Here is a 60,948-nt window from a genome sequence, read left to right on the forward strand (position 1 = left end):
TGAGGTTGTTGTTTGTTTGTAGTTTGGTGGGTTTCCTTCTGTTTCACTGCTGTTTAACGCTGATATAACGCCAATTAATCGATTTAAAAAGAAGTTGACACTTTTAAAATAGGACACTTCTAAAGATAGGGCACCCAGCCAAGGCTAGTCCAGCGTATGGCCCTATGGCACAAGTTCTAGGAGGGAAGTGTAATGATCAACCAGTAGGTACACACTTTAGGAACTTCAGGCACAACTTGGCCATAATATGTTATAAAATGATAGCTCATATAAGATCAGAAAAGGTGACAGGGCCAGGGCTTTGTTAAAGGCGGAAGCACGCTGGATAAATAGGGGGAGATTTATCAAAGCTTGTAGAGAGAGAAAGCAGAGAAAGATAAAGTACCAACCAATCAGCTTCTAACTGTCATTTTTCTAGCTTAGCCTGTAAAGTGACAGTTAGGAGCTGATAGGTTGGTATCTTTCTCCACTTTATCTCTCTACAAGATTTGATAGATTTCCCTGATAATCTTAATACTGTTCAGCCCTTTGGATTGAATGAGAATCTTTCTTTGACCTGCTTTTTATTAAAAAACAAAAGTGTATTTGAGCATTTTTTGGTGCTTGTCACTGTATATTTATTCAGGCCATCAATATTATTGTGATATGCATACTTATCATCCTAAAGTATCTCATTTTCTTAGCAATAAGAAAAAATGTTGCCACAGATATTTAGGTTGTGTTACTTGATGCTATATGCTTACAGGCAATTATAGCAAACACCCATATTCTGAGTATAAACGTGACATTACACTTAAATGAACTTGTACAAGCACATTTATTATATAGATAAGTGGTTCCCAAACTTTTTCAAATCAAGGCGCCCTAGAGTATCAGCATTTTTTTCATGGCACCCCTGGGCCAAAAGTTTCTCATTGAGAAATTTAGCAAAAATGAAATGGAGTAAATTGTGCTTCTATGTCACCCTTAGGGTCAGTTATGTGCTGGGTGACAGGGCTGTGCTTCTTTTTGTCCACATATTATTTGATTTGCAGCCATTAGCACTGGTTTTGCCTATCACACTGACTAAAAATCATTTTATTTGGTACTGGACCACCAGCCTGAGGCACCCCTGCAAGTGCCCTGAGGCGCCCCAAGGTGCCACGGCACACAGTTTGGGAACCACTGATACAGGGAATTCAATTCAATGCAAATTGAATAGCGCTGGGAGGGAGCTCCATGAGCTATTCAATTCAGTGTGCTGTTATGTCGGAGAATGCCGGTTCTCGCGACTTAACAAGGGTGTTAAGGCACGAGAACCGGCATTCTCTGACTAAAGCTCCGGGCATGAGGCATTTAGCGCCACGCTAAGCAGTAAAACAGCTGCGCGCTCGGCACTTTTGTCGGATTTCTCCTCGGATCCCCAGGGGTGTGCGAGAAGGAATCCTTTGCCCGCCCAAACAGCGCAGTGTATTGAATAGCTTCGGGAGCTCCCTCCCACAGCAATTCAACATCGCATTGAACTGAATTCCCCCCACTGTGTCCCTGTGGAATGGTTAATTTTAATAAAACCAAACAGCAGTTTAAGGAGAGGATGGCAATGAACCAGCACTCTCCAGTCATTGTTTGAAACAATTTACCCCTTTTTAATCCAATGTTGCAATCTTTAGAGATCTCTATCTCTCTCTCAATATATAAAAAATAAATGTATGTTTGTTGCTCAATCACGCCCAAACTTTTGAATTGATTGACTTGATAATTTGCATAAGAATAGTTTACAGGCCAGGTTAGAACATAGGCTGTGTGTTATCCCATACCCCCCACTCATTTTGAAATAATTTTTAGGTACTGGTGCAAAGAACCCACCATGCAGAGCAGATAATAAGAGGATCTGTAGTGCTGCGAGTCACGCAGATGTTACATTCCAATGACTAATGCCATCCAGAAAAAAACATTTAGCATAATCAGGGCTGTTTTCTTGGAAAAAAATAGGTTCAGGAACTGTGGGTGCAGCTAATGGGGCTGGAGCTATAGAAAAACTATATATATATATATATATATATATATATATATATATATACACACACATATACATACATATATACTTATATATACATATATACTTATATATACACATATATATAGTATTAAAAAATGAAGGCACTCAAAGGGGACTTTAACCACTTAACTGACAAATTTGTTTTCCAAAAACTCCTACGAAATTGTCATTTATTTTTATGATTGAATTAGGTCAAGAACATCTTTTTAAACTTATCCATCACTATTTTATTTGAAAAAAATATTTTTTTTTTTAAACACAGTATACCATAAAAATAGCAATTTTTATGTTATACTGTAGTGATAGCCATTGACAGCTGTACCATCGATGGTTCAACCATCGTTAGAAACCATCAATTATTCATCGATTGGTCAAGTTCTGTGTAGAGTAGACCACAACTGCCGATGTTTCATAAACATCGAGTGTGGGTTGCCATCGATGGTGCAACATTGATGGCCACCAGCAATGGCAAACCACTTGTTTTCAGTCAGACAATTGATGGTTTGCAATGCTTGGAGTTTGTCATAATTTGTGGATTTTTGTTTGTCCACCCGTCTCTTGAGGATTGACCACAAGTTCTCAATGGGATTATGGTCTGGGGAGTTCCCTGCCCAAGGACCCAAAATTTTGATGTTTTGTTCCCTGACCCACTTAGTTATCACTTTTGCCTTATGGCAAGTTGCTCCATCATGCAGGAAAAGGCAATGTTCGTCACAAAACTGTTCTTGGATGGTTGGGATAAGTTGCTCTTGGAGGATGTTTTGGTACCATTCTTTATTCATGGCTGTGTTCTTAGGCAAAATTGTGAGTGAGCCCACTCCCTTGGCTGAGAAGCAACTCCACACATGAATGGTCTCAGGATGCTTTACTGTTGGCATGACACAGGACTAATGGTAGCACTACCTTTCCTTCTCCAGACAAGTGTTTTTCCATATTCCCCAAACAATCTGAAAGTGGATTCATCAGAGAAAATAACTTAACCCCAGTCCCCAGCAGTCTGTCCCTGATGTTTTTCCTGGAGAGAAGTGGCTTCTTTGCTTCCCTTCTTGACACTAGGCCATCCTCCAAAAGTCTTCATCCTGTATCATGCCAACAGTAAAGCATCCTGAGACCATTCATGTGTGGGGCTGTTTCTCAGAAAAAGGGAGTGGGCTCATTTTGCCTAAAAACACAGCCATGAATAAAGAATGGTACCAAAACATCCTACCAAGAGCAACTTCTCCAAACCATCCAAGAATAGTTTGGTGACGAACAATGCCTTTTCCTGCATGATGGAGAACCTAGCTATAAGGAAAAAGTGATAACTAAGTGGCTCGGGGAACAAAATAAAAATAAAAATTTTGGGTCCATGGCCACGAAACTCTAAATCCCATTGAGAACTTGTGGTCAATCGTCAAGAGGCGGGTGGACAAACAAAAACACACAAATTCTGACAAACTACAAGCATTGATTAGGCAAGAATGGGCAGCCATCAGTCAGCATGTGGCCCAGAAGTTAATTGACAGCATGCCAGGGTGAATTGCAGAGGTCTTGAAAAAGAAGGGTCAACCCTGCAAATATTGACTCTTTGCATAAACTTAATGTAATTGCCAATAAAGTATTTGACACTTATGAAATGCTTGTAATATTACTTCAGTATACCATAGTAAGGTTTGACAAAAAGATCTAAAAACACTGAAGCTGCAAACTTTGTGAAAACCAATACTTGTGTCATTCTCAAAACTTTTGGCCACGGCTGTACATACATATATATATATATATATATATATATATATATATATACACACACACATATATATCTATAGATATAAATCTCTGTAGATATATATATCTATAGTATGAATACCTATTAATCTGTATTCCTAAATGTCGCTATTTAGCGTTGTAAGTCGCCCAATAAATAATTGCTTTCCAGACTTTGAGTGTGGTTCCAAAGCACAAACACTTATTATTCATATAAAAAGCATTTAGTTACACGCTGTGATCTAAATACAATTAGCGCAAAAGATTATACATAAACAAGGTATAGTCGATACATACGCAGGCGCTCTGGATCCAGATTTCCAGCATCAAAGGTGAAGTCTCCGTCAAAAGAAAGAATATGATGACTAACTACTGGAAATAGAGCACCTGAATATATACCCTTACATAGAGTAGGCAATACAATAGAAACGAGTTGGCATAATCCCATTGGTTCTTCTTCTTGGTTCTTCTGTCATAGGTCAGTTTGTACAATGGCAGTTCAGCCCTCCAATGGCTCTTTGTGTGTGTTTTAACTAATCAATAGACACTACATACAGAGTACATTCTAACACCTAATTCTCTATAATCCATAACTTGCAGACACATGTTGTGATCTCCTTACCGATGGAACCAGAGATCTGCAAATAGACAGTGGTTTAGAATGGCACCAAACATGGTCTGCTTATCACGTACTAAACCTTAGGTTTCAAATACATACATTTTACATCATAATTTATAACTTTAATATAAACCATAGTGTGCAGGAACCTTTTATGAGTGTGTGTATATTTATGATTATATGAAAGTATGCGTTGTTTGTCTTCATGCAGCGTAAAAAGGTGCACTGTGTGTGTTTCTATTTATAATTGCAACTGTATATATATGTGTGCACGCATTGTGGATACCCATGTGATCATTTAAGTGTATATATACATTAAAAAAATTTGAGACTTTGGCGCCCTCTAGTGTATGGAATCCAATAAAACACTGTATTGTGGTTGATGGTTGTTGTTGACAATGATGACAAGTCAATTTCCAATTTCTCTAAAATCTCCAAGATCTGGATATAAGCTTCAAACCAACCCAGAAACTATAGCAAAAGAAATGTCATGGAGTCTGACTGACTATATTTTGAACAAAAACAGAAGCCAACACCTTGGCCGAAGCAGAACTTTTAGGGGTTTGAAATTTTACTGAACCTGCCAACAATGAAAGTGGTAACTCCGCTATGAATTCCAGGGCCTGTTCAGCTCTGGCAATTGCATTAACTGACCTGTGGGTTGACAAATTTCAACACTCGACATAATGTATAGTACATTTTTTACATAAAACCACCACACTTACCAGGACAGTACATCAATGATTTTACTAATACCAGGACGCCTACACAGCCATGCACTTGTATAAGCACATCCTAAAGGTTGGTACACACCAGAAAGTTAGATCTGCAGAAGATGGTTGCTCGTACACACTGAACAACCATCACTGCGTTCCAGCAGGCCGGGGGTCGCACTGCGACCCCCTCCCTTGTGGCTTCTTCAGCAAGTGTACGGGCGGTTGGCTGCCCGTCCGTACACACAGCACGATGAGCAGATATATCTGCCATCAACTGTGCTGCACAGCCAACGCGATATGTCTGAACAACGTTGTTCACAAACATATTGTCTGTACACATTGGCTGACGTGCACACAATATATTGGCCGATCAATTGAGTGTGTACCCAGCTTAAACCATAGGGTGAAATTATGTAACCTAAAGTGCCACTTTGTTAACCTCAAATTCACATCATATAATAATTCTCAATTTTTCCAACACCAAACTCACCTAGATAAAACGCTTATTTACCCAAGATAGAATATATGAAAATGTCATTCAAATAGACAACCACAAATTTACTCCAACATTCTCTACAAATCTTGAAACATTTAGCATAACCCAAACATTATGACTTGACATTTATTGTGTCCATAAGTATTAAATGCATTTTTTTCAATAGTCCCCCTTCCTAAATTCTGATTAAATTATACACCCTTCTGAGGTCAACCTTGGAAAATATTATCCCCCCCATCATTAATCTTTTCAATGAAAGTAAAGAGTGAGTTAATATTTATTACTTACTGTAATCTTGTTCTCTTCGCCGAGTGCCCCTTCCTGGCGGATCCACGGGTAGGTGGATCACGGGACACCATGGAGCGGAGAATGGCACGTTGAGGGCCCGGGCCTGGCCCGACCATTTTCCCATTTCCCTTAGACTCGGGAACTGCAATCCCAGGAAGACCCGATGTAGTTGGAAAGGCATGACTTATCGACAGTTAGAATGTTGACAATGTCTCCGTGAATCCGGCACTCCAGCATGGTGCTAATGCGATTTAAAGCATTGTAACTGAGTCAGCCTTAATTTTTTAAACATGAAGCTTTACCATCATGTTTGAAGTTCTAAAGCCGACATGGTTACTATGTTTTAAATCGCACTAGTAGCATGTTGGCCGGATTTGACATGGCACTGCCCCCTTTTCATTGTTGACCTTCTCATTGTCAACAACTTAACTACATCCCCCTGTAGTCTATGCATGGCTGTAATTCTCAGTAATTGTTTGCCACTATAGCAGGGTGAGAGATGGCCACATATGAAGGTGTAAATCTCTTGGGATTCAGCAGATAGTTTCACCTCTTACTCATATGGGCCTATTTAAGGCCTAAAGCTCAGACCCTTGTTTGATAATGTTTGAGAAGGTTGTTATGACCCATAACTCTTCATCGAAGAGCCTATGGGGCTGAATCTGATTAAGGTGCAAAGTGGCTGTACTTGCTGGTAGCCGCGGCAGCCAGATATACTACCTTATGCTAATTGCTAATGCAGATTCCGTTCAGCTAGTGCAAGGATCCATGCATCCGTAATGCCCATTTATTTTATGCCAACTGCTGCTACCATCATCATTAGTATTGGCACTTGCACCCATATCATGATAGGTGCAAGAGATCCTATAGAACCAGGCCTACCTTCCCTGAACACACCACTCAGAATCATACTAAGCTTTAGATACAAACCTATGATACTCGTCCCATGACACTCCCACAAATACATGCGCTCACATTGTCGCCATCCAGTTCCCACCCTGAAGCACATAATTTCACAGAAAGACAAGTCTGACCAAGTTCTGTCCAACTCAGAATAGGACGAGATAGTCAAAAATGCATAAATTCGCATCTGCGAATGCACTGTATGAAAAACCTCACCAATTGCATCCATGCACAGAAATCTCAGAATCAGCCCCTGTATCTTCTATACTTTTGTATATACTCTGGCACCCCTGTTACGGGTGCCACCTATTAATTTTCAGATTCCCGGACAGGGAGTGTGACAAGGGGTAGTAGCCAATACTGCAGTAGGGTTATAACCAATTTGTTTCTCAGATTTCAAGCCCCTACAAATGCCCCTTTATATGCCACCTGTTCCACATGCACCATATATGCCATCAGAGCCCCCAAATGCCTCTTTATTTCCCCACATGCCCCTTTATATGCCATCAGAGTTCTCACATGCCTCTTTAGATGTCATCAGAGCCCATACATGTCTCTTTATTTGCCATCAGCAGGGGCGATTGGGAGAGACAGAAGGGTGCTGGAGTTTGAGAAACACTGGGGGATGGAGAGACACAAGGAGGCTGAAAAGGGAGAGACACTGTGGGGCAGGAGAGACACTGGGGAGCCAAAAGGTGGCTGGAGCTGGAGAGCCACTGGGGTGCTGGAAAGACAGAAAGCAGTTGGAGCTGTAGAGATACTGGGGGACTGGAAACACAGATGGGGACCGGAGATAGAGACACTGGGGGTCTGGAGCCGTAGAGAGACTGGGGGGCTGGAGAGGCACAAGGAGGCTGGAACTGAAGAGACAAGGAGGCTGGCGCTGGAGCGACACTGGGGAGCAAGAAGGGGGCTGTAGCTGTAGAGACTCTGGGGAGCTGTAGACACACTGGGGGGCTGTAGAGGCAGAGAGAGGGGCTGAAGGGGGCTGAAGCTGGAGAGACACTAGGTGGGTTTGAGCTTTAGACACCCTGGGAGTAAGTGTGAGGATAAAGAAGCACAGGGGATAACCTGGAGGGACACAAGGGGGCTACAGCTGCTGAATGAGGCTGGAGAAACACAGGGCATAAGGCTGATGAGAACTGAAGGAAAAGTGGCTGAAGATTATTCACGATTGTCAGGATTAGATGGAAAAGGCTCAGTGACAGTAATCTTCATTAAGGCACCAATAAAAAATAAACCATATTACTGATATAATTGGTATACCAAATTAGCAAATTCAGTTTAATAACATAAAACTGTTTGAACAGGGAAGTTCATGGACACGGACGCAAAATGGCTGTATTTGCGGTAGCCGCGGAAGTCAGGGAAGTTCACATTTTGCCCTACAAACTTCTGTTACAATGTATCAGGTGTTTGAACCTCTGTTATATGATGATGGCATTGGTTATATCCATATGTAAACAAGCATTTTCCGGACCATGTGATCTCCTACGCAAATAGCAACTGAAGTCACCATCTGCCCAGGGAGGATCTACTTTTTCAGAGGTTCCCCAAACTACCATATAGGCAAGGAACTCTCAAGCCAACTGGGATGTACAGGCCGGTGTTTCGGGGACGAGGGGGATAGAAACATGGGTGTACCTGGCTCCATGCTTTCTGTTGCCAGTAGTTTACTGATCACCAGCATCCCTCTTCTACCACACACCAGTAACCCTCTGATCATCACCATCTCTTCCCATTGACATACCAGTAACCCTTTCATCACCAGCATCTCTGCTTATCCACACCGATAATTTACTGATCACAAGCACCCTCTTTTACCACACACCATTAACCCGGTGATCACCAGCATCCCCCCCTCTCCGGCATCCCTCTTCTCCCACACACCAGCACCACTGTGTGCACACCAGCATCGCACCTCTACTACACACCAGCATCCCTTCTCATCCACACACCAGTAACCCTTTTATGACAGCATCCCTGCTCACATACACACCAGTAATTCTTTGATCACAGCATCCCTCTTCTTCCAGAAACCAGTATCATTGTGTTCACCAGCAACACCCCTCTACTACACCCCAGTAAGCCTTCGATCACAAGCATTTCTCGTAATTCACACACCAGTAACCCTCTGATCACCAGCATCCCTTCTCATCTACAAACCATTAATCCTCTTGTGGTGCTCTGAAAGTTTGTACAGAGCTGCACCACTAGCACCAGGTTCAGGTGTGTTCAGAATGCTTCGGTGGCCGATTTCCCTGTGCTAAGACAGGACACACCGTGACAGAGAGACAAGCCTGTATTCCCCTTTTTGCAGACACAGTGACCAGTCAGAAAGGAAGGTACAACGCAATTTTATTATTGCAAATAAATGAATTACAATTAATATAAAATGTATACAATAGACAGAATGGAATCTTGCAGAATTCAATACCAAGCTGATTACTCAACACCTCCCTGTCCTCTAACGGTGACATCAGTTGGCAAAGCAATAGCTATAACCACAAACAAGAGAGAAGGATTTACCTAAGGCTATTTTGGAACAGCTATATTCATCACTAATGCACATGCAGGTTAGGTTGGTACTTATAGTTCTCCAGCTGTACGGCTAACAGTCTATGCAGAGTAAATGACCCAAACACAATACTGCATGCAGGTTAGGATTGTGCTTGTAGTTCTCCAGCTGTAACGGCTAATAGTTCATGCAGAGTAAATGGGCCCAAGCACAATATTGCACATGCAGTTTAGGCTGGTACTTGTAGTTCTCCAGCTGTAACGGCTAACAGTCTATACAGAGTAAGTGGCCCAAGCACAATATTGCACATGCAGGTTAAGCTGGTACTTGTAGTTCTCCAGGTGTAATGCCTAACAGTCTATGCAGAGTAAGTGGCCCAAGTACAATATTGCACATGCAGGTTAGGCTGGTACTTGTAGTTCTCCAGCTGTAATGGCTAACAGTCTATGTAGAGTAAATGGCTCAAGCACAATATTGCACATGCAGGTTAGGCTGGTACTTGTAGTTCTCCAGCTGTAATGCCTAACAGTCTATGCAGAGTAAGTGGCCCAAGTACAATATTGCACATGCAGGTTAAGCTGGTACTTGTAGTTCCCCTGCTGTAATGGCTAACAGTTTATGCAGACACAATTCACTGAACAAGAGAGTGTTGCCAACTGAGGTTACACAGGGTTAAGAGTTTACCAGCTACCAGAAAGCAATACTAGAAAGGTAATGCAGTAGTTAAGCAGGTATAGATTTAGCATTAAATAAGCAAATGCATTTGAATAATACAGTGAGCAATAAACATCATTACAGAAAGATATAATAGACAAAGGGCCACTATCAACCAATTAATTAACACCAGTGGCTAACAGTAAACAGAAAAATACATATCAATGGCATTACATTTAGTTTAAAGATAACATAGGACTTATTGTACATCACCCAGAACTGCATCAGACATGAGCGGACGCAGTAAAACAAGTCAGGTCCCCTCTCAGTATGAACTGGAGGTTCACAGGAAGAATAACGGCACACCATATCAGCCACAGATTTGTACAGAGAGAGAGGGGGCGACCTATCTCTTACTTCCCCCCTATGTTCACAAATAAGCTACTGAGTTAGAACTCTCTACAAATAAAGTGACAGAACCCCTAACTAACTGGGAGCCCCTACCTACAGCTATTTGGAGACAGCTCACAACTACAAAGGGGAAAACCCTATTAGATAACCTGTGCTCAGGGAAAGATTAAGGGAACCACTAGATGACACTAAGGGAAGAGGGTGAGGGGGTGTCCCGGCTGGGTGATACTATCTAAAGGCAAGAGCTGCACTCAGGGGAAAAAAGGAGGCAAGAGCTTAGCAGAGGGAGGTCTGGGAACCCTGGCTGTGGCTGTTCAGCCCCCCATGATGTCCAGGGAACCTCCGGGATGCTAGGCACCGCACTGGAGCTCCCAGCTGCAGACCTCCGGCAGGTATTTTACAAGGGGCAACAGGTACAAAATCTCTTTTCACAGGGGCTCTGTCTGGCAGACAAACAAACAGCAGCAGGAGGGGTCCTGAAGCACTCTTCCTCCGGGGCTGTCTTTTCTTCTGCCTGTGTGGGTGCCAGCAGGGTTTTTGTCACTGGAGGGACCTTTTCCTCAGCTGGGGCTTCATCCGTGACGATGGAGCGATGAGACCTCCTTCCAGGCAGCTCCTCTTCTCTACCAGCATGCGCAGACTTCCACATGCGGTGCCTCCGGTAACAGGCACTTAGGAAGGCAATCCTGTACTCAAGGGGCTTCTTCCAAAGCAGGGTCCTCTATGCAAGTCCCAAGGCAAGCTTCCTCCAGGGACTCACATCCAGCATCAGAGCACCTCTCCAGGCAGATTGGATAGGTAGCCTTCCGGTTTAATGTGAAGTCTGGTAATTGTAATCCAGGGCAAACATAAGGGATACTGCACCCCTATTTTTACAGATCCAAGGGCACTCCACAGCAACTCCTTACAGACAGCACACCAGGTGCAATATTTGTAATCCAGGGTAGCATAGGGGATTACTCTCCCCTATTGTATGGCCAGACTCTGGGTACTCCACAGACAAATCTTCCCTGACCCAGAACTGACAGCCCTGGGGAGGGTATTTTATAAGCTCTTACAAACTCCCCTCCCTGTCGGTCCGGCATCTATGAATGGACAGGGGGCCCTCAGCAACAGGCCGCCTACAAGAATCTCTGCCTGGACACCCAGGACACCAATGAGTGGGGCAAGATTTTCCCGCAAAAATGGGTTGCTGACCAAGGGGCATTCTCTACCCCCCTGTTCGCACATGCTCAGTATGGTCCAGGGGGAGCAGGGTCAGCCACAGTTCACTATATCTTTCTATGAGATCCATAGTGCTGTATTAATAAAAAAAAAAAAACTGACAGGGGTCTGCACGGTATTTAAGTCCCCTAACTGGCTAAAGGGGTAACCCCATAACTATGGGGGTACCACACTCTGATCACCAGCACACTCCCTCCCACACACCAATACTGCTCTGATCACCAGCACACTAACTCCCACACACTAGTAATGCCCTGATCACCAGAACACTACCTCTCACACACCAGTAATGCTCTGATCACCAGCATACTCCCTCCCACACACCAGTAATGCTCTGATCACCAGCATACTCCCTCCCACACACCAGTAATGCTTTGATCACCAGCATACTCCCTCCCACACACCAGTAATGCTCTGATCACCAGCACACTCCCTCCCACACACCAGTAATGCTCTGATCACCAGCACACTCCCTCCCATACACCAGTAATGCTCTGATCACCAGCACACTCCCTCCCACACACCAGTAATGCTCTGATCACCAGCACACTCCCTCCCACACACCAGTAATGTTCTGATCACCAGCACACTCCCTCCCACACACCAGTGATGCTATGATCATCAGCACACTCCCTCCCACACACCAGTAATGCCCTGATCACCAGCACACTCCCTCTCACACACCAGTAATGCTCTGATCACCAGAATCTGGTCTCTCCCACACAGGGGCATATCTAGAGAGGAGGGGGTTCGTGTGCAGTCCCCGACATGGGCGCCCTTCCTCTCTGTCCAGCGGCCGGCAGTACACTGAGCTATGCACGGCCAGCGATGGTGTTATAGACTCTGGGCACTAGAATGCACCCAGAGTCTATAAAGTATGTGCAGGTCACCGGGAAAATGGCCACGGCGGCCAATTTCCAGTCGTTTTTACAGTGCCGGAGCCTGGGATGATGTGGGATGAGAGGTAAGTAATACTATGGGTGCAGGGTGTGCGGTGTGGTGCGAGGCCCCCGTGTGCCCCGCACATCCTGCACCCATTATAGATACTCCCCTGCTCCCACACACAAATCTTGTAATCAATAGCATCCCTCTTCTCCCACACACCATTAATCTTGTGATTAACAGCATCTCTCCTCTCTCACACACAAGTAACCCTCTGATCACCAGCATCCCTCTTCTCCCACCCACCAATACCACTGTGTGTTCACAAGCATCACCACTCTACTACACACCAGTAATCCTTTCATCACAAGAATCCCTTCTTATTCACACACCAATAACCCTTTGATCACCAGTGTCCTTGCTCACCCACATACCAGTAACCATTTTGAGCACCAGTATCCTTGCTCACCCACACACCAGTAACCCTTTTGAGCACCAGATTCCCTGCTCACCCAAACACCTGTAATTCTCTTAGCATCCCTCTTCCCCCACACACCAGTACCACTGTGTTCACCAGCATCACCCCTCTACTGCACACCGGTAATCCTCTGATCACCAGCATCTCTTCTTATTCACACACCAATAATCCTCTGATCACCAGAATCCCTTTTCATCCACACCACCCTGTGAGCAACAGCATGCCTCCTAACCCCAGAGTAATGCTCTGATCACCAGCACACTCCCTCTCACACACCAATAATGTCACCAGAATCCCATCTCTCCCACTCAAATAATCTTATGAACAACAGCATACCTCTTCTCCTACACACCATTAATCTTATTCTTATGGGATGCAGTTTATAGACCGGTGGACTAAATGCCGCTAGTCTATATCCGGACAGGAGAAGCCCAATGGGGGACTTAAGATTGGCATTGAAATAACAACGCCTATCTTAAACCCTACGCCGTAACGCCGAAGGACGCCAGCCAGAATGAGGTAAGTCCATAGCATTAGCCGTGGGGGGGGGGAGGGTTAGATTTAGGAAGTGTAGCGGGGTTAGGGTTAGGTTTTTTTTGGGTTAGACACCCCCGGGGATAGGTTAGGGTTAGGCCCCCCTGGGAGGGTTAGGTTTAAGGTGCGGGAAGGGGGGGTTATGTTTAGGCACCCCCGGGGAGGACTTAAGGTTAGGCACCATCTCGGGAGTTTTAGGGTTAGGCACCCCTATGGGAGGGTTAGGGTACTTACCAGCCAATGTCGGGATCTCCTGCGGTCGGGTTTCTCCTGCCGGGATTTGAATCGGCGCCTAAGCTGCCAGTATTTCATACTGATCCCAATCTTTTGATTAACAACATCTCTCCTCTTCCACACACCATTAATCTTGTGATTACCAGGGGTAAATTTACTAAGATTCCTGTTTGGTCCAAGACCGACCAAATTTAAACACGCACAGCATCGCTGAAACACGGGACACTTTTGCCAGCTGAAACACTCAGATTTACTAAGAATAGTGATTTGCTGAATCGTGTTTTTCGATGGTGTATGAGATCATGTTTCTCACCGAGTTTCCTGTGTCTGATGGGAGCAAAAACTCCTGAACATGCAGCCTGCACATATCAGTGAGATACGTGCAGGCTGCTTGTGTGTGAAAATGAATCAAATAAAGGGTTAATTACAAAATAAAATTGACATGGGGTATCCCCAAAGCATAACTAGCCCCGGGCCAGTCCTGGTTCTAAAAATACGGGCGACAAAACAAGTAGGGTTCCCCAGTATTTTTTTAACCAGCACTGGGCTCTGTGAGCCAGTCCTGGTTTTAAAAAAACAGGGAAAAATGGCATGGGGGTCCCCGTATTTTTAAAACCAGCACCGGACTCAAACTAGCTGGGGTGTAATGCCACAGCCAGGGGACCCTTTAAATGATCATCCTGGCCAATGCATTAATATCCCAAGCTACTCAGCCCAGCCCAGGGATATCAGGGTTGGGGACCCCCCAATAAAGGGATCCCCCCTCTTCTAAGCAGCCCAAGCCTAGGCTAAAGCCTGGGGCTCTTCCCTGCACCCCTGGCCAGTGGGTGCAGGGGTAATAGTGGGAATAATAGATGTAGTCCTACTGTAACAAACAATAGTATACAGGTGCCAGCATGTCTGCCCTTTGGCACCTGTGGAACTACAAGTGCCAGCAGGCAGCCGGCACCCGTACCCCCACTATAAAGAAAATTGTAATTAATGAAAAGTTTCCCCATATTTTTATACCCAGGACTGGCTCACAGCATACCCCCTGCAGATTTTACTTCAGCGCTGAAGATGGAGGATGCAGTCTCTGTGTTTGCTACAGATACTTTGCCTGTGTGTCCATTTGTCAGCCACGTTACTAGAAAATTACATTATAAAAGAAGGCTCTCTAGTGACTCATCTGAGGAATGAATATTTAAAACAAAAAGATTAATGAACCCTCTCAGGTCAGTGTCACAAACCACCGCACTGAGACCCTGATTCAGAGCCGGACGCTCTGACAGAGCGCTCGCTCTGAATCAGGGCCGTCCCTCCTACCTTTTGGAGCGGCCTCCTGGCCGCTCGCATAGCTGTGGGTGACCACCCACAGCTATAGCGAGCGGCCAAAATGATGGTCGCAATGGTCATGACCATCGTGACCATCGGGCTTGCGACGAGCCCCTGCGGTAGGGTTTCGCTGCCGCAAGCCCAGGAGTGCTTTTGGCTCTATCAGAGCCAAAAGCACTCCCACTGACATCACTAATGATGTCAGTGGGGCCGGACCCAGACGGTAGGCGTTCCCATGGGAATGCCTCTGTCTGAGCAGGCACGCCCACCAAAGGGGGCATGCTGTCAATCACCATCGACAGCACGCCCCATTTGGTGCGAGACACTTAACGATGGCTTTGCCGTCGTTATTCGGGTCTCGCGCATGCGCACTTGGGCACCATCGACCCACTTGCGAGTGCTCAGCGCTCGCGAGTAGGTCTGAATCAGGCCCTGAAGAGGCGAACGCCGGGGGATCGTTCGCTGAACTCCCCATCAGTTGTCCATCATCCTTGTTCTGTCCAGGATTGGCTCCTGTGGCTATTTCCTGCTGGTGCGAAGGCTGCTCCGATGCCGGTGATAGCGTTTCACGTTGTTATTCCAGTCGAGTACCCAGTCCTCCTGTCTGCTTTTGTTACCTGCCATTTGTGTCATCTAGGCGGCACGGTCCGCATATCTACTAGCGGCCGTTCGTGTCATCTAGGCGGCATGGTCCGCATATCCATGCTCTGCCGTTTGTGTCATCCAGGCGGCACTTCAGCATCCAGCTTCTTGTGTCAACCCAGCGGCACAGGCCGCAATCCAGAGTCCAGAATATGCAACCCTGCGTACCACCGCCTGTCAACCCGGCAACACAGGCCCTTCTTCAGACCACCGCAGCCAAGGCTGCTACACAGCTCAAAGGCTGCATCTTGTTCTACGGCCCACAGGCCACAGCCTGCCAAGGCTGCTACACGGCCCAAAGCCCGCATCTTGTCCTACGGCCCACAGGCCACAACAAGCCAAGGCATACTAGCCCTCAAGGCTGCTACACAGCCCAAAGGCCGCATCTTGTCCTACGGCCCGCAGGCCACAACAAGCCAAGGCTTACCAGACCTGAAGGCTGCTGCATGGCCCAAAGGCCACATCTTATCTTACTACCGTCGGGCCCCGACTAGTCAAAGACTTACCAGAACTCAAGGCTGCTCCACGGCCGCAGCTAGCCAAGTGTTCCAGCCCTCAAGGCTATTGCAAGACTGAAAAAAAAAATCTGCTTGTCAGAAGAAACCGATCAGAAGGTGTGCTTGGGAAATTAATTATTCCAACCCGCTGCTATACATGACAGTATACACGCTGGTGTGCTGTTACCTAGGAGCATAATTATTTGCATGCTGTTACACCGCTGATGTTACACCACATTCTGGGCCTGATTCAGAGCCGGATGCTCTGACCAGAGCGCTCGCTCTGAATCAGGGCCCTCCTACATGAAAATGGAGCGGCCTCTTGGACGCTCGCATAGCTGTGGGTGACCACCCACAGCTATAGCGAGCGTCCATGATGATCGGGCTTGCGACGGAGACCCTGCGGTAGGGTCTCGCTGCTGCAAGCCCTGGAGTGATTTTGGCTCTATTAGAGCCAAAATCACTCCCACTGACATCACTACTGATGTCAGTGGGGCCGGCTTCAGACGGCAAGCGTTCCCATGGGAACGCCTCCATCTGGCAGCCACGCCCCCGGCACGCCCACCAAAGGGGGCGTGCTGTCAATCAACATCGACAGCACGCCCCCTTTGGTGCGAGACCTGGAGCGACGGCTACCCCTTCGCTAGCCAGGTCTCGTGCATGTGCACGACGGAGCTCCCTCTGTCGTGCGCATGCGCAGTAGGGCACCATCGACCCACTTGCGAGCGTCCTGCACTCGCGAGCGGGTCTGAATCAGGCCCTCTGCTCAATAGATATCCAGTATTTATGAGGTTAGGGAGGTCCTAGTCACATCGGAGCCACATTTAGCAGGTCGCAAGCCAGCTCCGCTGGCCTACTAATTATTACACATCTCAATATCTGGAGACCAGCAAGAGTGTATGGCGGAGGTATCAGGGAATACAATTGCATAGGAGCGTCATCTGGCAGACCACAAGCCAGCTCTGTTTGTCCCTTTAATACAGCAGAGTGGTTGGATACCGGAGGTGAGTGACTGTATTGGAGCACACGGCAGATCGCAAGCTGGCTCTATCAATCATTTTGCTTACATATTTATTAGCAAAGACTGCTTTCTAGCTTTTTTTCTTACATAGCTCAATTATTGTTAAGTTCAGTCCAGAGCAAACTATGAATAGATTCTTTATATATTTGCACACAGATTGTTATACACACTGGTTGATGTAATTCTTATGTACACTGTATGTTTACTAATAAGTTTTTGTACAGGATGCTTATGATTATAGGTTGAGTAATAGAATATTTAATATATTTTTTAATAAATAAGGTATTTTACTTATATGGATCTGTGATTAATTTACACCACTATAGCACTGCTTATATTTTCCTTGTTGCAGGACTACACCCTCAAAAGATAATACTCGTTCCTTAACAATCAGATGATAGCAGGGACAGCTTTGAAGCAGACAGCATGCCTCAGGAGGTTTACTCCCCCTCCATTTCACCTTTCTCGCACAAGGTTGTGAGAAAAAGTACCTCAAAGAAGAAAAATGTGAGTAATAGAGAGATGCCTGTTCATGATTAAATGTAGCTGAAATACCTCTATGGTGCGTAACAGAACACAATCTCCTGTCCAAGGCCGGCATTTATCCCCAGCCACTACCTAGCACCAAGCGCTCCCACAAAGGGTCGAGTAAATGTTCGACATGATGATGTCAGTCACCACTCAGTAGACTGGACGTCAGAGGAGGTCACCAGAACGTTAGCATCCTGTAAGCAAGGGCAGTATAATGACCTGCAAATGGCCAGAGTGGCATTAGCGGGCATAACACTCCCTAAAAAAGTTTCCGCCTCTCACTGGGCACTGAATGAACATTCCCAGGTGTACAATTTCGCTCAGTTAGCTTTTAGAACCACCCTCATAAAAGAGGATGACTATATTGACAAATTACTCAGAAAAATCCAGCTGAAAGTATCTGACGCTGCTGGCCTTCTGCTGTTCGTGCTGGATAAAGCTGAGAAAGAGGGACCCGCTAACGGAATTATAGACTCTTTGGTAGCTTCTAAGATGGCTCTCTTAAAAGTTATAAGCAGAACGACCCTAGTGGTAGGACAGACTTTCGATTTCATCTCGAACGCTCATAGAACCCGTTGGCTTACTAGAGCTGGTCTAACTGATTTCGCTCCCAAACTGGTGGACGTCCCTAACCTTGTAGACTCCGACCTTTTTGGCCCAGAATTTATTGACAAAGTTAAATTTGTTACAAAGCCTGCAAATCCTTTGTGGACCTTAAAGGCCACCAGTCCTCCAAACGGCCCTTTCTCCAGGAGGGTCGTTCTGCGGGATCCAGTGGTTCGACCCGAGACCAGCGAGGTTCCCCCAATGACAAAGAGGGGGCTTCTACAGGATTCAAGGTGCCAGAGGCACGGCCCCCATCATCCCCAAACCCTCTAGAAGAGACGGAGGTCATGGTAAGTGGTTTATAAATACCTTCCTACTTTGGCCTCTCTCATGCAATAGTTTTGTGGAGGGAGATTGCCACAGACAAGTGGCTGCTAAATATCATACAAAGAGGCTTGTACCTCCCGCTATTGAGATTCTCTTGCGGGATATTCCCCTGCTCCACAAACACCAGTCCTCGGCTGGACGTCATTTTAACCCTATCATTAGCTCAGGGTAAAATAGAATTGGCAGGCACTTCCAAGAAAGGTTGGACCAGTCACCTCTTCCTCATAAGGAAGCAGGATGTGTCTTACAGACCTGTATTGAACATCAAATCCCTAAAACGATAAATAAGACACCGTACATTCAGAATGGAAGGTCTAGCAGAGGTTTCTTTATTCCTTACTGAAATTGACTATTGCATAAATGTAGACCTCAAGGAAGCCTTCCAAGCAATTCAGGTACATCCAAACCACAGAAGGCTTCTGAGATTCCTTTGGACGGTGATGGTCTTCAGGTTGTCCACCCCTTACACATTCACCCGGCTTATGAAGTCGATAGTGACATATCAACAAAAAAAAGATTTGCTGCATAATTTATACGGACAACCTCCTGGCAATCCACTGAGAATGCGAGAAGCTTCTCTCAGCAAGACATAATCATATCCCTCCTTCTCAACCTGGGCTTTTTGATAAATTAAGCCAAATCGATATTGACCCCTTGCCAGTCTATAACCTTTCTGGGGTTCCTAAAAGATTCCCGTGTTTTCTCTATAGCAGTCCAATCAGAAAAATTGACAGATATTCAGACCTTTGTTTCTTGAATTCTCCACTGTCAGCTCAACATGAGAGATTTCATTAAAATTATTGGGAAAATTAGAGCATTAGATCCAAGGTTTCTACATGCACCCCTCATTTGCAGACACTCTCTAAATCTTCTGGTATCTCTTCTGAGGAGAGGCTTTACCTGGTCAGAGAAAATCCTACTCACTGCTCTAGCACACCAGGAGATAGAGAATTGGCAAGTCTTTCCCCTGCCTCTTCCCAGGCCTCTCCTAGAATGCCCACTCAATGTCATAATCACTTCAGAGGCTTCCCTCTCACACTGGGGAGCATCCACATGAGACAAAGTCATAAGAGGTAAGTAGTCCGCACAGGAATCGGAAGCCCACACAACCTTTTAGAACTGAGAGTGGCCAAGTTAGCCCTGAGTGTTTTGGTGTCTCCTCAGCTTCAAGACATTCTGGTTCAGATTGGCCTCTTTTATACAACAAGACTGCTATGTCATACATAAACAAAATGGGCAGCGTACAATCACTACTACTAAACGAGCTTTGCAGATTCCCTCTTCAGGACACGCCTCACCCTAGACATAGTGTAAATGAAGCCGGAGATTTTTCACAACATTGTGACAACTTTCGGATTTGCAACCCTTCCAATGTTCAGGTTCTGACTTTCGTTTCCAGAGACTGGGTACAAGCTGCCTTCCAAACAGACACAATGTCATTTCCATGGACAGATCTCATTCTCCCATATGCCTTTCCCCCCCCTGACCCTGCTGTTCACAGTACTCCACAAGATCAGAACAGACAGGGTACCCCAAATCATTCTGGTATACCCAATCTGGCCATCCAGAATTTGGTTCCCCCTAATCAGTCTCCTGCTTAAAGGACCCAAACTTCCCCTAGGACTGTCCAAAGACTGCTTCCAGGGGACCCAAGACTTGCTTTGGGAATTACCTCAATGCATGTGGATTGCGATATATTGCTCTGTTGTTGACCTACTCACACCTTTCAACCACTTCTACTGCACTAATTAATGCTTCTCTCAGATCTAGATATAACACAATCATCAAGGAATTTCTTTCCTGGCAAACCACACCCTACCTCTCGCCAATCCTCCGCCATCAACTCTGCGATAGACTTCCTCGCTTGCAGATATGATGCAGGTTTGGCTTCGACTACCATACGCTTATATGGCTCTGCCCTCACACTCTTAATTCCCGGGCTTTCCGAGAATGACTATACCTCCACTTGCTCAAAGACATTTTCTTATCTAGGCCATCATGTCCATGTTACTCTACCACCTGGGATATTGAACCCTTTCTTGGTTTCTTGGCTAATATGTCTTCAACCTCTCATATTTCTTGTTTGTCAAGGAAACTAGCATCCCTGTTAGCTTTGGCTTTCAAGTGTTATGAATGCCAGTGACCACCCCTAGTATGCCGACTAGAACTAGAGGCCATGAGGTGTTCCGCCAATAACAACCGCCCATTGTTCCCTTAGAGATAATTAACTCACTGGTACTTAGGTGGCCACTTGGACTTACTGCTCGGAGTAGTAGCAGCTTACAGGAGTGTCAACTGGAATCCTGAGGTGAGAAGAATGAGTTTATACAGTAGGAGAGATGCGACTTTGGAAACGATGATGTGGTGAGTCGATGGTGCGGCAAGTGTGCTGATGAAGCGACAATGGTGCCACAATAGCCATTAGTAAATAGGTAGTATGATATGGCTTTGAGAGCCGATGGTGCAGCAAATGTTCCGATGATCAAGCAAACATGCCGATGGTGCGGCTTGTGTGCCGATGATGCGGCAACAGCTGTTAGTAGATAGACAGGCAGTATGTTGTGGCTCTGAGAGCCGATGGTGTGGCAAATGTGCCTATGAAGCGGCTAGTGTGCTGATGGTGTGGCAGCAGCCGCTAGTAGATAGACAGGTAATATGTTGTGGCTTTGAGAGCCAATGGTGCGGTAAATGTGCCGATGATGTGGCTTGTGTGCCAATGGTGCGGCAATAGCCATTAGTAGATAGGTAGTCTGAAGTAAATGCTGTGGTTTGGAGAGCCATTGGCAGAGATATAGATGTGGCTTGGGAGCCGTAGAAGAAGCTGGTGAGCCGGTGACACCACGGAAGCTGTTGATGCGGCAAAAGTGCCGAAGGTGCAGCAAAAGCCTATAGTGGAGGAATGAATAGTGGCTGCTGCGCCTTGGAGAGCCGATGGCAGCACAGCAGTGTAGGTGCGGCTTGGAAGCCATAGAGGAAGCTGGAGAGCTGGTAACAGCACGGAAGCTATGGGTGCGGCAAATATGCCAAAGGTGCGGCAAGAGCCGATGATAACAAAGTTATTAGTGGTGCTGCGGCTTGGAGAGCCGATGGCAGCACGGTGGTGTTGATGCAGCTTGGAAGCAATAGAAGAAGCTGGAAGTAGCACAGAAGCCACTTTGGGAAAATCCGATTCTGTACCACGAGGAGGACCAGAATGCTGATCATCCAGCCAAGCCAATGGAACTCACAGATACGTTATAGTTGGCAAAAGTCCAGGGCCATATCTTCCTACTGGCCTGGATGGCCCTTGCCAGGGGTGCCGGCCAAGGGGGGGGGGGCAGCCCGACATCACTAGCACATGATCTCCTGTCTCCTCTGCTCTTAGCAGTGTCCCGCAGTCAGCTGCAGCAAATATCCCTGCTCTCCTTCTCTCTCCTCTGTGTGTGTGCGGGAGAGATATATAGAAGTAGTCCCAAGGGATGAGTCTGCGGCAGCAATTGGGTTCAGCTCTCACAATGGTCCGTGTCCTCAACTAGTTTCTCCACACACTGGCAGCTTTTTCAAGAGGCAGAAGTATGAATCTATGGGTCAGGTCAGAGCTAAATAGCTCAAATAATCAGCTTAATAGATTGACTCCAGATGTTTGTAATTGGCCCATAAGAACATAGATAGAAGGCATACATATTAATCTATGCTAAACATACACATATTATTTGTTTATTTATATTAATTATTTATGATCATCTTTTAATGTTAACTCCCATAAAAAAATGCAAACATTTAAACATAAACATAACTTGACGTGCTAGATTTATCCAGAATACATAAAACTAAAAATAAAATTAGTAATAAACATATAAATATACCAAAAGAGTCCCTAATACATTAAAAATTAAAAAGTGCAAGGTAGACTGAAAGATACTTAGCAATAGGGAAAACCCCATACTATGTCACACTGTTCTGACAGATAAAAGCAGGCCATAATTCTCATCCCATGAATGAGAAAGAGACCCTCAGTTATGATAAACGTAAAGACGACAATCAAGATGTATATGAGAGAAGTCACCTAAGTACACTGCACATAAACTGTTAGTTCAGTAATATTATACATTATTAATTTGCTCCTCTATAACTCACTTTTAGGAGCAAAAATATAATTATATACAAGACATATCACATACAGAATAATGCTAACCCTTCTAGACCCACACCAGATAAATTCTAAATCAATTGTTTCATTGAGTCCCTGAGACTGCAAGGATTGGATTTTTAAGATCCAAGCAGCCTCCTGGCAACACAATGTTCTATACCTATCCCCTCCCCTAACCGTGGTGGATATGTGTTCTAATCCAATCAAACGTAAGCCCGCAGGGTCCCCTCCATGAAACTCTAGAAAGTGTCTGGGGACACTGTGGTTAGTACATTTATTTCTCCTATGCTCCATAAATCTATATTTAAGTTTCCTCATGGTGCAACCCACATAGTACATCCCTTGGGACTACTTCTATATATCTCACCGCTCACACATCATACACACAGCTGAAGCCCCGCGTAGCCTCCTGTGAGTGAGACACTCGGAGGACTGCGGACGGATTTCTCCATCAGGATAGACGGTGGTTTTGTGTGCAATATAGTTTTTATGCTGCTGGAGTTGGAGCTACCATCATCTGCAATGTGCTGGAGCGGCGGGACTGCCAAGAGGGGAGTGAGTACAGCGGAGAACTGAGTTCTCTCATTCTGCACTATTACATTGGAAGCGCATATTCACAGCGCATTGTGGAACATTGTCAGCTATTTAGTTTTATTGGGCCACTCAGCTCTCAATTTACTGCTGTTTAGCAGCTTTTTTCTCAGTCATTGGACACACTGTTGCTAATTGCTGTGGAACACTGTCAGCTACTTATTTTTATTGGGCCATTCAGCTTTCAAGTCATTGCTACATGAGACAATTTTTCTCAGTGATTCAGAACATTGCTGCTAACTGGGTCATTTTCACCTGGCTCATTGAAGCACTAGAGCTCAGATGTTCAATCCATCAATTTGAAAATAATAGAGATATTTTATTGTGATTGTTTGTCTTTTAATTGTGATTTTGTGCTTCATTTGAAGACATGTTATTCATTTAACCACTTGCCTGGCATGGTCGTATCAGATACGACCACACCAGGCTGGGCTTTCCCTGACATGGTCGTATCTGATACGACCAGTCAGGAATGGCCACTAGGCGGCTATGGGAAGTTAATCATCCCACTGCCGCCTATATCAGAGGGACCTTCTGGTCCCTCTATACCCGCGGCTCCCCCTCCTTTGTGTCCCAATCACTGCTGGCCACAGTGATCGGGCATCTGGCGGCACCCCCCTCCCGGCGCGGCTGCAGGCTCCAGTATATCCCATCACTGTGGCCAGCAGTGATCGGGCAGCCCAGCCGGCCCCACCCCCTTCAGTGAGAAGCAGCAGCGGCGGCTCTGGTAGCCGCCGCTGCTGCTATGTATCGGAGCCGCCAGCGGAACACCCTTCCGCTGCGGCTCTGGGAACACACAGTGATCACACTGATCACTGTGTAGAAGCAGCAGCAGCGCGGCTCTGGTAGCCGCCGCTGCTGCTACTGAGTAGCCGGGCCACCAGCGGGACACCCTCCCGCTGTGGCTCTGGCACAGCAGTGATCACATAGTGATCACTGGCTGAGCAGAAGCAGCAGCGGCGGCTCTGGTAGCCGCCGCTGTGCTATGGGTCCGGGCCGCTAGCGGGAGACCCTCCCGCTGCGGCTCCGGCAGTGATCACTGGCCGTGTATAGAGAGCAGCGGCGGCTCTGGTAGCCGCCGCTGTTCTAAGTATCTGGGCCACTCCCTCCAGCCTCAGCTGCTCTTCCTCCCCCATAATGCTCACATATATAAGGGGCCTGGCCATAATAAAATATATAATATGCATATATATATATATACATATGCGCATATATATATATATATATATGCATATATATATATATATGTTCGGTAGATATCGCAGAGCCTCTGTTTAGGGATGTCAACCAACCATCGATGGTTTGCAAACATCGATGGTCTGACTGAAAACAAGTGGTTTGCCATTGCTGGTGGCCATCAATGTTGCACCATCGATGGTAGCCATCAATCGATGTTTAGGAAACATCGACAATTGTGGTCTACACAGATCTTGCCCAATCGCTAAACAATTGATGGCTTCTAACGATGGCTGAACCATCAATGGTACAGCTGTCAATGGCCATCAAATTTTCAAATAAAATAGTGATGGATAAGTTTAAAATTATGTTCTTGACCTAATTCAATCATAAAAGAAACCGACAATTTTGGAGCGGTTTTTGGAAAAAGAATTCGTCAGTTAAGTGGTTAAATACATACTGTGTGTACAGAATTTTCTTATACTCCCGGGAGTTTTATTGATATTTTTAAAAGTTTACATATACTGATATTTGAGCCTTTAATAAAGGTGGTTTATAAATACACTCCCTGATATGTGTTCTTAGACGCTGCCTACTTTTTTTATGTAAAATTGTAAACCTGTTTCTTCCTTTTTTCTTTTTTTGGAGATGACCACCATCAATGGCTGCAGTCAGATGGGGGGAGGCACAACCTCCACCATCAGTGTCACCCCCATCCACCACTGCCATCCTTGCAAAAGTCATCAATGGGCTAGGGTGGCAGTGGAGAGACAGACTGAAGCCATTGAGTCAATGCACGACTCAATCCGGACCAGCATGCGGGAGAGAACCTCCGTTCTAAGGGAAATTCACCAAGATCTGAGGGAGATAAAAGAAAGACTACCTGGCCCACGTGCAAGCTCCGAAGAGGTGGACCTGTGCCCTGCCCAGTGAGGAACCAGCTCTGGGTAGGGTACACGATGGTCCATACGGATCCAGGATAAGTCAGGTCCTGAGTCGGCTGCGAAGCGTCAACACACAGAATGAACTTTTTGGGCAATTTCAGTCCATGCGGTTTGAACAATAGGACATGTGCCCCAACAACACCCCCCCACACACACACATAATCTCACACAGCAGAGTCTCTCTCTCTCCTATATGAAAAATAGAACATTTGCTTCAGATATATTGGGATTAAACAAGCTGGCAATGGCCTGCGTGTACAACAAGAAAGAAGGAAAAACACCCCTCATTAGAAGCCAAACGGTTTTAGACCAGAATAAAATACACCTTACCTATATGGTTGTTTCTCTGCAATGGGGAACCTCTGAAGAAATTAATCCTGCCTGGGCAGACAGTGCCTTCAGTCGGTATTCACTACTCATGTAAGAGATCACATGGTCAGGAAGATGCCTGTTTGTGTAATGTCATCATCATACAACAGAGGTTTAATCACACTCGTGCCCCCTGTGTCACCTCCTACCCCATGTCCCATCCAGCCTCTTTGCCAATGTGACTCTCCAACCTTCTGCCACATGTCTTTGCAGCCTAATGCTCTGTCACATCAGCTTCCTGCTCAATCACTACAGTCCCCAGCTCCATGTCTCTCCAATCTCCTGCCCCATCACTTAAGCCTTCTGTCCCATGTCACTCCAGCCTAGTCTTTTCAGCCTCCTGTCATTCCAACCCCATCTTCCAGCATCCTGTCACTCCAGGCTCCTACCCATGACTCCAACCTCCTGTCACTCCAGCCTACTGCCCCATGTCACTACAGCCCCCTGTCTTTCCAGCCTCCTAACCCATCACTCCAGCATCCTGCCCTCACACCAGTATTCTGCCACCTGCCACTCTCGTCTCCTGCTCCATGTCTCTCTAGCCTCCTGTCTTTCTAGCCTCCTGCCCCATGGTTCTCCATCCTTATGCCATATTACTCCAGTCCTATCACTTCAGCTTCCTGCCCCTTGTCACACCAGCCTCTTGTCTTTCCAATCACCTTTCTTTCCAGCCTCCTGCCTCATCTTTCCAGCAGCTTGCCCCTGCCACTCAAGTCTCCTACCCCAAATCTCTCCAGCCTCTTGCCACCTGTCACTCCAGTCTCTTGCCACTTCTGCCTCCTGCCACTCCAGTCTCCTGTCCCATGTTTATCCAGCCTTATGCCCCATGTCTCTCCACCCATCTACCCCATGTCTATCCTGCCCCCTGCCACTCCATCTTCTGCCTTTCCAGCCTCCTGTCCCATCACCCCAGCCTCCTGCTACATGTATTTCCAGGCTACTGCCCAGTCACACCAGCATCCTGCTCTAGGTCTCTCTAGCATCCTGCCCTGTCACATTAGCCTGCTGCCCCATATCTCCCCAGCCTCCTGTCCACTGCCACTCCAGCCTCCTGCTCCATGTCTTTCCAGCCTTGTCTTTCCATCTTTCCAGCCTCCTGCCCCCTATCACTCCAGCCTCCTGTCTTTCCAGCCTCCTGTCCCATATCATTCCAGCCCCATCTTTCCAGCCTCCTGTCACTCCAGTCTCCTACACTGTCGCTCCAGCACCATCTTTCCAGCCTCTTGCCACTTGTCACTCCACCCCATCTTCCCAGCCTCCTTCCCTGTCACTCAAGCATCATGCCCTGTCACTCCATCTCTGTCTTTCCAGCATCCTACCACATGCACACACTTATTTTGTTGGGACCCAATTACTCTACCAGTATATTTTTGGAGTGTGGGAGGAAACTGGAGCACCTGGAAGAAAAACATGCAAGCACAGGGAGAATATACACACTCCACACAGTTAGGGCCGTAGTGGGAATCAAACCCACAAGCTCGGTGCTGTGAGGCAGTAATGCTAACCATTACATCATCTGTGCTGCCCAGATATTAGCAGATTTACACACAGCAGCTGCGTGTGCATTTTTTTTGGGGGGGGAGGGTTCATGCAGGGGCCTATGTGTGTGGGGTTTTTTTCATGTGGGGGCCAATGTGTTTGGGTTTTTATTTTTACCTGTGGGGGCTTGACATTTTGGTATTTCTTTGTGAGTATATTTCATTTAATATAAGTATAAATAATTATAGATAAAGCTATATCGGGGAGAGGCACTCAAAAATGTCTTGCACAGGGTGCTAGTAGACCTGTGGCTGGCCCTGTTCAAATCTAGGGGAAATAAATCTTGTATTTAAATATCCTGTATATAAATATGTGTATATATATATATATATATATATACATACATACACACACACACACACACACACACACATACTTGTATTTGTGACCTTGTCAGGAACCATGACTGGAACATCCCTTACGGGTACACCTTTTTCACATCACTTCAACAGCTGGAACAGCAGGCGGTGCATGCTGACACAAATCAATATCACATCGCCCAGTGTAGATATACCATAAAAGTATGATAGCAAGGACTAGAGACCATTGAACCTCATGGGGACCTAATTAGGTATTAATACCCCTTGGGGTGCCCTTTGCTACAGGGTTTTACCATAGAGAAAAGATGCTTCAGTTTGACCAACAGAAATTTTATTCATGCTATAGTTTTTCTCATGATAGCAGTAATACGTTTTTTTATGTAGTACTTGACAGATAGCCAGTCCCGAGACTTTAGAGCCTGTGCCTCAGCCCTAATGCAGGCATCACAATCTTTTTTGCCGGGTACTTTGCAGGATAGGATGCACCGCATCAGGTGTCTCTCAACAGCTGCTACTTCTGCACTGCTCCATGGTTTCTTTTTGGCACCCTTGCAGACACCTGTGCATGAGAGATAAAAAATTAGACACCCACAAAGCCAACTGATGCCTTCGCCACCACCATCACCCTCGCCCGAATAGATGTGAAAATGATACACACCTTTGGGAGCCACAGGGGTGTGTCTCTCCACCACTGCTGCGGTACTTGCATCTCCATCCTCCATTGGCACTCCACTTACTTGCCTCTCTGGCTTATCCTCAGATTCATCACTGGCTAGCCGGATTTGTTCTGAAAATACAGAGATAAACAGAAGTCCCCAGTCAAACCAGCCTCCTTAGACTGCCAGTCCATGGAAGTACCAGGCAGGTCTGGACCCATGATACCTACCATTGGGATCAATGGAGATGTCTTCCAGTCTTTGACCCTTAAAATCAGCCAACCTGCCTTGCTGGAGTGCCACAAAGAGCTTGCTTATTTTGGCCAATTGCAGAGTACCTTCAGGGAGGCGGTAGTACTGACGATGCACCCGGATATCATGCCCAAGGAAGTCAGCTAGCTGATCGATCTCTGTGTCGCTCATGTTCAGGACCCTCGAAAGGGTTTTCCACATTTTCTGAAGCCTGGTGGAGGAGAGTGCTTCCAGATGCTTTGCCCCACACTCTCGAGCATAGAGGTGAATGCAGTCGGATCCTCTCAGGTGAGACAAAGCAGCAGGTCTAGCAAACATGTAGACATTATCAGGACTGACACCACACTCTGCCCTTTTCTCTGTCAGGAGCTCCATTGCCTTCTGCATGCATGGGGAAAGGAGGACAGGAACTTTCCTGCCTCTTTTCCCTGGAATCTCAATACGGGTGAAGTGCTGACATAGCCTCCTCTCCAGCTCCGACAGGGCCAGCGCCACATCACCCTGTAAGTCAGCAGTGTGCCTAAATGCAAACAAGGCAAGCCGCATCTTTGAGACCTCACCTTCCCTCCTGCGGTTGAAGAGGATCAGCTGTGTAAGGGTTACCTTGGCCAGCAGCAACCACTGCTTCGTGGTGGGGTGGGTGGACAAGCCCTCCAGGTACTCCCGCTGTCTGTCACCAAGATACAGGTGCAACTGCTTCACATCTCTAGTGAAAGGTAGGAGGGGGGAGCATTCCATTTTTTCTCTTCCAGGGTCTTAAGGGCTGCAGCTGAAATCAGCTCACTCCACCTTGCCTTGTATAATTTTCTAAAGCCCCGAGCACTCTCTACAGTGGGAGCATGCCCCTCCATAAGCGCCTGACATTCAACCATGCTCGATATCTTTTGCAAACTGTGGCCCACCTTCAGAGCCAGCGAGGGTACCTGGAAGGTATTTGTTGTTTCGTCATAGCCAGTCAGGCTCCTTACAGCCTTAATTACATGTATGAAGTTCCCAAAGCGGATGAACTCTTTCATGCTCCGCAGTGGAGTAACCTTTTTGGCTTGCATCATCAATCTCCCCACCTCTCGAAGCTTCTGATGAATATACACATGCTTAGTGACATCTGATCCAAGCCTGTTGTAGAGGTGGAGCCCAAACGCATGATGCAAGGGTCGCCTTTGATTATTGGTACCACATCATCATGAATCATGTCAGACAGCACCTTCCAGAGGGCTGTCCCAACACCTGGTGGAACAGGGGTGGCATAAGTGCAGAGGGCTTGCACCCTGGTCCTGCCAGGTTTGGGATTGTCTGGTCCTTTCTTAAGCGGGCACCTTTTTACATGTCGCCACAGGTGACGTCTGGAGAAAAGGCCCTGGCAGTGGACACAATGCATGAAGTCTTGGGGAGCCGCAGCTTCGCCCAGCTGCTTGCAGGGAAGAAGGACATCGCTGCCATCACCCAGGACCCAGGCATTATGGGCAAAGTTTCCCCATTTGCGGAGCAGGTCAAGCTGCAGCCGCCTCTCTTTTGAGCATTTTGGGTAGCTGAGTGCCCGGGCCGCCTCAGGCTCATTGCCGTGGATAGCTTCCACATGCCTTGCTATTATCGAAAATGGCTTCTCGCAACAAAGACAATAGTTCTTTTTGGTATATACCCTTGAACCATCGCTTTTTTTGTAAGTACCTGGACTGACACAGCATGGTTTTTTTTCAAGGTGAATGCATTGGGTCTATGAGGTAGGGAGTCATTTTCCACAGAGGAATCCTCAGCCAACAGACCTCTCATCCCCGCTGCTATCCTCCATACTGCCTGCCTCTGATGAGTCAGGGACATAGGGGGTCATTCAGACCCGCTATGTGATGTCAGTGGGAGTGGTTTTGGCTCTGATAGAGCCAAAATCACTCCAGGGCTTGCGGCAGTGAGACCCTACCGCAGGGTCTCCGTCGCAAGCCCGATAGTCGCGATGGTCTTGACCATCGCGACCATCATCATGGACGCTCGCATAAGCTGTGGGTGGTCACCCACAGCTGTGTGAGTGTCCAGGAAGACGCTCCATTTTCATGGAGGAGGGCCCTGATTCAGAGCGAGCGCTCTGGTCAGAGCGTTTGGCTCTGAATCAGGCCCATAGTCTTCATCACTGCCAACCATGTCACTGTCCGTTGTGTCTCCAGACGCACGGTTCAGTTCCATAGTTTTCCCCCTTTAAAAGGTACCAGAGAGGAAACCGGATAAACATTCCCGCAATGACAAGCACGGTAAACGAACCATTAAACCTGTACCTAGCGGTCACAACGTTCACACTGCAGCCGACCAAACCATCCTCAGCAGCGCGAAATCCCTGGAACTTGCGCATAGCAAGGACTGCCCAGCGCTGGGTGTGTGATGCAGTGCATCTTGACCAGCCCACCTTGACCCTTTCATGTCTGGAGTCCCAGTGCATACTCATATGCTCTGTAGCAGCACTCTGGTGTGAGGCTGATCCTGGGTTATCTGCACGCACCGTATATCGCCCCATTATATATCCGGAGAAGGAATTCCCCCGGACGTCACGGCATTGCTGCTGCGTGCCACTTTTTGCGGGGCGCCGGACAATTTTACCCGGGCTCCTGGAAGCCTGCCCCGGCCAAAGGGGTCCAAATCCATTCTCATCTGGACTTCCAGGGATGCAGTTCCCCGTACGGCCACCAGGGGCACAGTTCTCCGGGACCGGCCGGGGCTTCGGGGCGTGGGTCTGCCCACACGGGGAACCGGGAGCAAGGGGTGCCCACTGGGGATTTCAGGCCTAACGCTCCTTGGCTCTGCCCCCTGCACAGGGGCCCAGGGACCTGTCCAAGTTTTGAAACTCTGTTGCCCTGCAACTCGCCCCCTATCATTCTGGCTGAGGAATTCCCCCGGACCTCACGGCGTCGCTGCTGCGAGCCTCCTTTTGCGGGACGCCGGACGATTTCACCCAGGCTCTTGGAAGCGGGTCCCGGCCGAGGGGTTCCTCTCCGACCTCATCAGGACTTCCAGGGGCTGCAGTTTTTTGAGGCTACCACCAGGAGGCACTGTGCAAGGAAGAAATGGACTATTAAGCCCGGGGAGGGAGCTGCCACCGGGGAACCCCGGTGCCAGTGCCACCCTACGTGGGATTAAAGGCGCCTCGCCGTGCACCGCCCTGAGCCGCACGGGCCAAGTTATCGGGGTTGGGGGAAAATGAGTGGTCTGATGGTTCCCTCAGCTTTTGCCCCCAGCCGACTGATGGCGCCCTCTCCTTCCTCCCCCAGCCAACCGTTAATCCCGGGGAGGGAGCCGCCGCCAGGGATCCTGCAACCGTAGAGTTCAAATGCTTGAAATCCTCCCACCCTTCACGGTGTTGAAGGTGTCATGTGCCCGAGCCAAGTTCTTCACGGAGCAACCAACAAGTTCTTCACGGAGCAATGCTGGTGCTTGCCAAGCGATGAGGATCAAGTGTGTCATCACTCTCATTACTCCCAAGCACCTCAAAACTACTCAAGACCAGTCTGAATCCATCCACCTGCTAGGCTCCGGGGGACAACAATACAGACAAGAGGGGTGGGCAGCTAAACCCATCCATCTACTGCACCATGCCCCCCCAGGACACGAGTGGAACCTGGATAAAAGGACCCCACTCTGACTTCGCCCATCAGCCAGGCTCCAGGGGACCACAATACAGAGGGGTGGGCTCGCGAAACCCATCCCTTTACCGCACCATGCCCCCCCCGGCACTCCCCGCTTTTTGAAATGTCTCGCCCTTCCATGTCTCCCCCCCATCTCCGGGGCGTGGAGCACATGAGTGGAATCTGAACCAGCCAAAAGGGGACCCCCACTCTGACTGTGCCCGTCAGCCAGGTACCGAGGGACCACGATACAGGCAAGAGGGGTGTGTCCGGGAAACTCATCCCTCTACCGCACCGTGCCCTCCGGCACTCCGGGTGTTTCCAAACGTCTAGACCTTCCACGCCGGGACGGGAAGGACATGAGTGGAACCTGGACCAGCCAAAAGGGGACCGCCACTCCAACTGCGCCCTTCAGCCAGGCTCCGGGGGACCACGCCACAGGCAAGAGGGGTGGGCCCACGAAACCCATCCCTTTCTTCCGCACCATGCCCCCCGGCACTCCCAGCTTTTTCGAAACATCTCGTCCTTGCACGTTTCCCCCCCCATCTCTGGGGCAGGGAGGACATGAGTGGAACCTGAACCAGCCAAAAGGGGACCCCCACTCTGACTGCGCGCATCAGCCAGGCACCAAGGGACCGCGATACAGGCAAGAGGGGTGGGTCCAGGAAATTCATCCCTCTACCGCACCGTGCCCCTGGCACTCCCGGTGTTTCCAAACATCTCGACCTTCCCCATTGGGACAGGAAGGACACCAGTGGAACCTGGACCAGCCAAAAGGGGACCCTCACTCTGACTGCGCCCTTCAGCCAGGCTCCGGGGGACCACGCCACAGGCAAGACGGATGGGCCGGGGAAACCCATCCATCTACCGCACCATGCCCCCCTGGAACTCCACACATCTCGCCCTTGCACGTCTCCCCCCCATCTCTGGGGCAGGGAGATCATGGGAATTACCTGGATCAGCTCAGAGTGGAACACTCCTGGCTCAGCCATCTTGCCCACTATGGGACAGCAGCAGGGCAGCCTGGATAAGAGGCCAGCACAGCAGGGAAAATGGGCCCCGCAGCCATTCTTCCTTCACAGTGGCCTCTATCCCCAGGCCATCCCGACACAAACCCATGGGACAGAGACCTCTATCTACCAGGAGCACCCAGGAGACACAGGGGCAAACCTACCAAGGTGCAACCATCCTGGGTTCCCATCACTCCACAGCAACAGCTATTCTCCTCGGAAGCCGTGCCAGGTGCTATTCTCAAAAGCCATGCCAGGTGCAATGGGTCCAGGTCAGCCACACCTCTTCAGCCTGCTTCTATCTCATCCTTTTTTCTCTCTCTGCATCTCCAGGCCCATCAACAGTAGTGGAAGGATTCCGGGCTGCATAGTTTGATCTTTGAGATAAGAATATGCTTTCAGTAGGATCATCCAGGTAGCTCTCAGTCAAGGAGGAGGGGGACCTTCACTGGATCAGTCCCCAAACAGGTGCAGACAGCCAGCACAAAAAAAGAGATGGAGGTTTCATGCGGTTCCGAGCAGGAGGCCAGATGGACCAAGCAGGCCCCAGCAGATGGTTGGTGGACCAAGGAGGAGGTCGGAGTAAGAGGAACAGTCGGGCCCACACCATGCAGGGCCAAGGAGAGCACCCACTAACTTTTCCGCCTGACCCAACAACCCGTTCACTGGGAAATCAGTGAAAGCTGTCCCAGGGGGTGTGTGGTTGGATAGGCAGTGGTCATAAAGTCACCTCAAGCCTCCCGGCTAAGCTCCCCACACAGTGGTGAGGCAAGCCGTCGACCCACAGGGGACCCCGCTCCCCCAACCCACCGCATCCCGCTCTACACCTGACTAATTTCATCTTGTCCCGAGGGGGTAAAGGGTGTAAAAGGTGGAGCCATTCATCTACCTACATTCTAGCCTGATGGCATGTAGCTTCCACTGGCTCCCTCCATTAAACCTCCCAGTCTTCCTACCAAATCATCTCTATCGTCCATGCTCACATATTTGCATCTCTCATCTGCTGGAGTCACCTCCTGCTGTCCCCCAAGGAGTCTGCCTTCCTCCATGCAGGAACACCAGACACTTCCATGCAGCTGCCAGCACACCAGGCCCTCTCCACAGAGGCTATGCGGTCAGCTGGCAGGCCACCTCGCCACACCAGGATATTGCCAACACTCACACGGTACCAGGGAACTTATGCGCTCCACCAGGGTCTTGGGATGGACACCTCATATGCAAATCTGATGCTCCCCAAGAACAACTACCAGCATCAGACCCCTGCAGGGCTGACAGGCAGAGCAAACCATGCCATCTGGATTCAGACTGGACCAGCCTAGCTTTGTCCCAGGGATGGGTGAAGCTTAATGCTGATGTGCCTGGAGACCGGACACCCTCACATAGAGAGGTCTCAGATGCGCAGTGGGCTGGGGGAGGGTCATGTCACCCATTATTGACCAGGACCCCAAGGTTCTAGCGGAGCGACTAACCCTCCTGGCCGGGACGCAGGATGCCACATCGACCAGAGTACTGGAGGCCGCCCTTTTCCATCACCTCCTATCATTCTGCCCGAGGAATTCCCCCGGACGTCACAGCGTCACTGCTGCGCGCCACCTTTTGTGGGGCGCCGGACGATTTTACCCAGGCTCCTGGAAGCGTGCCCCGGCCTCAGACCCCCCGCTGACTGAACCTCCCCTGCTCCCCACTGCCAGGGTCCCCTGGGCACCGCCCCGCTCTTCCACGGATGGGGCCCCAGCCAATCTCTCAGGGACCGGCCGGCGCGCCTCCACTTGCCCTGCCCGCACAGGGAACCAGAGAGGAAGGGATGCCCACCGGAGATGCCCACCCGACGGCCTGGAAAGGGGCCCCGGCTGCAGCCGGCCCCTCTCTCCCCTAGGGATGCAAAATATCTGAATATTAAGCCCACCTGGGGACTCCGCATGGACCCTTCGCTGACTGAACATCCCCTGCTCCCCGCTGCCAGGGTCCCCTGGGCGCCGCTCCGCTTGCCCGCGGATGGGGCCCGGCCAAGTTCTCAGGAACCGGCCGGCGCCCCTCTGCTTGCCCTGCCCGCAGAGGGAACCAGAGAGGAAGGGATGCCCACTGGAGATGCCCACCCGACAGCCTGGAAAGGGGCCCCCGGCTGCAGCCGGCCCCTCTCTCCCCTGGGGATGCAAAATATCTGAATATTAAGCCCACCTGGAGACTCCGCACGGACCCCCCGCTGACTGAACCTCCCCTGCTCCCCGCTGCCAGGGTCCCCTGGCCACCACTCCGAGCGCCCACCACAGGGGCCCTGGCCAAGTTCTCAGGGATCTGCCGGCACCCCTCCGCTTGCCCTGCCCGCACAGGGAACCAGAGAGGAAGGGATGCCCAACGGATGCCCACCTGACGGCCTGGAAAGGGGCCCCAGCTGCAGCCGGCCCCTCTCTCCCCTGGGGATGCAAAATATCTGAATATTAAGCCCGCCTGGGGACTCCGCACGGACCTCCCGCTGACTGAACCTCCCTTGCTCCCCGCTGCCAGGGTCCCCTGGGCGCCGCTCCGCGCACCCACCACAGGGGCCCTGGCCAAGTTCTCAGGGACCGGCCGGCGCCCCTCCGCTTGCCCTCCCCACATAGGGAACCAGAGAGGAAGGGATCCCCACCGAAGATGCCCACCCGACGGCCTGGAAAGGAGCCCCGGCTGCATGCAGACCCTCTCTCCCCTGCAGATGCAGAACATCTGACTATTAAGCCCACCTGTGGACTCCGCACGGACCCCCCGCTGACTGAACCTCCCCTGCTCCCCGCTGCCAGGGTCCCCTGGGCGCCACTCAGATCGCCCGCGGATGGGGCCCCGGCCAAGTTCTCATGGACCGGCCTGCGTCCCTCCGCTTGCCCTGCCCACACAGGGAACCAGAGAGGAAGAGATGCCCACCGGAGATGCCCACCCGATGGTCTGGAAAGGGGCACCAGCTGGGGACTCCGCATGGACCTCCCGCTGACTGAACCTCCCCTGCTCCCCGCTGCCAGGGTCCCCTGGGCACCGCTCCGCTCGCCCGCGAATGGGGCCCCGGCCAAGTTCTCAGGGACTGGCCGGCGCCCCTCCGCTTGTCCAGCCCGCACAGGGAACCAGAGAGGAAGGGATGCCCACCGGAGATGCCCACCCGATGGCCTGGAAAGGGGCCCCGGCTGCAGCCGACCCCTCTCTCCCCTGGGGATGCAAAATATCTGAATATTAAGCCCGCCTGGGGACTCCACTCGGGCCCCCCGCTGACTGAACCACCTCTGCTCCTGGCTGCCAGGGTCCCCTGGGCGCCGCTCCATGCACCCGCGGATGGGGCCCTGGCCAAGTTCTCAGGGACCGGCCGGCAGCAGGAATTAGGACTGCCCAGTTGTTTGTTCGAGGCTGGGGGTTAATCAGGTCTGGGGAGCACCCTTCTTGATACCACCTGTCATGGAAGTATATGTCGGAGCTCACAGAAACACAAACACATATTATGGCTTGCACAGGAAACCCATATCTGTCTTGATATTGTGATTCCTGGGGACATGCCCAATTTTTATGCAGGATCATGCGGACATGCCTCCTATTTCACCTCCCAGGGTCCGATTTGTGGGGACCTTATTTCAAGTCCCCACCTTGCTAGATGTCCCACCAGTGTTGGTGTGTTGTCTGACCTGAGTCCCCAGAAATATAGATATACGAGAGCACACACACACACCTCTCTTTTGCCAGTACTTTGGTAAAATCTTAACCTCTGTTTTCTCTTCTATATCTTGGAAATCTGTCTTTTTCTTCTCCTCACATACAAGCAGTTAGTACATCCAGTATAGTGTCGTCCATGATGTTTGATTTACAGTGAATCTGCTATTGGCTGGAGCTTGTAAATGTTCTGCTGCATGCTACACGCACATGATCAGCACACTAATTGCAATGTCTGTAAGAACATAGAATGAATGAAAGGGCATATGTTTTGTCAGGCTCATCTGGTAGAGCAGCATAACTAACCTGCTTATCAGACACCCACTTCCTTAAAATCCATGTGCATAAGTCATCTGCACTCTAGCCTCAGGGAGCAGGAGCCACACACCTCTGGAATAGAATACATTAGTGTATTGACAGTTATAACGTCATTCTTTGTCATCAGAGATTGGCTTCAGTTATCTGGTGGTGTATAAATACAGGGGACAACTTGGATGGTTCTAATCACTGGCAACCTGTCACAAGTAGCTGGGTACATCCGTGCTATTCTGCCAGCTTTCTGCAATCATTAAAGCCTTGGGTTGTGCAGCACAGTATCCAACATGAATGGAGAATTCAACTGCAATTACATAACCGGCTATAGTAATGGCACAATGGATGTGAAAAAGTCTTTGGATCAACAAAATTTGAACCAATGCAAGAAAGAGCAACATGATCAGGACAAGCTTGCATCTCTAGAGAATGCCTATACCACAATCCTCAGAGACCTGGGGGAGAATCCAGACAGAGAAGGGTTGCTCAGGACCCCCCACAGGGCTGCCAAAGCTATGCAGTATTTCACCAAAGGATATCAGGAGACTATTCATGGTAAGTACATTTCTGCAAGGAGAAAACATGTCATTCTTTGCAACAATTTGTATATTTAAAGTGCAGTATCTCTCCAAGCTAAAATGATATATGAGTAATACATAGGATGTCACATAGGCACATCACTTGAGCAGATCCTCCAACATGGCGTCTTCCACTTGGCACGAAATGTTCTGCTCCTGGACTTCCATCTTCATTTATGATTGCAGTCACCTGTGCTAAAACACTTTTTCCTCAATTAACTAGTTCAACACAGGTGGCTGCAATCACAAATGAAGACAGAAGTCCAGGAGCAGAGCATTTTTTACCTGGTGGAAGCGGTCATGTTGGAGGGCAGAGGCAGATTGATAACGCTTGTATACATAAATTCCGGATCTGACCCGGAGGTTGGAACAGGGTTCCAAACCTGATCAGACCCGGAATTTAGCCGGCGCCGACCCAGGATATTCCCGAGTCGGCGCCATTCACACCAGAGCCGGGTCTGCAGTGACCCGGCTCTTCCGGCGTGGAAGTGGATACTTGGAGATGACATCATCTCCAAGCATCACTGAAGCCAGCATTTGGCATGCTCCAGGTCATCGTGACCCGGATCGCGCCGTTTACACTGCAGGGTTTCACGGATCATTCCCGTGTTAAACCCTGCAAGTTACCTGGGTTGGATTGTCGGGTCACTCGACCCAGGAATCCAACCATGTCCCCTTTTACACCAAGGAGCTACCCGGGTTAACCCTGCAATAACCTGGGTTTTAGCTCTGGTGTAAAAGGGGTATTAGAGGTTAGGCCGCCCATAGGAATAACATTATTGCCCTCTTATAATATAACAAGATAATATAAAAAGTAGGTGCTCTGCTACTTAAATACATACTTTGGATATGCAATATTTAAATTCCAATAAGGGTAATTCTAATCAGGGCTGCCAGTGCCACCAGACAGGGTTCCATGCTTCAGCATCTCTGGTGGCCAAAGCATTCATCTGCGACTCCCAAGCCAGCTCCGCAGTCACTGACGTTCAGCATAGTTGGGGGAAGGGGGCAGACTGCTGTGCCGCTCCCAGGAAGTGGCACCCCTAGGCACCTGCCTCATGTGCTTAGTCCTAGTTGGAAATCCACCACTGTTGGAGGGTCTGCATGAGCAGCTTTTGAAAGGCATAAGGCAGCATCCAAATTTCCCAATGGAAACTCTTCAATTGAAATCAATAATATTTTATTCATTCTTATCACCCAAAGCATTTTAAAGCTGGGTACACACTGACAGATATATTGGCCAATCAATTGATTGGCCAATGTACCTGCTGCCCGTCGGGCAGTGTGTACCCGCGATATGTCGGTGCAGTGGTGTAAGTTCATCCCAGACGCCCGGAGGCAAGTTATAATTTGGTGCCCCCCGTCACAGCCGCTGACACTGTAATGTAGTAATTTGCATGCAGACAGGCTATAGATAGATGAAGGCAGCAGCTGATGGTCTGACATGGAGCTCCCCACTAGTGTATGGTGGCTTCTCAAGTGCCAGGAAGAGGTGCCATGTATTGGGCGGCCGTGATGGTACAATCTGGGTACATAGTTACAGCCCTAAGTGGGGTGAATATGTTGTGGAGAATGGAGGAGGTGCCCCCTTCAGAGCTGGAGCCCGGAGGCAGGCGCCTCCATTGTCTCCCATAGTTCTGCCCCTGTGTCGGTGAATGTTGGTATTCACCGACATGTCGCATCGGTACACCGCCCATATACACACAGCGGCAGCCGCTAGGAGGGGGGTGGGACATGCCCCCTGCCCACCTGGACACGCCCCCTGGTCGCCAGGACTTGTGGGCAGGCACAGATGATGGTTGTTCAGTGTGTACGAACAACCATCATCTGCAGATATATCTGTATAGTGTGTACCCTCCTTTAGACCGAATTATCAACTGTATTGTTCAAAAACCCTGTGTTTTTTTAGCCAGGATCAAAATTCTCTAAATATTTCATTGAACTCTTGAAATGTGCTAGAGGTTCCCAAACTCCGCCATTCAAAGTCCAGGTTTCAAGGATATCCATGCTTTGGTCCAGATGGTTAAATGAAATTGACTAAGGTACTAATTAAGTCACCTGTATTCAAGCTGCTTTTCAGCTGTATATTAAGGACTATTTAACTAATACCCCTTTTCCACTAGCAGCAATAACCTGGGTTATTGCACGTGAGCGCACAGCAACCCAGGTTATTGTGCTGTGTGAAAGGGCGGGGCTGAAATGAGCCGGGTCGAGTTATCTGGCATTTCAACCCTGATCACAAGAAGGGTTGAATGCGTGTTCAACCCTGCTCGTGAAGCAGTACGACCCCGGTCCCATTCTCTGCTTAGGAAGAGCCGGCGCTATCATCTCCAAGTACCGGCTCCACACGTGATGCCGATGACGGGCCATTTGTCTGTTTGGGGTCTCACCCAGCACGCGCCTGGAATGGGCACGTGAAAATAATCTCAGGTGCGACCCGGCATTCTAATGGAAAAGATGTATAACATTTTCCATTAACGAGCTACCTACTGTTACATTTTAAATGCTAGGAAAAATAGATACCCTAAATAACTGGGTAGAGGAGGGGTAGTACATAGTAAAAAGAAAAAAGTTTGTTTTGCAGAATCCATTGCGTATCATGCTTATTTTATTCCAGATATTTTTACTGAGAAGAATACTATTCCACTTTCACAATTTGCCACCTGTTTCAGAAGTTATTTATTAATTAATTTGATCAGATTTTTGTGGTCAGATACTATTGAAGTGATAAATCAACTTATTTACTAGGTTAATTGGCACAGTGAACACATATTGGATTAATATCATTTAATTGAAATCCACAATTTGTTGTTTTAACTTAGTGGCTCTCTAGCTGTTATTAAACTACAAGTCCAAGCATGCTTTACAGGATGATCTGTGGGAGGGTATGCTGGGACTTGTAATTTCACAACAGCTAGAGAGCCACTAAGTGGCCAGCACGGTGCCTAAATGATGATTAGATCATATGAATACTTTCCAGCTGTCCCTATTTGGGATGATGAGAACTGGGACTAACCAGACATCCCACATGCTACACATTTGTCCCAATTCACAGGAAGCCAGAAGGTATGTGCCCATATCAGTGGCAGAACTCCCGAAGACAATGGAGTCATTTGCCGCCGGGCGCCAGCCCTGAAGTGGGCACCTGGCTCCATTGTCCCCCACCTGTTCCGGGCACTGCATGGAGAAGGAGCGTCACTGACCGGCGCTCCACCTACAGTGGCATAACTACGGGCGGTGCGGTCGCATAACTAGAAAAATGTCCCAAATAGACTTCAGCAGCATTTATTATCCCATAGGTAATATTCTTTGATGCTATAATGGTATTCAAAACAGGTTCTAGAGAAAAGTGTCACTCGCCATATGGCTATAGTCAACTGTATCCACAAAGTCCCGAATGACGTAGAAATATACAGAGAGTCTCAGTAGCGTACCCACACTTTTATACTTATTGAACTCATGACAGGCTGCGGCGTTTGGGAGGCGGAGCGGGGGCGTTCCTGGAAACGGGGGCGTGTCTCCCCCGTTTTCCAGGAGGGACGAGGCCAGGGTCTGCGTGGGTGCACGCAGACTTCCTGGCCTCGCAGGCTGCCAGGACCCGGCCAGCCTGCGGGAAACTTTAGCTCCTGCAGCCTGGCCAATGAAACATTGACAACAATCGCGACCGATGGTCGCGATTGTTTCGATGGTGATCCCAGGCTGCGACCTGGATCGCAGCGCTGTGATCATGCAAGTGCAGCAAGGAGGTGTGTGACACCTCCTTCTGCATTTGCATTTTAAATGGACGGAAATGCAGATCCGCTTGTGTGCGACTGTGCAATTCTGTCCGTCTCTGAATCAGGCCCTCTATGTACACAAACCCCTGCTCTAACCACTAACCTACCCAGATAGTAACACTTATCAGATGGTGTTTATGTAACATTTCACAACTGATACTTTTATTCAAGCCACACCGATTCAAATATATATTTACTAGTATACAAAATAATTTCTATACCACACTTTATATACAAATACTGTTGAATATTGGTCTTTAAAACGTATATATACCTATAGATAGAAAATAGTAGTTGCTGACCTCCCCAACTGGGAACCAAACTCATGTTTTATTATATACTAGACCTCCACTTAAACCTCTACTCTATCAAAGTCTCTGGAATGCCCAGAACATAATCGAACATGTCCGATGAAAGCTGACTTATGCTGGCCATACACCTGCACGACCAGCATAAGATAAGATTCAGATACGATTCCCCGGAGCTCCCTGGCAGTCCTGGCAGCACGACTTGTTGTTTTTCATTGCACACGATCTGTCGTACGATCGATGGTGTGCCTCACGCGCTCATCAGGGAAACTTTATTGAAATGACATGATTGGACGCGCGATGCATCGCATGCACAAAATACATGGTGCGATCTGCACACGATACGATGGATAATATGGGCTGCACATCTGATCATACGATCCATTTTAAGAGCTGTGGGAGCGCGTATCGGATCGTATCCCACTCCAAAAATACACGGTTTCTACCAGATTCATCGTAAGACTCGTCGAAAATCGGGCAATCGGCCCAAATTCGTGCAGGTGTATGGCCAGCATAAGACAATCCTGCATCGTATAATTCTGTTAACATTCACACCATTGATAATATAAGTGTACGCAAATTATTCCTCTCTAATCTTGTCTATCCCCCCACTCATAACTACACATGACAAATATACCAGGAAGCATAAATCAAGCAGATCATAATGAGTCAACAAAGTGTCACAATGAAGAAAGGCCACCTAAGGACTAAGATGTACGTGACATAATAATTCTTGAATAATGAGTTATTGTCAGAGTCACTAAAGCGTGTGGTATGCATTTGAAACTAGCACCATATTTTCCAGGGTGAATACTAAAAAAATATCACTGACAACTACGACTAGACCAAAAGTACTTCGCATGATTGACATTATTATGTCACGTACATTTTATGTGGCCTTTCTTCATTGTGACACTTTGTAGATTCATGATGATATGGGAATTTATGCTTCCTGGTATATTTGTCATGTGTAGTTATGAGTGGGGGGATCGACAGTATTAGAGAGGGATAATTTGCATACACATTTTTATCATCAATGGTGTGTATAGTAACATAATTATATGATGCTGTATAGTAACATAATTATATGATGCTGTATAGTAACATAATTATATGATGCAGGATTGTCTTAAGGCACATATCCACTACACAAGTAAGAACGACTGTACGATTATGACATCATTATCGTACAATCGTTCATTATACTGTGCAGTGGATAATGTGCCCACACTGAACGGTATGTAGTTCAGTGCCGGCACCCTCCCTCATCCCCGAACATGTACAACCTGTCGATATCGTCAGGTTGGGCAGTATGTTCAGACAATGACAGATGCCTACAGCGGCCAGCGGGAGCGCACATCGCTGGTCATTGGCAACATATCCACTGCACAATTAATGAACGATTGAACGATAACGATGTTGTAATCGTTCATTTATATCGTGTAGTGGATATGCGCCTTCAGTCAGCTTTCATCGGACATGTTCGTTTATGTTCTGGGCATTCCAGGGACCTTTATAGAGTAGAGGTTTAAGTGGAGGTCTAGTATATAATAAAACAAGGGTTTGGTTCCCAGTTGGGGTGGTCCGTTATTATTTTTTTATATATATATATATATATGTATATATATATATATATGCAACTATTATTATCTATCTATAGGTATATATAAATTTTAAAGACCAATATACGTCAGTATTTGTATATAAAGTGTGGTATAGAAATGCTTTTGTACACTAGTAAATACATATTTGAATCGGTGTGGGTTGAATAAATGTACGATTGTGATATGTTTAATAAAAACATCTGGTAAGTGTTACTACCTGGGTAGGTTAGTGGTATGAGCAGGGTTTTGTGAACACAGAGCCATGAGTTTGATCCCCAAGTGGGAAAAGAATAAATAATTTTTAAATTGTTTGTTTTTTAGTACAAGTGAAACTCATCTATTTATTACCAGTTATTTATATAGCGCACACATATTCTGCAGCGCTTTACAGAGAATATTCAGCCATTCACATCAGTCCCTGCCCCAGTGGAGCTTACAATCTATATTCCCTACCACATGTACACACACATACACAGTAGGGGTAATTTTGTTAGGAGCCAATTAACCTACCAGTATATTTTTGGCGTGTGGGAGGAAACCGGAGCACCCGGAGGAAACGCACGCAAGCACAGGGAGAATATACAAACTCCACGCAGTTAGGGCTGTAGTGCGTATCGAACCAACGACCTCAGTGATGTGAGGCAGTAATGCTAACCATTACACCATCTGTGCTGCCAAAATGTTTATCTAAATATTTCTTATTTATACCAGATCGGAACTATAAAGATATTATGTATGGATTTATTGTGTGGTGTACTAGTTAGGAGGTTTAAAGATTTCAACACCAATAAAGTAGTAAATGCAGGAAACTTTCAGCAGCTTGTGACTTAAACCCATGTGTGTCATTAACACATCTGAGCCCGTTAAAGTTAATGAAAGGAACCATTCAAATGGATTTTGGACCTGGGGGTATATGGACAAATTGATAAGGGTACCGTCACTCTTTGAGAAAGCCTCCAATTGTTAGAGGCAAAATGCGTCAGTGAACCCCGTTATTACTGGTCCCCCTTCATGGTTCCAGCAGCCTGGACATCTATTGGAGAAATAATACACACTGGGCAATTTACTGCTTAAGTGCATGGACAGTCCTTTTCCCTGCTGGTATCGCAAACCTTCTGCAGCTGCTGCACACTCTGGTCTCCAGCTGACTAGCTGTGAGTGCACTCTGAGTACACACGAGACAGTGCTCTCTATAAGCCGGACTGCTGTCAGACGGACAATATATAACCAGGACGGAGTAACTATTTATGGACTTGAGCCAATAAGTATAACAGTGTGGGCACGCTGCTGAGAATCTTTATTTATTTTAACGTCATTTGGGACCTTGTGGATACAGTTCACTACAGCCCAATCGAGAGTGACACTTTTTCTAGAACCTATTTTGAATACTATTATAGCATCAAAGAATTTTGCCTCAGGAATAATAAATGCTGCTGTAGTCTATTTGGCCCATTTTTCTAGTTATGTGATATGACCACATAAGGTTTTATTATAATCTTCTTGTGTGTGTATGTGTATATATATATATATATATATATATATATACAGTGCCTTGCAAAAGTATTCACCCCCTTGGATTTTTACCCTTTTTGTTACATTACAACCTGTAATTTATTTATTTAATCTGAATTTTATGTGATGGATCTGCACAAAATAATCTAATTTGGTGAAGTGAAATGAGAAAAAAATATATATAAAAAAGAATCTTTATAAATAAAATTCTGAAAATTGGCATGTGCATATGTAATCACCTCCTTTCCCAAAAAAAAGTGGTGGTGCATCCAATAACCTTCAGAAGTCACATAATTAGTGAAATAAAGTCCACCTGTGTGAAATCTAAGTGTCACATGATCTGTCAGTATAAACACACCTTTTCTGAAAGGCCCCAGAGGCTGCAACACCACTAAGCAAGAGGCATCGCACCATGAAGACCAAGGAGCTCTCCAAACAAGTCAGGGACAAAGTTGTTGAGAAGTACAATTCTGGGTTGGGTTATAAAAAAAATATCCAAATATTTGATGATCCCCAGGAGCACCATCAAATCCATCATCATCAAATGGAAAGAACATGGTACTACAACAAACCTGCCAAGCGAGGGCCGCCCACCAAAACTCACAGACGGAGCAAGGAGGGCATTAATCAGAGAGGCAGCACAGAGACTAAAGGTAACCCTGAAGGAGCTGCAGAGTTTGAGTTTGCCAAAAAGCGACTCCCCAAATGTAAGGAGGAAGGTGCTCTGGTCAGATGAAACTAAAATCTTACTTTTTGGCCACCAAGGAAAACGCTATGTCTGGCGCAAACCCAACACATCCCATCACCCCAAGAACACCATCACCACAGTGAAACATGGTGGTGGCAGCATCATGCTGTGGGGATGTTTTTCAGCAGCAGGGACTGGGAAACTGATTTGCGTCGAGAGAAAGCTGGATGGTGCGAAATACAGGGATATTCTTGAGCAAAACCTGTTTCAGTCTGCCTGTGATTTGAGACTGGGACGGAGGTTCACCTTCCAGCAGGACAATGACCCAAAGCATACTGCTAAAGCAACACTCGAGTGGTTTAAGGGGAAACATCTAAATCTGTTGGAATGGCCTAGTCAAAGCCCAGATCTCAATCCAATTGAGAATCTGTGGTCAGACTTGAAGATTGCTTTTCACATGCGGAAACCATCCAAAATGAAGGAGCTGGAGCAGTTTTGCCTTGAGGAATGGGCAAAAATCCCAGGGGCAAGATAGAGACTTATCCAAAGCGACTTGCAGCTGTAATTGCCGCAAAAGGTGGCTCGACAAAATACTGACTTTAGGGGGGTGAATAGTTATGCACACTGAAGTGTTCTGTTATGTTGTTCTAATTGTTGTTTGATTCACAATATAAAAAAACACAACTTCACAGTTGTAGACCTGTTCTGTGAATGAAATGATGCACACCTTCAAACAATCCTTTTTAATTCCAGGTTGTGAGGCAACAAAACATGAAAAATGCAAAGGGGGTGAATCCTTTTGCAAGGCACTGTGTGTGTGTGTATATGTGTGTGTGTATATATATATATATATATATATATATATATATACACATACACACACACACACATGTTTAGATATCATTGCAAGGTTTTATATAATAAGTTCCGAGCTGGTATTTGTTTCTGCCATCTTTCAAACAGACATTTTTTTTAAACTAGCGCAGTAAGATTACAGTAATATTAGTAGTTTTTCTTATATTGGTCGAGCAACCACAGCTCGCTCTATTTTCTGCAGCTGTACTTGTGATCTTTGAGTGGATTTAGATACTCTATATCATTTTATATATATTTTTTTTTATTTATATCATTAATTATAGCTATTTTTTTCTGTGTGAAATGGTCAACCTGGGAAGTAATTCCCAGGATTTCGACCTTGGTTTTTACACATTTACATAAATGAATTAGCTTTCGGAGCATACGTATTTGTATACCTGTATATATGTCACGTGATTTAGAAGTGCAGTTGTACAATTTTGCATGTCTCATAAAAGTTCCTGTGCAACTTGCACTAGTATTCTAAGCTGCATGTATCCAGCACTGACTGCTACCCTCGTTTTCCAGAAGCCGGTCAAAGGGGTTCAGGGGCAAGTTCAGTATCGTAAGGGCATGGAAGTGACAAATAACCACGTCATTTTGGGCTATGCATATATATAGGGTTAGTGTATGTCTCTAGAGCAGGGGTTCCCAATCATGGTCCTCAAGGCACACTCAGTCCAGGTTTAAGGATATCTATACTTGAGTACAGGTGACTTAATTAGTACCTCAGTTATATTGATTTAACCATCTGTGCCTAAGCATGGATATCACTAAAAACAGAACTGTTAAGCTGCGTACACACTGGGCGATATTTTGGACGACTGAACCATAACGATATCATTATCGTTCAAAATATCGTTCAATTTTTGCACAAAAACGATAACTACCAGCGATGCGCGTTCCCACTGGTCGTTGGTCTTTGTCATTCATCGCCCGAACATGCAGGCCAACCTGACGATATTGTCAAGTTGTTGCATGTTCGGGAATGAGGGTGGGTGCCCAGCACTGAACAATATCATGCATGATATTGTTCAGTGTTTGTGCTCAGTGTCGGTAATGACACTGAGCACACCCCTGCCAGGGACACACTAGACTATGTCGCTCATGGGGCGAATCGTCTAGTGTGTATGCACCTTAAGTGTGCCTTGAGGACCGAGGTTAGGAATCCCTGCTCTAGAGTATATATGTTTTGTAGGCACATTTTTTTGCACTTATGTAAAGAAAGCATAAATTCTAAGCTTGTGATGCAAGCGCTAATACTCAAGTCATTTATATTTTGAGTTGAGATTCTCTTAAGTGTATTGTAATTGTAAATACTCCCAGTCTCATTTTTGTAGCAGATTTTACAAAAATGCACTTGCTGCTAACATTTCTAGAAACTGTACAATTGATTTTTTTTTGCTTGAGGACACAATGTACCAGCGGCGTATCAAGAGAGGAGGGGGCCCATGTTCACTCCCCATCCGGGGCCCCCTCCTCTCTCCCCAGCTGCCGCCAGCAAACTGACAGCAGCAGTAGACTCCGGGCACTAGAGTGCACTCAGAGTCTACTGCACATGCTCAGTTCACCGGGAAAATGGTGCGGCAGCCATTTCCTGGTGATTTCCTACTGCGCATGTGCAAAACACTGGGAAAATGGCTGCGGCCATTTTCATGGCGTTCTGTGTAGCACTACTCCGTGGGACTTTGGAGAGGTAAGTATAAGAAAAAAGTGTGGGTGCGGGGTGTGCACCCATTATAAATACGCCCCTGCAATACACTGATAAGAATATCTTGGACAGGCTGGTTGCAATAGTTCCAAAAATAAGTCATTTTTGGATGTATTATGTTTTACATGAGGAATAGCCATTGACCATCGATAGTTAGCAATAACTGTTGATGGCCGATGGTTTTGCTATCGATGGCAGAGAGCCAATGGTTCTCCGCCATAGATGGACAAGTGGGAGCTGATGTTTTTTTTTTTGGACAGGACTGAGCTTGGCCCCCTCCCCAGTGCCAGCTAAGCCCAACCCACATTTTTTCGTTGGCCTGCAGCCCACCGTCCTCCCCCCCCCCCCAGCAACGATGACCATCGAGGGGGTGCAAACCATCGATTGTGCACCATAGATCATTTTTGTCCCATCGATGACCATCCCTAGTCTGTCCCGCAAACACACTAATAGGCAGAACCCAGAGCAATGGAGAAAAAATAGCCACACACATAACACAGGATATTTTCCATAAACAACAATTGAATAGGTTATTATAAGACAAATGCATAACTTGAGAATATAACAAATATAATATGAATATATATATCTATTTTATGGTTTTAGATATACTCAACAATGCCATATTTGATGAAAACCATGATGAAATTGTCATTGTGAAAGATATTGATGTCTTTTCGCTCTGTGAACATCACTTGGTACCGTTTTTTGGCAAGGTACGTACAAAAATACAAATATGAGCAATGGTAAAGGAATATAGAAATACATTTCTCTGTATAGCGGGCGAGGAAGGGGGTGTCACAAAAACAAACTTTAGTATTATGTTAGATTAGATATAAATGAGCATTGCAGGCTATGATAATAAGGGCCTAATTCTGAGGTAGGAGTAAAGTAAAAAAGAGCAAGTAATGCTGGGGAGACACCTGAGTGACGCAGAGGCTGGCTGATCGCTCCGCCAACCCAGCGACCAATTTGGTAAGCATACATACCATTCAGTTGCTTGATATGTCTGGCTAGACATCACAACTGAGCAGGCATTTAAATTTGCCCATCCAGTCAAAATGTCATTGGCGCTGGTTCCTGCGGCCAGCATAATGGGTTGGTTGGTCACCTGTACACCTTCAGATATATATGCATCCACTGTGCTGCATGGACGATGCAATATATCGTGTGCACTCATCCGCAAATGTACTGAATGATATATCGTTCGTCGGCTGTACGAACGATATATCGTGCCCTTATGTACCTAGTATAACTGTGCACCTTGGCAAAACCATGCATAGCAACCAATCAGATTCTACTTATCATTTATCTAGTACCTGCTAGAAGATAACAGCTACAATCTGATAGGTTGCCAAGGGCAACAACTCCACTTCTAAAAATCCGCCCTTTAGTAAATATATCCCTTAAGCTGCATACACACACAACGATTTAGTAAATGAACGTTTTTCATTAATTTTTTCAAGGGAAATATGAACTAAAATTGTTTACTAAAATTGTTCATTTACTAAATGTAATGAACGATTTTTTTGAACTACAAACGATTTTTGCATATTCCCTTACTGAAAATCATTGAGTTGGTCAGTCTGACTGAACTGCAAACGTGAACGCGCATGAACGATAATCGTTCATCATTTTAACTCAGAAAGTTATCGATAATCGTTCAAAAAATTGTGTGTGTGTATGCACCTTTAGTCTTAGTCACTTATTAAAACTTTAATTGGTTTAAACTAAAGCTGGCCACACACTAGACCAACTTACATCCAACCAGCCAACTTGTTGATTGGTTGGAATGAAAATCTGGTAACGTATGTGAGTAACTGATGATCGGCAATTGGCTCCTAAATGCCAGAAAACAGATGAAAATGGTCGTTTAGACAACTTTGTTAAATGTTTGATCTAAACCAGTGTTGGCTAACCTTGACACTCCAGCTGTTGTGAAACTATATATCCCAGCATGCCCTGCCACAGTTTTAGCATGCCCTAATAGCAAAACTGTAGCAGTGCATGCTGGGTTATGTAGTTCCATAACAGCTGGAGTGTCAAGGTTAGCCAACACTGATCTAAACTATTTGTTCAAACAACAGTTTTGGTCCATTTTCCAGCGTTTGGGAGCAAATTGCTGATTGTATTCCTTACCAGATTTGCCTTCCAACCAATCAACTAGTTGGCTAATCTTTCAGATAATCTTTAGATGTGTGGCCAGCTTAAGTCACATTTTAGTATAACTTTTTTGCTTTGTTTTAGTAAAGATTTAGTCAGTGGACCTCAGTTTTCATTTTAGCCTAATTTTAGTCAACGTTTTAGTCATATTTTTTTGCAGACAGTTTAATGATACTGTAATGGATTTTACTGCAGAACTTTTCTCTAAATCCCTTGAGAACTTAAACTCGGCATACCTTTAACTATGTGTTTAGTAACCTAGGCACAGTAGGCTGAGTGATACTGTGTTGCATACTGACTTACAGTAGTATTCCTCCTATATATCATAAATAACTTCCTTAAGTTTGTTAGAACAAGTGCAACACACAATCATTTCCTTCACAGGTCATATTTATTTTCTGCAAATATCTAGAACACATACTTGTTCTTTAAAAATGTAAAATATTATTGAAATATTTATATTATCATTACAATTTAGTCCTTTAATTGACAAAATTAACGCTGATGGCAGGTGCAGCTTCTCCGTCTGAGTATGGCGTCTTGTGTGAGCGGTTGTGCGTCTTTAGGTGCCGCCGCTATCAGCGCCACGCTCGTGTCTGCCTAGCCACCCCTTGTATCTCCCAGCGATGCCCACTAAAATCCACACTCCCTGCGTCCTAATTCGTTCTGAGTCCCAGTGTGCATACACAGTGCGATGCAGATGCATGCACAGTACTTAAAACATCAGCCAACTGCGCTCCGATTGGCATAGTGTGCGACTCAGAACCAGGCCATAAGTGTGCCGACAAACAGACCAATACAATCAAACTCAGATGACAAAATTGATGACACATTTGATCCTCTTGGTTGAAAGATAAGAAATTGTTAACATTAAACTGTGCGTATGGCAATTGTTTGGTTCACCTCACGCACTTCTGCATTTCCTATGGAGTAGAAAATTGTTATATAGTAGTCATGAAAAAAAATAAATGACCTTCAAATTGCCAATATTTATTCCACTTTATAATGGATTCAATTGTCTAGCTATAGAAATGCTCCTTTTTTAAAAAGAAAATACATATATTTTCCATCTATAATTCACACCCCTTTTGACCTGAAAGCTACAGGATGAAAAAAAAAATTGGGAAATATTTTACATGCATGATGACCCATTTTTATTTCTATATATTAGAAAGTATATGGAGTGGTACAGATTGCTTGTAAATTTGTTTAAATCTTTTTTTATTTGTATTCCTAGGTTCACATTGGCTATTTACCAAATAAAAAAGTTGTCGGACTAAGCAAACTGGCAAGGTAACTCATTTATAATAAATAGGTCATTACTGCATGGAAAAACTAATCTCAACCAATACTTTTGGCTGTGTGTGCCTCTATTACCAGCATAGCGAGATACCTCCCTTCACTAGAGCTGCTATAGAACCTCACCAGACTAACCAGAACTTGGCAGAATGATATTTGGACGTCACCATTCTGCGCTCACACAGGAATAAATCCAGGGAGACTGAGCAGGAAGTACAGTTTTCTTACCTACCTTCCCTATTCTTTACAATATTATAGAAATGTATAGGGAGAAACCCTTTCTTTGATTTTTTGTTACAGTAAGTTGTATCTGACACACATTTTTTTTTTTTTAACTCAATAAATAAAAAAAAAAAATGATGGAATACATTGTACTAGGAACCACTGCAAATGTCTAGTGTTATATAGGCCAGAAACCAGAATATCAGCATGTTCACACTTAAGGTGCCCACACACATACCGATCTGCACACGATCCCACGATGTGTGCGATTTCCCCTGAACTCTCCCCCGGCAGCTCCTACACACGATTTGGAGTAAAAAGCATCTAATCTGACTTAAGATCTATCGTGCATCTTAACTTTTTTTTTTTTTTCCCAGTGCATTTTGTCCCAGATTGTCAGATCTGCCCTACTGCACGGCAGATCTGACGATGCGATGTGCGACCAGCGGGGACGCACATCGCATCGTGATCGTGAGTTAGGACTCACGATTTGCCCATATTTTACACGATCTGTCGTCACGATTCGTCGGAATCGGCCAGATCGTGTAAAATATCGCTATGTGTGTGGGCACCTTGAAGCTGGGTACACACTTAAAGATTTTCTGTCCAATCTTCCAACTAGTTGTTGGTTGGAATGAAAATCTGGTAAGGTATGAAAGTATATGACAATCAGCAATTTGCTCCCAAACGCCGGAAAATGGACATAAACTGTTTGAACAAATTGTTTAGATAAAACATTTAACAAACTTGTCTGATGACCATTTTCATCTGTTTTCTGGCATTTAGGAGCAAATTGCTGATCATCATTTACTCCCATACGTTACCAGATTTTCATTCCAACCAATCAACTAGTTGGATGGTTGGACAGAAAATCTTTACGTGTGTATCCAGCATTATGGTTGGATCATTTTTTTCAAAGCGACTAAACCGTGAGGATTTCTTTGCAAAAGTGCTTGACATTCAGGGACCGTTTTGGGGTGTTTACAGGGAGTAGCGGTAAAAACGCAGGGGTGTCGCGACCATTTTAGGGGCGTGTCTCAGCATACTATTGCGATCCTTTATGCAGAAAACTTGGCGCCAGTGTCTCACTCACCTCACCTATGCGTAGTTCACGTTCTCTTCTCCAAGTAGGCATTCCATGGGGTTAAAACAAATAAACGGGTGCTCCCGAATCCAAGCCGGATTGAGCAAAGGTATGTGTTTCCACACACACACCTTTACTCCGCGCGAATGACCGGGGCACACGTGTGCCCCGTCATTGAAGGAGCCGCCAGCCGATCAGCGGGCATTTCCGTCGGAGCAGCTCGCTGATTGGCTGTGTGCGGTCAGCCTGTCCCCCCCCATAGACTTCAATGGAGAGAAATCTCCATTAAAGTCTATGGTGGGAACCGCTACATTGTAGTATTGATGTAACCTTGAAGTCTATGGAGGAGACATCAGTCCCCCACTAGAAAGGGTCTGGAGCTGGTTTTAAATATAGGGGTAACCTCACGCCAATTTTTTTTCACCTATATTTAAAACCAGCTCTTTCCCTGCTGCCTGGTGCTGGTTGTTAAATTACAGTGGAACCCTACACATTTTTTTTTCCCTGTAATTTTAAGAACCAGAACTGGCTGGCAAGTCCGGGGCTGGTTAGTCTTTTAGGAGGGGGGACCTCACATAATTTTTTTTTAAAATATGAACCTGTTTTTTACAGGTACAACACAAGCAGCTTACACATATCTCACTTATATGTGCAGGCTGCTTGCTCGGGAGAGTTTTGCAGAGAGAAGATACTGCAATCTCGGGTGAGTCATCTCCTACAAAAACTGCTACTCGGGGAGAAATCTCGTTCTGCTTCACCATCGGACATCTCAGTCTCAGCTAAACTCACTTCTTGGTAAATTTGAGAGTCTCAGGAGCCTCAAATAACCAGAATTTCGTGGGAAGCTAAATCGAGTTGAAAAAAAAAAAGCAAATTCTCCCAGACTTGATTCTTAGCAAATTTACCCTTTAGAATCAGGTCAAGCCTCATCAGTGGACTCTGTACCAAATCAGAAGACACACTGTAAGGTTCAAAGTCAGGGGCGTCGGAACAATTTTGTGTTGGGGTGGGAACATAAAATCATTTCGGCGCTGACCTCCACCCCTCCTACCTGAGCGGTGGATGGTCATGCGCTATGCTTTATAGCAATAGGCTGCACAGCCTCTGCAGAAGGCAGTAATGTGTGGTTGTAAACTTAAAGGCTGAACATCACACCTCCTCCTCCATGCGGTGCAGGCGCTGTGCAGCCTACTTCTAAAAAGCACAGCCACTGACTGTCCCGCAGCCTCCTTTCACATGTGTGAGAGGGGAGGGAAGGGGGTGAGCTGCCTCATTGCTCCCCCCCCCTCCATTCTTACGGCTATGTTCAAAGCAGGGTTCAGCAACTATATAACACCCAGGTCAGAACACAGAACCTAAAGCAGTCCTCAAGCGATGATAGGGCTGAACTTGTAAATGAGACACACATCGTGTCATGACCAGTGGTGGCTCCAGAGGTGGGGCTGCAGCACAGTCCAAAATTCAAATAGGGGAACCACACCAACTGCCCTTCCAAACATCACCAGCCTGGACTCACTGGCTGTTGATGTGGCTCCCCTATTTGAATATTGGACTGGGCAGCAGCCACACCTCTGGAGCCACCACTGGTCATGACTATGCTGACGAAAGACACACTGACCATGGTAACTGCACAAGTTGGCGCATGTGCTTAAGAGAATGCAAACCACTGAAGCAAGTAGGTGTCGGATACTGGTGAGATGTTAAGGTAGGGACAGACTCTATAAGTATGTTACCATTTCGTAACGAAAAAGCAGTGCATTTAAATATGCTAACCCATTCACCACTTGTGGGCTATATTATAGACAGTTTAGCCCTTGAACTAATGGTAACAACTGCAATGACAGGGCTGTACAATATTGATTTATTAACAAAAATATTGCTAACTCTGAATTTTTTTTACCTTCAGAATTGTTGAAATATACAGTCGGAGATTACAAGGTTTGTGCGCCTGAATTTGTAATTTTTTCTTTCTTTCAACAATAAACGGTTATTGAATATATGCAAAATTTATGGGGATACAGAATAAAGACAGAGGGACAACAACGGGGATGTAAAAACCAAAAGGGAAGTAGGGGGTATGGGTCATCAGACATATAAATGAAACAAAAATTATAGTGTTAACTTTTCAGCCATGAAGGTCTTCTTTGGAAACTTGTATAGAATAAAAGGAGGAGAGGGGATTCACGAAATAGAGTTTGCAGGGGAGGGGCACCTTTACCCTCTGTGATATATACGTGCCATGGAAACCACTTCATGATAGGGGAAGAGGGGGCCATAGAGTATGGAACCTCTTTAGTTTCCATTTCAAAATTAATTTGAGTTCTGGAGACTACTTTAGCAAATGGGGGGTGACTTCCAATGTTCCACTATAGTAGCTCTAGCAGAGATTAAAATATGACCAAGGACATAACGGGTGGATTTGGGGATGGTGGTGGGATACCAATGTAGAAGAGCTAAGGAGAGGTCTGTGGTTATAGTAAGGTCTAAAATGTCTAGTATGAAAGCATCACCTCCATCCAGAAGGGTGAGAAGACAGAGCAGTCCTAAAAAATGTGAAAAATTGTACCATCTAAATGACAGACGCCAGCAGAGTTTAGAAGTTGTAGGCCATATCTTATGTACTTTAGGGGGAGTCAGGTATAGCCTATTTAAGAGTTTAACATGCATTTCAGTGTGATTAGTGCACTTAGGGCCTGATTCAGAGCTGCTCGCTATTTGCGGTCGTTCGTTCAAAAACAAGGGGTGGCTATTCAAATGAACCGTTCGCTCATTGCGGTCTGTTCACGCCTCTAAGTCTGAACGAGCGAGCAAAACTTGCGGTTGTAACTTTGAAAAATACGCCCCCTGGCCGCACGCACCATACGTCATATCCGCTATTTATAAGATTAATCGAGTACATCGAACAGCGTATGAACTGCTCGCTATTCTTGTGGTTGGTTTTTCCTACCACAAATTTGCGAGCAGTTCTGACTATAAAATAACCTAATGACGTGGTCAGTGACGCTGCAGTATTAATTATGCACACCCATAAAACGCCCGTTTTGACCTTTAAGCACGCCTGCGTTCTGATCTCCACTCCCTGTTTTCAAGCACCTTCCCCTGTTACCACCCACATACGCCTCCTCCTGTCACTCATATTAGCAGGCATTCGCTATTTAGCGAACAAATTATTTTCGGCCGCACTGACTGGTTCACGCATGCGTATTACGATCCGTACGCATGCGCAGTTGGGCAAACATCGCTCGGAACGAACGAGCGGCCGCTTACGAGCGGCTCTGAATCAGGCCCTTAGAGAGGGAAAAGCAGGAAAGTTGAATAGATTCCCACTGTTTAAAGGTGAAGATACGTTGGAGGTCAGCTTACCATTTTAGCAGAACGGGAGACTTATCTTTCAAGTCCAGGGGTGACAATAAGCAGTACTAATAGGATATGGCACCACGGGAGGAAGTTTTAAAAAGTCTATCCAAAACTCGATTCACGGGTATCCAAAAAGTAGTGGGGCCAGTATTCATTTGGTCAACCCAATGTTTAAGTTGAAGATAACAGAAGCAGGCTGAGGGACCTAAATTGAATTTGGCACAAATGTCCGCAAAAGGGAGAATAGTAAATGGAGATAAAAAAAAATCAGCTAGAGATTCACACCCAGATGCATCCAATAGGAAATATGGAGATGAGGTAATGATCTATCTAAAGCCTGAAGGGATACAGACCTGGTAGCAGGGTAAACTCAAAATGAGTTGGAAGCTTAATAGCCCAAACTATCCAAAACAGCTTTAGGGAATGTCTGTAGTTTTGGGGTAACCAAAGAAGGTCAAGTAAACCATGAAGGAAAGCACAGTCCAGGTCCTCCCAAGGTTTGGAGTGGAGGGGGAGGACCAATTGCTTAATTGAGAGAGCAAGGTTACCTCATGGTACCTAGTCAGGTCGGGGAGAGTGAGACCCCCCCCCCCCCCCCATCCCTGCGTTTTAGAGCGGGTCATACGTCCATAAGCTTTTGTGGGAGCTTTTTGTTTCCATACATTAGAAAGCATCAACCACTGCATCAATTTATGAATTAGTAATTATTATTTGAGGAATTTACAGTATACATACATTATCCTTATACCTGATGAAAGCATTCTAGCCATACTGAAATGTTGGGCTATGTGAATCATTTCAGCAAAGTACATATAAAGTTCGTTTTTATTTTTTTTTGTATAGTGGTTCTGTTCACATTTAGTTAGTTTCAAAGTTATTTGTGGACATTTATGTCCTGTTTTGATAGCCCTGTAAGCGCACATCAATAAATCACTGTATTTATTTATAGTTCAAGAGCGTCTCACAAAACAAATAGCCCTAGCAATTAACGAGGCCCTGCAACCGATGGGAGTAGCTGTTGTTATTGAAGCGTCGTAAGTAACATCTTTCTTGTATTAAAGAACAGGGGAAAAAAAAATTAAGTTGCGTTCTCAAATGATTGTGCCATTAAAGATTTCAATGCATCAAACAACCTAAATAAGATCACTCGATCATCAATGAGTTTAAGGGTGAGTGTGATGCGGAAGACACAGAAATCAGATGGTAACAAAGAGCTGCACTCAGGCACTGAGGGGCGATTCAGCGTTGCATGCAAGTCCGTTTCCAGGGTGGATTTTGCTAATTTTAGCTCTGCACATGCTCTGTAGCCGAGCATAAGAAGTATTGGGCAACTAAGTGCGATTCAGAGTCACGGACATCTCAGATGTATCACCACTTGTGGCTGAGTTGGTGTCAATTAGTGTCGTGTAGGTGGATTTTCGGGCTATTGGAGGTGATTGTGCAAATGCGTGCCAATAATGATGAAGGTTACTTTCACAAATGCTGAATACGTGCATAGATCCACATTTATCACCAGCATGCAATGCGGTCACATCTATAGGCAGACGTGCGTGTGACTCTGAATGTGCCCCTGAATGACCTGTGGAAAACAAACATTTAGACGTAAATTTTAAATTTTCTAAAAATGACACTTTTCCAAGAATTTGCAAAGCAGGTTTTAAATTAACATTAATCATCCAAGAATGCTACAAATGTCCCCACATGGTGATAATTAGTAACCTTCCTGAGCATAAAGCCTAAATGCTTAGAACCCTAACAAAGTATTCTGTCCCAAGGCTGCCACATTTATCTGCCTGCACTGTTAATGTTGCTCCTCTTCTATAAACTCTATAATAATTGTCCCAGTGAGAGGATCAGAGGATTAAAAATGTTGCAGGATGATTGGTAAATATATGGTGCCTAAGGAAAAAAAAAAAAAAAAAAAAGCTTTATAGGTCACTTCCACAATAAAGACACTTTTATAAAATGTGCCTTTTATATAAACTCATTCTATTTGTTTTAGTAATTTTATTTCATTCAGTTTACATTTTTTGCCTCATCTCAATCATTACAAATTAACTTATAGCAAGTCTATCTGTGGATAAAGTGTAGTCACAAGAGGCAGCCATTTTGAGAAATTAACATCTTTCTAAAATTGATAGGATGAGTAAATGGTTCAGCTCACAAAATGTCTGCTTCCAGTTTGTTCCTTGCAATAGCAGGGCAATAAGCCTTTCCCCTGATTAGTACAAACCTGCCACAAAACATCTAATCTGGAACCTCCACCAATTTTTTTATAGAAGCTATTCCCCTTGAGGTCAACACATGGGGGCTATAACACCAAAATCATGACAGTTGGGAGGTTATGCACAATACATCAAGGAAAGGGGGATATTGGGAAAGGGGGAACGCAGCACAGGTAGATAAGATGTTCTCAGATTGAGAAATGCAATGAAGTAATTCCAAATTATATGATGTGAGTGACTGAGGTGCTCCCTGGGAGTAACTAGCTTGTACTAAGAGAGAGGTTATGCACAATGACAGAAGTGATGTGCCAGTCAACAAGAGCAATTACAGTGGCTAATCTCTAGTTATTATTTATTTATATGGCGCCACAAGTGTTCCGCAGCGCCTTATACCTCTTTTCCACCAAAAACCCAGGTCCGACCTGGGTTTTTGGACATGGTTCCAACCCTGGTCAGACCCATTTACACTGCACCTTTGATCTGGGTTACTCCCAGGTCAGCCCTGTTCACACTGAACTCAGGTCTGCCCTGCTAAACCTGTGACGTCATAAAAAGTGGGAGGTGAATGCTCCACAACCACCAATCCGCTCAATTTAGGCATGATCCAGGTCAGATAACCCGGGTTGCACCGTTTACACTGCACCATTACCTGGGTCCATCCTGGGTCCAACCCTGGTAGCTACCTGGGTTGGATTGCAGGGTCACTTGACCCAGGTTATTTTTCAGGGACCCTTTTACACTGAGCTGCGACCCGGGTAGACCCAGCAAAAACCCAGGTTTTTGCTCTGGTGTAAAAGGGGTATAACAAACAAATAAGTGACCAGTGACTTAGACTACAATACAATGCAGGACACGGATAATATACATAGCTACATTAGCGACCATAACACCCACATGGACAGCAGAGCATAAGCAACCAAGTGTTAGGTGCCCTAGTGGGGAGTAAGAAGTAGATGAAAATAAAGTAAGGAGAAGCACAAGAGGGTAGAGGGCCCTGCTCGTAAGATAACACCATGCTAACATAAGTGTGGGTTTATATTTACACATATAAATTACATGGCACCTTAACTAATCATCCCCAAAATGTACTTATGTAAAGGGTGCCACCAGCAGTGGATCACGTTATCAATGGCACACATAGCGCAATTCGTTGGGTCACCCTCACAGAAGAGGCTTGGGAGCGTGACTAAACATTGATGTTAGTTCCGTTACTGCTTACAATGGATAATTAACTGATATCACTAAATAAAGGCAGGACTATAACTCTTGGTTGTGATTTTCCCATAGGCACATGTGTATGGTAATGAGAGGGGTGCAGAAAATGAATAGCAGAACTGTAACTAGTACAATGCACGGAATCTTCAGAGATGACCCCAAGACAAGAGAAGAATTCCTCTCACTAATCAAACAATAACCAAGTAACACTTGTATAGATGCACAGTATTGGATAAAAACACAATAAATATGTAAGATGTATTATGTGTTAACAAATGGTGCTCAACAATTGTTTTCTTATTATTGTTTTAAGCATAATACAAACTAATAACATTGTTTGATTTATTGGATAAGTTGTGTCAGTGACTGATTTTGGATTATATTTACTAAAACTTCTACAGCAACCAATCAGATTCTAGCTCACATTATAGATTGTAGTAGATAAATGATTGCCAGAATCTGATTGGTAATTACGGACAACACAACACCTCCAATTTAGAAGTTGCTTTTTTTTTTTTGTTTTTTTTTTGGTAATTCTTATCCATATTTGTTTTTATTTACATTGTAATGGACAAACAGGTTTCTAAATGCATTCTATTGCATTTAACAAAATCAATGTAAAAATAAATTCTTCTTTGAAAAAAGGTCCCAACAATTTTTTTACTTGCCTTTTCATTCTTTAAAATTGATACTAATGTGGAAGTTCCTTATTTATCTGTATTGGAGCATATACACGGTCAGATTTGTCAGATGAACGGATTTGAACTATTTTACCAAAGATTTAAACGATTGGAACGATTTTTGACTGCGTTAAAATGAATGGAATCGCCTAAGTCTGACTGCAAACACATCAAATGTCAGATATCGTTATCTGACCATCTGGAACGCGCATCGTTCAAATCGTTCATCTGACAGATATGTCAGATTTTCCTTCAGATCTGAACGATTGAACGATTTTTTTAAATTGTTATCGTTCAGATCTGAAGAAAAATCTGACCGTGTGTATGCACCATATCAGTGATTATGGTGGAGATGTATCAAAGCTTCTAAAAAGAGTGGAGAAGTTCACCATAGCAACCAATCAGCTTCCAGCTAGCATTTATCAA

The 60,948-nt window shown here is 46.1% G+C and overlaps 2 protein-coding genes across 2 annotated transcripts; one reads left to right on the plus strand and one right to left on the minus strand.

The window, feature by feature from the left end:
• Positions 1 to 28,136: 28,136 nt before the first annotated feature.
• Positions 28,137 to 30,508, minus strand: LOC148518214 (uncharacterized). The gene is made up of 2 exons (XM_088477512.1): positions 28,403 to 30,508; positions 28,137 to 28,303 (listed from the first exon to the last, which is right to left on the minus strand). Exon 1 carries the CDS (start codon positions 29,388 to 29,390, stop codon positions 28,578 to 28,580), a length of 813 nt encoding a protein of 270 aa, XP_088333638.1. The 5' UTR covers positions 29,391 to 30,508; the 3' UTR covers positions 28,137 to 28,303; positions 28,403 to 28,577.
• Positions 30,509 to 37,513: 7,005 nt separating this feature from the next.
• LOC148518215 (GTP cyclohydrolase 1-like) lies at positions 37,514 to 60,076 on the plus strand. Its single transcript, XM_088477513.1, has 6 exons — positions 37,514 to 37,800; positions 48,884 to 48,993; positions 51,678 to 51,733; positions 54,952 to 54,983; positions 57,352 to 57,436; positions 59,915 to 60,076. Exons 1-6 carry the CDS (start codon positions 37,536 to 37,538, stop codon positions 60,039 to 60,041), a joined length of 675 nt encoding a protein of 224 aa, XP_088333639.1. The 5' UTR covers positions 37,514 to 37,535; the 3' UTR covers positions 60,042 to 60,076.
• The last annotated feature ends 872 nt before the right edge of the window (positions 60,077 to 60,948 follow it).

This window comes from Taudactylus pleione, unplaced genomic scaffold, assembly GCF_031769625.1.
Source record: "Taudactylus pleione unplaced genomic scaffold, aTauple2 ptg000201l, whole genome shotgun sequence".
Lineage (NCBI taxonomy): Eukaryota > Metazoa > Chordata > Amphibia > Anura > Myobatrachidae > Taudactylus > Taudactylus pleione.

Bases quoted from the DNA above. Each gene is read 5' to 3' on its own strand.
- LOC148518214 (XM_088477512.1), bottom strand. From the start codon at position 29,390: ATGGAATGCTCCCCCCTCCTACCTTTCACTAGAGATGTGAAGCAGTTG.
- LOC148518215 (XM_088477513.1), top strand. From the start codon at position 37,536: ATGAATGGAGAATTCAACTGCAATTACATAACCGGCTATAGTAATGGC. The intron at 37,801-48,883 runs GTAAGTACATTT...TTATGGTTTTAG, and splicing joins ATATCAGGAGACTATTCATG to ATATACTCAACAATGCCATA. The intron at 54,984-57,351 runs GTTTGTGCGCCT...ATTTATTTATAG, and splicing joins ATACAGTCGGAGATTACAAG to TTCAAGAGCGTCTCACAAAA.